Source organism: Nicotiana tomentosiformis, chromosome 9 (assembly GCF_000390325.3).
Source record: "Nicotiana tomentosiformis chromosome 9, ASM39032v3, whole genome shotgun sequence".
Lineage (NCBI taxonomy): Eukaryota > Viridiplantae > Streptophyta > Magnoliopsida > Solanales > Solanaceae > Nicotiana > Nicotiana tomentosiformis.
The window spans coordinates 10,678,061-10,750,149 of NC_090820.1; the positions used below are offsets into that span (position 1 = coordinate 10,678,061).

The 72,089-nt window shown below is 34.5% G+C and overlaps 4 protein-coding genes across 8 annotated transcripts; 2 read left to right on the forward strand and 2 right to left on the reverse strand.

Moving 5' to 3' along the window:
• Window positions 1-17,913: 17,913 nt before the first annotated feature.
• LOC104097016 (uncharacterized) lies at window positions 17,914-30,928 on the forward strand. The gene is made up of 18 exons (XM_009603516.4): window positions 17,914-18,617; window positions 19,262-19,372; window positions 19,477-19,533; window positions 19,650-19,726; window positions 19,821-19,920; window positions 21,632-21,705; window positions 22,319-22,419; window positions 22,510-22,613; window positions 23,800-23,853; window positions 23,960-24,015; window positions 24,106-24,144; window positions 25,121-25,259; window positions 25,462-25,646; window positions 26,016-26,083; window positions 26,174-26,246; window positions 27,393-27,454; window positions 28,309-29,506; window positions 30,445-30,928. The coding sequence occupies exons 1-18, from the start codon at window positions 18,537-18,539 to the stop codon at window positions 30,683-30,685; spliced, it is 2,820 nt and encodes a 939-aa protein (XP_009601811.1). The 5' UTR covers window positions 17,914-18,536; the 3' UTR covers window positions 30,686-30,928.
• Window positions 30,929-33,398: 2,470 nt separating this feature from the next.
• On the forward strand, window positions 33,399-45,120 carry LOC104097014 (glutathione reductase, chloroplastic). Of its 3 annotated transcripts, none has more exons than XM_009603514.4 (17): window positions 33,399-33,519; window positions 34,588-34,738; window positions 35,726-35,790; window positions 36,516-36,585; window positions 36,727-36,798; window positions 37,180-37,383; window positions 37,779-37,852; window positions 37,943-38,026; window positions 38,276-38,363; window positions 38,831-38,912; window positions 39,454-39,527; window positions 41,136-41,243; window positions 41,381-41,445; window positions 42,542-42,655; window positions 43,064-43,163; window positions 44,310-44,363; window positions 44,709-45,120. In XM_009603514.4, exons 2-17 carry the CDS (start codon window positions 34,598-34,600, stop codon window positions 44,799-44,801), a joined length of 1,488 nt encoding a protein of 495 aa, XP_009601809.1. In that variant the 5' UTR covers window positions 33,399-33,519; window positions 34,588-34,597; the 3' UTR covers window positions 44,802-45,120. The 3 variants fall into 3 exon arrangements, with proteins under 3 accessions (XP_009601809.1, XP_009601810.1, XP_018626625.3); XM_009603515.4 differs by lacking the exon at window positions 33,399-33,519 and adding an exon at window positions 33,895-34,031; XM_018771109.3 differs by lacking the exon at window positions 33,399-33,519 and having other exon boundaries at window positions 44,709-44,805; window positions 44,953-45,120.
• A 338-nt stretch (window positions 45,121-45,458) lies between these two features.
• On the reverse strand, window positions 45,459-51,003 carry LOC104097013 (protein disulfide isomerase pTAC5, chloroplastic). Of its 3 annotated transcripts, none has more exons than XM_018771110.3 (7): window positions 50,552-51,003; window positions 49,493-49,729; window positions 48,074-48,169; window positions 47,843-47,965; window positions 46,494-46,737; window positions 45,799-45,836; window positions 45,459-45,702 (listed from the first exon to the last, which is right to left on the reverse strand). In XM_018771110.3, exons 1-7 carry the CDS (start codon window positions 50,936-50,938, stop codon window positions 45,598-45,600), a joined length of 1,230 nt encoding a protein of 409 aa, XP_018626626.1. In that variant the 5' UTR covers window positions 50,939-51,003; the 3' UTR covers window positions 45,459-45,597. The 3 variants fall into 3 exon arrangements, with proteins under 3 accessions (XP_018626626.1, XP_009601807.1, XP_009601808.1); XM_009603512.4 differs by having other exon boundaries at window positions 45,459-45,699; window positions 50,552-51,001; XM_009603513.4 differs by lacking the exons at window positions 45,459-45,702; window positions 45,799-45,836 and adding an exon at window positions 45,911-45,957 and having other exon boundaries at window positions 50,552-51,002.
• A 727-nt stretch (window positions 51,004-51,730) lies between these two features.
• On the reverse strand, window positions 51,731-56,971 carry LOC104097012 (uncharacterized). The gene is made up of 11 exons (XM_009603509.4): window positions 56,793-56,971; window positions 56,624-56,710; window positions 55,152-55,247; window positions 54,995-55,070; window positions 54,731-54,796; window positions 54,532-54,611; window positions 54,353-54,439; window positions 54,112-54,249; window positions 53,358-53,460; window positions 52,862-53,070; window positions 51,731-52,194 (listed from the first exon to the last, which is right to left on the reverse strand). The coding sequence occupies exons 1-11, from the start codon at window positions 56,859-56,861 to the stop codon at window positions 52,126-52,128; spliced, it is 1,080 nt and encodes a 359-aa protein (XP_009601804.1). The 5' UTR covers window positions 56,862-56,971; the 3' UTR covers window positions 51,731-52,125.
• Window positions 56,972-72,089: the final 15,118 nt, after the last annotated feature.

Below are 72,089 nucleotides of genomic sequence, written 5' to 3' on the forward strand. Positions count from 1 at the left end.
CCTACGGGCTACTTACATTACTTCGAGTTCGAATCATTCACTCGACTATTAAGCCTACGTGCTACTGTTATTTTGAGTTCGAGCAAACACTCACTCGACCATTGTGCCTACGAGCCACATTACTTTGAGTTCGAATCATTCACTCGACTAAGCCTACGGGCTATCTTTATTTCGAGTTCGAGCAAACACTCACTCGACCATTGCGCCTACGGGCCACATTATCTCGAGTTCGAAACATTCACTCGACCATTACGCATATGGGCTACTTACATTACTTCGAGTTTGAATCATTCACTCGACTATTAAGCCTACGGGCTACTGTTATTTCGAGTTCGAGCAAACACTCACTCGACCATTACGCCTACGGGCCACATTACTTCGAGTTCAAATCATTCACTCGATTATTAAGCCTATGGGCTACTGTTATTCCGAGTTCGAACAAGCACCCACCGGACCATTGCGCCTACGGGCTACAATATTTCAAGTTCAAAATATTCACTCAATGGCTAATAAGCTACTCTTACTATGAGTTTACATTAACTCAACCAGTACATTACACCTACGGATTATGTTCCTTCAAATTTTGAATCATCGACTCAACAAGCAAACCCAGGGGCTACAAATCTTATCGATTAGGGAGATTACAAGGTCAACATTCGATCAAAAGTCTTCACAAAACAAAAACAAGTCGACCTCATTACATATATATATATATATACAAAAATTGCCTACGTGATTAAATTGCAAACATGAAGAATTAGAAATTAAGCTTCCTAGTCAAGCTCTTCCCCGTCCTCAGATCCGCTTTTGCTACCATCATCATCATCGTCATCAGAGGCCAAGGCTTCAGCTTCTGCTTCGAGCTCTTTTGCCTTTTTTACATATTCGGTAAGGTCGAAACCTCGAGCGTGTATCTCCTCGAGGGTCTCCCTCTGAGACCTATACTTGGCAAGTTCGGCAACCCAATGAGCTCGAGTATCCGCGGTCTTCGCCGCTTCCCGGACCTCCATCTGAGCAGCCTCAGCATCAGCCCGATATACAACAATGGACTTATCCGCCAAGACTTTCGACGACTCAACCTCGGCCTTAGACTCAACAAGTCGTGTTTCAAGCTCCTCGATCTTCTTAGCTTGAACCGACCCCTTTTGCTTGGCACTTCGAAGTTGAACGTCGGCCGATAATAATTTTGTTAAAATGGTTTCTTTTTCCGCTGTCAGGCGGTCGAGGATCTCCTTCCACCGATTGTATTCAGCTCGGATTTGATCGACTTTTTCTCGAAGTAACCCGATCTTCTCGATCTTTTGCTGCAACTGAGACAACGAAGGGTTAACTTCCACGGTTGAGTCAGACCTATACTTTAACAGAACGAGGCTCACCTGCTTATCGAGCTCAACCCCTTCGTCACAGACCTTAGCCAAATCCGCTTGGAGGTCCTTTATAGCCTCATCCTTTTGGCTGCAAAGAAGCCGTAGGGCATCTCTCTCACCTGAGACCTTCCGGAGCTCAGCCTCACACTGGCTAAGATCGACTCGAAACCTACTAATGGCATGCACAGTAAGAAACATGAGTCAAGTATGGAAAAGGACAAAGAAACCAAGTATGGAAGAATCATTACCCGAGTAACGAAACGCTGGGCCTCCTCTAATAAATGAGAAGTGTCACCAATATCACAACCATCGTCGACTCCAGTAAAATAATCCCTAAAAGGGTCCCCTACACCAGAGCCTTCGCCGATATCAGGAACCTTCAACTCTCAAGCTTCCTTCAACGCCTCCTCAGAAAAAGATGAAAGAGAAGGCGAATGACCCATTGTCATAGCCCCGAGCAAATCACTCAGAGTACTCCGGTCGAAACTCAGGTCTTCGGAAACAACCCCGGCAGTCACAGCCGCCATCGGCTCGGGAGCTCTGGCAACCTCGATGGCCTCCGTAGATTGGACTACCATAGCTGAGGAGCTATTTTCTCCTTCTTCTTCTTCTCTCAGTCGATGGACCGAGTCAATCGAAAGGGCAATTACTTTTCTCCTCACCCTTCGAGTTTTGGGCTTAGGGTCCTCTGACTGAGAGGAAGCTCTTCGCTTCTTATCTTCCCCCTGTTTAGGGACTTGGGACTGGTTTCCTTCTTCACCGCTCGAAGGCCTCAAAGCGGCATCCCTGGTTACGCCTGCACAAAAGGAAATCGGTAACGAATATAATGCAAAGAATACTTCGAAGGAAACAAAAAGCAAACCTCACCATGGTTCTTGGCCTCCCATCTGCCTTTTGCCAAATCGCGCCAAGCGCGCTCGACGTAAGAGGAGGTCGAGGCTAACTTTCGAACCTAGTCCTCGAGGTCAGGCACCGCTTGTGGAATCCAAGGGGCAACTGAACATCAGGGAAGGACATCAGAAAAAACCGGAAAAGGACATGAAAAGTGAACAAAAATCACTTACGGTCAAAATTCCATTCTTCAGGGAACAACATCTTCTCTTCCGGAATGAGATCACGGCTCCTCACTCGAATATAACGACCTATCCAACCCCGATCCTTGTCTTCATCGATGCTCGACATCAAAGCCTTCGATGCTCGACGATGGAGTCTGATTAGTCCTCGAAAGATCTGAGGCCGATACAGTCGTATGAGGTGGTTCAGAGAAAAATCTAACCCCCGGCTTTGATAGAGAAGAAACGCAACAAGATCATTATACGCCATAGAGAGGGATGAATTTGGTCAAGGGTGACTTGATACCTTTTGCAGAAATCAATAATCACCGGGTCGACGGGTCCCAGTGTAAAGGGATAAGTATAAATACTTAAAAACCCCTCCACGTAAGTGGTAACACTCTCATCGGAAGATGAAATTTGCAACACGATCTCGGAACCCCAGTTGCAGTCTTTTCGGACGGCCTCGAGGTGATCCTCCGTTATGGAGCACGTATACATCGATACGTGTTCACATCGACGCGAAACGGAGGAAGGATTCTCCACCTTAAAATCGGTCTTCAAAGTGCACGGGCCAGGAACATAGTCATGAACTGACGGCTCCACCGTCGCCTTATCATCAGACGGCCGTGAGAAATAAGCTTTCTCCTTCTGAGGTACGGTTTTGGAAGTTTTCGCCATTGATATGAAAGGAAAGAGTGTAAAGGAAGGTGAAGAAATAGACAACACCGAAATTATGGTATGGGCGGCCCCGTAGCAACGAAATAGAGAGGATAGATAAGAAAGTTTGGAAGAAGAGAAGGCGCAAAAGTGGTAAAGGTTGTATGGAAAGACTATTTATAGACTAAGGCATGACGGTTCGGTATCGGCGGTGGCTGACCACCGTTTGACACACATTAAATGCTTCGGTAAAACCGAGTCAATGGGACAACTATCACATACATCAAGATCGGGTTCGATAGAAACGTCAGCATAAATTTGATCGAGCCGCATATCCTTTCTGAGAAACGAGGGGACTATCTGTGTACGGTCAAAATCGATTCTCAGTCATGATGACCGGTCGAGGAAATGACGTTTCAATCGAAGGGTATCCACATGACAAGCTCGGACGAATTCTGAAGTAGGGACGTCGAGCTTCGCACTATAAATGGCAAAACTCGATATCATTATCGAGCCCGTGTTCGAATCGAACTACGGGGCAACACCGATCGATATGGGCCCCGAATATCGATGCCCCGAGGCAGAACCGAGCTCGGACCAAGACTGGGGGTTCGACCTAACACCGAGCTCGAGCCAGTGCCAAACTCGTAGACAAGAGCCGTTACAACCGCACCGAGGGAGAGAATCTTGGCGAGAATCAAGGAAGAGACAAACCATCATGGGTCCTCTACTATATGTATTATTTTATTATGTTGTTATAGATAAAGCAGTGATCCTCTACTATAAAAAGGGGGATAGACTGCAATAGAGGTAAGTTCTCCAAGATACATTAAGATTTCATTGTACTTGTTTTTCTAACTCATTTCAGTCTTTCCGTCTATCATTCCCATTTTATAGCAAAAATACTTGTATTGTCATTTTGTCTCAAAAGAATTCGCATACCCTTAGAATCATATCTAAATTTAACGTTATCCGATTTTTCGGGTAAACACTTTTAAATTTGTAATACCTTGGCTTTTGGACATAATTTCGACTTATATGATTTTGAACTAAATATCTTATATGAATGATGTGAAACTTAGTCAAGTCCATGGAATTTAAGTAATCGCGAAAAAGAATGAACATAAAGCTATCATAAGTACCAATCATCATCTTAGTGTTGGATCGTGACACAATAAAAAATATATAGGCCCAAAATTTGTGACAAATTTTGATATGTTTGAATATGTTAGTTGTTTGTGGTCCTTCACTTGGTGATGGCGTAGTGGGAGAAAGAACCATGAGATTTTAAGTTCAAATTTCTACGAAAACAAAAAAATACTAAATAATTTATTTTCATTTGCTCAAAAAAGTTATCCTATATATCTGTTGATAGGAGATAGTTAAAAAATATCCGTTAAAATTAATGTTAAAATTAATCCAAGTGAACAAATTGGCGATGATGTGAAGTTCTTCATGCATGTTCAAGTTGTCGGCGACAATGAAGGCAAAAAATCGTACATGTAATGACAAGTAACCATTGATTAAAACAAACTAATGCGAGTTATTATAGCTAAATGAACTCGGGTTTGAGCATTGGCAATGAGAAATTATGGCATGAAGTCGGGTTGTTCATTTGGATCGGATATCCAAAATCCGAACCGATCTGCTCAATCTCGGATATTTAGATCGGATTTCGGATTATGTTTATTAAAATTTTAAATATTCGGATCAGATTCAAATTGGTATAATTTTAACCCGATCCGATCTGAAATCCGAAATTATTAGGGTATGTATAAATACTAAACTTTAATTTTGGATAGTTAGTACTTTCTTTATATTTTTCTTTAAGTTATTACCTTTACAATTGGTGGATTTAGCTATTTTGGCATCATAGTACCCTCATAAACATAAATTTTTCTTGATGTATTGCCTCTTTTACAAAAAAAATATACGTATGAGTTTGCAAATATTTTCTTAGAGATGTAATATTGATAAAAGGGATGAAAAGAAAAGAGATGTTTGCATTAGCACATAACACAGAAGAAACAGATAAGGCAAATGCATTAGCCGATTAGATTAGCAATAGCCTTAATAATACATATAATCCGATCTGAAATCCGAAATATTGATCCGATCCAAATTTTAAAATCCGATCCGATATTAATTCGGATCGGATTCGGATTGCATTTTGTAGAGTCCGAAATCCGAATCCGAAATGTGCTAAATCAGATCTTATCCATGCACAACCCTAGTATGAAGTGCTTTTCTCTTTAATATACCTATGGTGTCGAAAATATAAATTAATCGAGTCCCAAAACGGATAATGGACATCCGATGATAAATTAATTGCAATACCACAACTATTATTATTTGGGGATGTATTATGCATTTGTGATCAGCAAGAGGAATGAATTGTTATTTTGTTGTTTCATTTTTATTTTTCTAAAAACATTGAAAGAGACAAGTCAATGGACAACAACTACGAAAAATAAAAGAACCCAATCCGCTTTAAATTTCTTTATTTTTTTCCCTTTCTTTTTACTTTTGCTTTACTACTTTAAGATAATATTTTAATTCAACGCAATCAAGATGAGTGTTTAAGGTAGACTTGTGTCTAAAATAAATTCCGATCCCCCTGGAATGCTCGTTAATGTTCTCTTTGATTGTTTAAATTTTTACAATTTCTTTCGCAAACAAAAATGGAAATACAAAAAGAAAATTAATGAAAGTGAACGGACCACAACAATTAGATAATCCTATCACATGTCCAAAAAGAAAAAACAAGAAACCACATATCCGATGGGGAAAAAAAAAAACACGTCCAGATTAAATATGTTGAAGTTTCTAGTTTCACGAATGAAATATTAATACCTCAACATAATTTCTTCCTATATGTTCAAATCTTGATGGACAGATACATTCGATTTCTATATTCATTGAAGATAATAGATATCATGCGGAATTAGTCGAGATACACGTAAGTTAACTCGAAAATCATAATTATCAAAAAAAAATAAAAAAATACTAACATGATTGTATCAATCATTTATAGACACAGGGTTACGTTGCTCCTAAGGATCTTATACATTAAGGAACTACTATAATAGGTTTCAAACCACATATTATATTAATTTTAGATTTTTAAGATTGTAAAGTATTCCAGTAAGCTCCCCCACCATCCATTAAAAGAAACAAGAAAAAAAGTTGTGAGAGAAAAAGAAAAGGGACAAAGCAGAAGCAATATGGTAACAAAACGCCAAATATTGGAAAAGTTTGTCTAAAAGGGAAAAATTAATGGTGTATTAGCTTCAATAATTTTGTTTTCTCTTTATGCCAGTAAATGTCCAATTTTGCAATCATAACATCACTTTAGAATGAATATACGAGAGTGAGGAGCGTATTTACTTCACAATCACATATTTGTGAACTGCTTAATTAAAGAGTAATGGGTTCTAATAAAGGTAGTTGAATTTATGATATTAAAAAAAAGAAGAAGGGAGAGACGTCGTAATATGTATGCACTTTCAAAATCTAGCTATAGTACTTTATATCAAAACTATTATTTACCCGTAAAATGGTACAGTTAAATTTGTAACGCGGTTTATAGACAAGCGAATCGTTTCAATCCTAAAATGATAAATAAATTAAATAAAATGTAAGATTTAGCGTTGAAATCGAGATAAGACAACAGATAGCTTAGTTCCGGGAGCAGAGCTTCCGAAGGCACTAATACAAATATCAATAGACAAGAAATAATGTATTATTGAGCTTTTGAATAATATATAACATAAGTTTGTCCGAAAATTTGTGTCCCTTACAATGGTAGTTGAAGTTACTATTTATAGTTACACCTAGGGAACAAGATCCTATGACCAAGCCCCTCTTAAATGACAATTACGGGGGTCATTGAAGAATGTGTAACGGCAGGCTATGAATGCCAAAATTCTCTATAACGGACAGTTTATTTAATATTGCAGAATATTCTCCATTGAATGCTATCGGCTGCAGTGACAGAGCCAAAATTTTCATTAAGGGAAGTCAAAATATAAAGAAATAAACTCACCAAGAAGTCAATGGGTGTCATTATATAGTATATATACATATTTTTTTAAACTATCGAGCTAAACAGTATAATTTTCTAACGAATGAGTGTCGGTTGAGACCCATTGGGTGCATGTGGCTCCGCCTCCGATCGGGTGGTAGGCATTCATTTGTCTTTATTAGCAATATTCCTTTCGAGGGCTTTCCGATACCAACCGAAGTTGCTGCCCCGGTCTTGTTTTACACCTATCTCGCTTTCCGTCCATCTCCGGTTCCACGTGTCGCTCTATTATACGAGTATTTAATATGAACCGATTTTACCCTATACAATTATATAAATCGAAATTTACACCAAATCATATGGATTTAAAACATTTAAGTAATAGTTCGAAACAAAATTACATACTAATTAACTATGAGTAATTACAAAAGTTCACCTAAAGGTACATATTACATATTCGTCGATTTAATATAAATATTATAACTACGTAAAATTTTCTTATCAATTTGTAGATGTCATTATATGACATGGTAACATGACTTTGGACACTTAACACTTACCATTAGTCCTCTTTTTACAAAATCAAACCATACAATTGGAAATATTAGACCTTAAGATTTTGCAAAACCAAACATAAGTCATTCGTCAACCTTTGATTATGAATTATTCAGTTATTTGACCATGAAAACAAAGGGCCCCGCAAAGCTGAAAATTTTCTATTCAGTTAATTATCATTTGAATTAACGTTTGATCCAGTTTCGTATGTCAAACCATCTAGATGTTTATTATCTCCATAATGTAGCACTTTTATTTGATTTTATTTATTTTAAAAAAAATTTCAAAAAATACTTCAAAAGGATATTCTGAAGGAAAAAAAGGTTGTCTCGTATTAGTTTTTTATATTTAAACCGATCTCTATGTTCGTGTGATGCATGAAATATCTTGTGTCAAACATTAAGAAACGTGTATAAAAAATACTAATAAACTTTCGCTTGCATATATATATATATATATATATTCTAAAACTACTTGTTACTAAATATGTGTGAATTTCATAATCAATTAAAACAAAAAATAAAAAATATATAAAAATCATTCAATATTTGAATTAGAAGGATACGTCTTTTTTGGGTGGGGGTGGGTGGGTGGGAGGGGGGTGGGGGAGGAACTAATGGCCTAATCATAATAATTTACTCATATTTTTGTTTAATCCTACATAAATTTATAGACTATTTTGGTATAAACAATAGAAAATAAAATTATAAGATAAAACCACCTCTTGATTTTGAAGTTAATAAAATTAGAAGGAAACGTCTTTGGGGGAAAAGGAACTAATGGCCTAATCATAATAATTTACTCATACTTTTGTTTAATCCTACATAAATTTATAGACTATTTTGGTATAAACAATATAAGTTAAGACTACCTCTTGATTATAAGTTAATAAAATTAGAAGGATACGTCTTTGGGGGAAAAGGAACTAATGGCCTAATCATAATAATTTACTCCTATTTTTGTTTAATCCTACATAAATTTATAGATTATTTTTGTATAAACAATAGAAAATAGAATTATAATTAAAGACTACCTCTTGATTTTGAAGCCGAAAAAAGGATGTTAATTATGTATTATCCACTTTTAAACTTATTCTAATTTTTTGTTTCTTTAAGATATTGTTAGGATGGCATTGGAATATTACGTTGTATTATGGCTTAAGAAATTCTTTTTTTTTTCCAGTGACATTTAAGAAGTTCTATTATTAGTTGATAACAAACTCTTATATTTTAGGCACTATAACTTAATTCACATTATTTTATGTTTTTAAATTTTTGTATTATTAGTTGGTTTCAAACTCCTATATTTTAGGCACTAGTTGTTACCGTTTTTATCCCATATATTTTTTTTTTGAAGAAATAATTCAATTGTGAAGGGTATAAAAGTCGGTTAATATTTTGAAAATATTTTTGCCGTTCAACATTTAACGTTTCAACATTCGTACTTTTATAATAAATAATAAACTAGTCTTTATATACGTTCGTTACACGTAAATTTTCAGTCAATTATATATAGTGAAAGAACAATGAATTAAACTTTAAGTAAATTATATACAAGAAGAGAGAGTAATAGTAAGGCAGTTGACATGACAAAATATAAGTAATAATTTTTTAAGTGCTGAAAATCAATGTCGTTACATTAACATATACTTGATTTCAAAATGATTGAATTTTATCTCAACCAGTAAAGATAATTTTATCTCTACCCAAAGTCAAGCTAATATAATTTAACATGAATACTTTTGAAAGGGCCCTCAATAGTTCATATATGGTGCAATTCGCCGGTCTCATAATTTAACATTAACATACTTTTGATATCAGCGTTTTGTTGGTCATTGATCGCCAAGTTTCACTTGGACATCTAGTTCAAATAGAAGAAGAAAAGGAAATCCAAGTTTCTGTCGTAATTCAATCAAGTTTTAACTCATGCAAGCTTTAAAAGTGCATGTAATAGCTTCTCATGTTAGACTTTGACAATATACATATATATATACACACACATATATATATATATATCATATCATGCGCATATTGGCGTGAAATGTCAAATTAAAGTTCAAAAAGAATTCTGTTTCATCAAATTTATACTAAATGAGTTAAATTCAAATTCTTAAATATTTGGTGATATTTTCGATATTACAGTTATATCCAACATTAAGTAGCTTCATTCAAAAAATAAATTAACTTTTAAAGGACATAAAAGTCGGTTAATATTTTAAGGATATTTTCGTCGTTCAACATTTAGCGTAGAACATTCGTGCTTTTATTATAATAATATAATATAATATATAGATAGATAATATATATATATATATATATATATATATATATATATATATATATATATATATATATATATATATATATATATTTTACTACCGTTTGTATCTATTTTTGGGAATACCTTGTGGCTTTTTATTTTAGTTTTAATTTAATTTTTTATCAAAACTATGTTTTGCAATAGGGTGGCAAAATCAATTTTGAGAAAAAAAATATATTTCTTAAACATTTACGATTACTTTTATCGTAATATTATATTTAGATACTTTTTAGTTATAGAAAATATTTTAAAAATAAACAGGATGCTGTTATTTCTAAAGGTTTCTCATGGTTTATATGGGACAGAATCTGGTTTATAGTTGGTTTAAGAAAGCGTTTAATTTTGACTTGTGGAAGACTAAGATCTAGTTGTTAATCAAAACGCCACTGGTTTTGAAACCTTTTAAAAAGAATAATTATTTTTATCAAACAGCTGTTAAATATAAATTAAATTTTTGCTTTCACATGCCGTGGCCGACACTTGACTTAAAAATTGGTATAGCTGTAATTGTCCCCTCATTTCCTTGGTCTTTCTTTTTATATATTTAATCTACGTCATAGACATACTTTCTTTATGTAAATCATAATCAAATTATAAAATCTAATCTTAGTGGTTATAAACTAAAAGCGAAAATTATACATTATTAATATAATTAAGCAATAAAATTTATTTGAAAGATATCTGTTAGTTAGAGGTCCTTTGGTCGGAGGAATTGAGAATCTCAGTACACATTTATGTGTTATTTATCTCATATTTGATCCTCATTTTCGTTCCTATTATAACTAATATTGATATAAATTATATTATACTTTAATTTTACACCGACATCATCAGTCTCCGTAAAACAATCTCTCCATTATAATTGATGTATAGAGTATATGTAAACTACCGCCATATGTCTTTCAATTCGTGGACAAAGTTAAGTAAAAACCTATAGTATAGGGATTAAACACAAAATTAATAATTACTGAATTATTTAGTGCATATGCTTTCCGTTGGCGAATATTCAGTTTATTGCATTAAAAATGAAATATATCGATGTATATATTATAAAAGTTTGTAATTTCACTTTTGTTTTTAGTTTTTAACAAAATTAAAAAATGACAATATGAACTCAATAATATTTTGTTCTTTTAGGTGCTTTTCCATAACGTTGATCTTTGTATAAGTTATTGCTTATTAAATCCTAATAAGAGGATTTAAAAAATGAAAACTAGCATAGTTGGTGAATAATTTAATTATTAAGGGATTCAACAATATATATATATATATAACAAAATTTTTATTTTGTCATATTTGTACAATATAATTTACAAAATAAGTGAATTCAATTGAACCTTTTTCAACACACTTAGTTCTGCCGAATCTAGTATAAAAAAAATACCGAATAACAGTATAAAATTATTCTTAAGATAAAATGTTAATCAAATGCAGTGTAAATAATACTGAATTTTATATAAAAATTCTTTTCTAATTGGAATAATCAAACGAAAACGTGATGTTTGGTTTTAGATTTTACCAAAAAAAAAATGGTTTTAGACATCAAACGCGATTAGATTTCTAGTGGTAAAAATATAACAAAATCGTAGAAAGGTCTAAAATGGATGGCCGTCAACCACTTCTTTTATGACTTTTTGGCCTACCCCTTGATTTCTTTTCAATTCAATCTTGATGGCCCCAAATCCTGGTCTCGTGCGGTACTCGACAAAGAATTTTGCTATCTTAGGACCTTTTCCCACTCAAGTTTCCCATTATTATTATTAGCGGCGATCGACCCAGACTTTTATGTAAGCGGATTCAGACAAATATTAAAATTTATCTAACAGTAGAAGTAATATTACTAGATAAACAAACGAGTTTTACCCTCAGCTCTTTATGTTGTTTCATAACAAACCTCAACTAGTATTTGTATTTACTCTTTATTTTCTTTTGATGCCATGCTCCAAAAAAAAAAAAAAAAAATCTATATATGTACCTTTTAAAATATAACCATTTGTTAAACTTCAATTTTTTAAAACTGTTTTACTTCACTCAAATCAATTCAACCTATACCAAAATACTAAGTAATCTACTTATTTATTAAATTTAACAAATTAACATGCGCTACAATATTTATTGTAACAATCTAATCAGTGCTAACAATTAATAGAACTAAAAACTAACATAAAATTAAAGATTTTAATAGTATAAGAATTTCAAATAATTAAACAAGAAACTGTAAGGAAGCAAGAACTAGGAATTGGTAAGGAAAACAGTACGAAATATTTGAAACATTCAAATTAAAAAAGGTGTAAATTTAAGACATAAGAATATTTGAAGAAATAATAAAAGATAATCACTATTGATAAATTGTACAATACCTTCAGCTGGGAACTTTTAAAATAGTAGTTCAGAAGAATTGAACGCAATAAGAGCAGTAAATCTAACCACTTTTAAAATAAGGAGAAAAAACCTGTAAAATTCTAAGAGCAGCAACTCAAACTCTGGACATTCAACTTAAGATGACCCCGCTTGAGCCATCACGCCAATTCTTTGGATGCATCAAGCGGGTTCAACTTATTATTTTTATACATAATTTGTTTCTCATAATTTTCACATAAAAATAATGTGGGTCCGCCCTTGATTATCCAATCACCAATTTTCTTGATCTTTCGATACTAGACATGCATCAATCCCATATATGGTCTTACGACTTTGGGAAAACTTGTATTTTGGTTTTAAAAAATATATATACATGGATTAAGCTTTGTTACTAACAATGATCCAAAAATTAAAATTGATACTAGTAAGTATTAAAATTGAGAAAAAAGAACTTGACTGTCTTACAATTCATCAAAATCAAGAAATCAATTTAAAAAATACAGAAAGTCTTTTTTTTAAGAATTTAATTAAAAGTATATATTTATATTATATGCGTGATAATTCTTTCTTCTTCTCAATCATTATATAAAAAAAGGAAAAATATTTTGCCGAACTATTAATTTTATTGTTGGACATATGATTAGAATTTAGAGGGGATGGGGAAAAAATAAAAGAATATAGGGTCTTCGTAAAAAAAAAAAAGAAGAAATAAAGTTGTTTTTATCAAGATTTCGACTTGTATTCTAGAATCTTAGGTACTTTATTTCTTGTTGGAATACCAAATGGTTGTTTCTTTATGTGACTAATAAGCTACATCGCATTTGAAGTCATTTTAAATTAGTTACGAAATGTACAGTGAGTTCATGTGTAAGAGATATAAATTATTTAGTTTGATTATTACTCTCCCGTCTCATATTATCTGTCATGATTCTCTTGTACATGTCCCTTTAAAAAAATAATTATCATGAGATTTTGATTACTTTAATTTACCCTTATTTATGTCTTAATATTTAATTTTTTTTATTGATATTTGAACAAAGTTAGATGTTTGTAGTCTTCAAGTATAATTATTATTAAGAGAAAAGAAAAATCAATTTTGTGTTGAATTTCTAAAGTGATAATTATTTTTAGTAACCATAACTGATAAGACGAGACGGATGGAGTTATAACTTGATTTGGTCAATTGGTTAATTTCCTTTTGAGCTAATTTTCATCCAGAAGAAAACTGGTAACTATCATTAATTAAATGGGTTCAATCAATGCATGCACGATTTTTCAAAGTAAAGAAGTTCAATTAGGTATCGAGAAATCGAGAAAATAAATATACATTCTAGTTCTAGAAGACGATACGCGTTGGCTATTATTGCCTAGGCATTTAAAACATTTATTCTTTAGGACATCTCCGACCTTTACCCTCATTTTGGTCTCCAAAATAGGGATTTTCTTATTTTGGGATAACTTACTCCAACCATTCTCAAATTTTTCCCCCCAAAAGAGAATATTCTTTTTTTATATTCTTCTCTCTCTTCTATATTATATTATTATCTTTCATTCCAATTTTTATTTTTTAAATTTCATTAAACAAATTCCATCTTCTATTTTCATTAATTTGTAATTTCCATTAAAACAATTTCAAAACGTTGTTGCAAAACTCCGAATGCACGTTCAACATTTTTTCGACATGATTCTTGTTTCATCGCAAAAATATTTCTTCTTTGCCGAACGTGGCTCATGAATAGTTTGCACAAGGGTTGACCATTTTGGATATATACCGTCAGCTAAATAATAACCCATATTATATTATTGTCCTTGAATAACATAATGGGCGGGAGGAGCAGTACCTGCAGCAAGATCGGAAAACAAATGTGATGACTCAAAAATATTAATGTCATTATTGGTGCCACACATACCAAAATATGCATGCCATATCCAAAGGTCATAATTAGCCACAACTTCAAGAATAATTATTAGGGATCCACTACGACCTGCATATTGTCCAGCTCATGCTGTTGGACAAATTTTCCATTTCCAATGCATGCAGTCTAGACTGCCTAGCATTCCTCGAAAGCCACATTGTTCACTGATGTGCAGAAACCTTGCAACATCGTTAGGTGTTGGTGATCTCAAATACTGCTCGCCAGAAACCTCTACGACAACTCGGCAAAATCTCTTCAGGCTCTCAATTGCAGTCGACTCTCCAATTTTAATGATGGATGTGGATTCTATTGCCCATCCGACTCGTCGTGAATTTATGCGACAAGAACAATAACGAATAATGTATAAAAGAAGTCAACAATATTCACACTCACAACCACAACAATTCTCGGTCCCATTCACTCAATACTATAATGATTTTGGTGTATCTGGAAACGACATACCTCCCTACTAAGTTATTATGCTATTTACCATAGTTTCAATTTTTATGTATTCTAATTTACTGTATTTTCAATTTTTATGTATTTCCAATTTTAATGTATTTTCAATTTTTATTTTTTATTTTTAGCAACATCTAATATTTTATATTCGCACCATTCATTTTTTGAGATAATTATATATTTTTTGTACAATTATAACTTATAATAAAATTAACTTATAATTTTACATAAAAATAATAAATGCACGAAAATTAATTTATCAAAATTATACGCCAAAGCTAAGATGTAAAATTAATATTATAAAGATATTACATAAACATAATTAAGTATATATAAAGAGATAAATTAAAAGAGTTAAATAATAAAATAATAATAAAATATGCATGAATAGTGTACCCCATATTTGGAAGAACACTACTAATCCCCCATTTTGGGGGCAAAAATGGGGGAGGGTTGGAGCTTCATTATGGCAAAAGTTGCCCCCATTATGGAAAAATGAGGGAGGGTTGGAGATGACCTTAGCTAGAAATTTTCTCAACTTTTTATGTATGGATAATAAACCAAATTTAAAACGTTATGAGTTTTAATTTTGTTCCTTAATTATACAAATTGATTTTAAAAGGGAAATAACTTGTTCGTATTTTTGTTGCAAACGCCTTACAAATTCATTCCTCTTCTAAACTCATGAATATAATTTTAAGAAGATAGGTAAATTATTATGAGAACGAGTTGCCAAATTTGAGGAGAGATGCATAATTGACAACAAGATAATTTATGTTGAACTCCTAGTTTTTTTGTCAATTTCCTTACAAATTCCTCTCCTCATCTCCTAAAAAAGAAGAAGATAATTTTAAGCAAAATAGGTAAAAGATTATGAGAACGAATTACCAAATTTGAGGAGAGACACGTAATTGACGACAAGATAATTTAGTCGAAAAATTTCATTTAGTTTGACAAAGTAGAATGTCGTATATCAGGTTAATAATTTATTTAGTAAAATATTACTCCAAAGATAAGCATTAAGCATATAGAAAAATATAATAAATTATCATATGTCAAAGTATATTGTTACGTCCCACCTATTTATTCTTTAGTCCTTAAACTTTAGTGTTTCAAGGAAGTGTTATAATTTAAAGACGAATCCAAAATTTTCCTTTTAAAACATTTATCCAAACTAAAATGTTTTTGAGAATCAAGTTATAATTCACTGGTAAATTATTACTATTTCGTGTTCTATTTGTACAAGATTCAAGTCTTCCCTAATCATTCGATCTCTTTTTATTTTTCAATCTCTGATTTCCTTAATTATGTGAAAAAGGAAAAAAGTGGGTTTTCAAGCACAACAAAGCCGGTAATAAGCTTTACATAGTAATTATTGTTTTTTTTTTTTAAATTTTTTAAATTTTTATAGTAATTATTGTTACGGTTTGGAATTGACAGGAAATGTTATTTATTCATTACAGCAAATCATACATACCAAGGGATGTTATTATGGCTATGAGGAATGAAATAGAGCTTTTTATTTTTCCGCCAACCAAAATTGAGGTACCAATATATACTTTTAACTTTTTATTTTTACTTGGTCTTCCCAATATATACTTGTCATTAGAACATTAATTGTAGTATGTCTAGTGTTAGTAGTCAAGAACTCATACATTTAAAAGATGAAATTAATGAAAATGAGAATGTTTAGATTGATGTGTGCATATATTAGGAGACATAAAATTAGGAACGAAGATATACAATATAAGGTGGAGTGGCCTCCGTGGTGGATAAGATGAAAGAAGCGAGACTGAGATGGTAAGAGATGTAAAGAGCAGGGGCACAACTACCCAAGTGAGGAAGTGCGACGTATTGGCAATGATAGGCCTAAGGAGAAGTAGAGGTAGACCGAAGAATAATTGGCGGAGATGTGATTAGATATGACATGACACATCTTTAGCTGATCGAGGACATTATCCTAGATAAGAGAACATGGATGTCGAGTATTAAGGTAGAAAATAGGTAGTCCAAGCGATTTTTTTCTTTTCAGAGGGAGGTCGTGGCTCTAGTTTAGAACACCTTTTATTATTATTATTATTATTATTATTATTATTATTGTTATTATTATTATTATTATTCAATTTTATTACTACTATTATTTTCTTTGATTTGATTATCTTACTATTTTTGCTACTAATATTTTTCTTTTTTCTAGTATTTTCATCATAACGTCTTTACTCTTGTATTTTTTAAACCTGTTTTAGAAATGCTCTTATTTAGCCGAGAGTCGAAAATAGCCTCTCTACCTCGCACATCTCACAAAATAATAAAGTATGCATACACGCTACCCTTTGTTATTCTATACTTGTGAATCACACTGAATATGCTATTATTATTGTATTAGAACCTCATTGTTATTCTACTATTTTAAGAGACAAATAATGAAGAATCATAACATCAATAGAGTTACGGTATATTGTCTATATGGTTTAGCGTTTGTTTTCTCTCATATTGAAATTCATGTCAAAATACTTGCTTTACTCTCCTAGCTAAGTTGTAAATCTTGTTCACTTTCTTTACTAAATATCCAATTAACAATATGGAAAGGATAATACAAAATTAACTCTTTTGGTAGAATTAGAGGAGAAAGAAAAATCAAAGTTTTAGGTAATCAATTTCACCGTCTTATCAAATATAATCACCAGTCTCTATATATCCCTCTTATAACACAAAGTGTTATCTAAATAAAATTTAGTTTAGCAAATTTTACATATGATGACATATATAGAAGTTAATAATTATTTTACATCTGCAAATTGAACTGGTACTTTCTAATCTTCCAATTTTATTTTATATCTAATGCACATATTTTAATAATATTTATATAATTTTTAAAAATTTATATTGATCTCATAAAATACATGTGTAACGTATCAAAAAACTATTATATACTTGTTGTTTGATTGAGAAATAAGTTATTCCATAATTAATGATCTCGAGACTAATTATTTTAGAATTATTATTTTACCTTTTCATAAGAATAAAAATAATATTATAATTTCACCATAATTAATTATATCACAATTTTATCCATTATTTCTAGTACAAAACCACCTGCGCTCATAATTTTTTTATCCAAAGCCATCGCGAATCAAAGAGTTCTCATATCACTATCCTTGTTGAATACTATTATTAAATTGAAAACTTCTCTCTCTCTCTGCAACTGTCCTTTCTCTTTCTCTTTCTCTATCTAGAAACTTTTGTTTCTCTCTCTACACATCAACAAAGAGTAAAATAGACAGGGAGAAGACCATTACATTAACCCCAGCCCCCAAAAAACTGGTCAGTATTTTTTCTTCTTTGATGATACACCTGGCAACTGTTTGACACAGTTTCAGAACTCCTGGTTTACACCTGTTGGATCCTCTCAATACTCAATACCCAAAAGAAAAATATATGCAATAAACCCAAGAAAAAGCCCCACCCCCCAAAAAATATTCTTTGATTAATTTCTATATACCCAGAATTGAATTTTGGGGAATCCCAAAAAATCCCACCTTTATAATACTACTGGGTTTATCATCATCTGGTCTAATTTTGGCTCTGTGTTTGTTTTTTCTGAGATTTTGGGATCAAACTGAATTTTGATCAAGTTTTGTAGTGTAGTTGAAGAGAAGATTAGTAGATTACTTATTTGTTGGGATTTTATTGGAAAACTTGAAGCCAAGTTTGGATTTCCCCCCCTTGTATTTGTTGGCTTAAGGCACTGTTTGGTAAATGGTTTTGAGGGCAAGTTGATTGGAGAAAGGTTTGGTCTTTTAGTGTTTTAAGGAGAATAAAAATGGTGAGTGGAACTTTGTTTCATTGTAGAAAGAACTCATGGCCACCTGAGGAATATATCAGTAAATCAACTTTACAATTGGTAAGTTCTAGCTAACTACCTTGTTAATTAGCTGGTAATATTATTTTTTGTAATGGACAAATTCTTTTTGTTGTTTATAGCCGACCTCAATTTGTTTAAGACTGAGTCGGAGTCGTAGTTGTTGCAACAAAATTTGTTGTTTTATGCCATGGAAAATAAGAACGGAGCCTTGCAGCAACAGTAAAGTGTGACTTATATGTTACAGGTTCGCCCCGTGCAAGCCGCCACTATTGCTTGCATTAGGGTGGGCGGTCTACATCACACCACGGTCTGCTCTTTTATGTTGTGTGACCGCGGGATGCCTTGTGCATCGGGCTGCTCTTTTATGCCATGGAAAATAATGAGACCAGTTGAATGTAATTGTGAATATATGCTGAACTTGAAAGCTAAAAAACATGCTTCACTATGCCAGGGAAAATGTTGTTAATGATGTTTGAAGTTGTTTTGAAGTTAATTGTTTTTCTTCCTTGTATGTCTTAATATTGGTCCTGCAACATAGTTCCAATTTTATCTCCTTTATTTTCGTGTTGTTTTATTTTGTTTGTTTGTTTTCATATTGTAGGGAGTTGCTTTTTGATCTTTCACTTTGATGATGTTCAATTTTTTAAAATAGTTTTAGTGATCTTGTGTTTTGCTTGCTGCAGTTTGATTTTGATAGTGCTGCACCACCATCTCAAGCTTGGAGAAGGAAACTAAATAGCCATGCTAGCAAGTTAAAAGAATTTAGTGTAACATTCACGGAGGCAATAAAAATGGTATGCATGTCTGTTTTAGGCTTTTACAACTATTGTCATATAGGAAAATTCCCCTGGATTTTGACTTGTTGCTTTGCCTTGTAATCTTTGTTTATTTTTTTTAGGTTCGGCTTGGTATACGTCTATGGTCATATGTAAGGGAAGAAGCATCCTATGGAAGGGTAACTTTCTTGATCTCATCTGCCTTATATAGATACAAGTATAATTTCATGCTTTGAATGAGTGCTGTAAAGTTAAGGGATTTCTGAAAGGTCCTACCATTCTCTTACATTTGCAGAAAGCTCCAATTGATCCCTTTACACGAGAACGCTGCAAACCATCAGCATCTCAGGGTGTTCCACTTGGAGGGATGGGGTTAGTGTATAGAGTATAAACTAGTGAACAGCTGTTCTGCCGTATTGGAATTCTTTTATTGATCTGATGAGATATCAAACTTATAACATCACAGGAGCGGCAGCATATCCAGAGGCTTCAGAGGCGAGTTCAAGCACTTCCAGATTCTTCCTGGAACATGTGAGACTTCTCCAATCATGGCCAATCAGTTCTCAGTAATGCTCTATCCCTCAACTCTATATTCTTTCAGTTCATATCTGTATTTGGATATTTTGATGCTGTTTTATGAACGAATGAGGAGCACTCGGTGTAAGCTCAAGATGTATGAGCTAGAGTTATACCGCTTTTATCTACAAACCACATCTTATATTTCACTAACAAAAGATTATCTTAGGACTAAAAGTAACATTGACACTTTAAACTTTATATTCTAATAACCTTTTCAACCACAAGATAGTGTAACCAACCTATGTTTGATTATTTATATAGAGAAAAGTAAATACTCATTGAAATAGTAGCTGAGTAACCTTCCAAAAAGTTACCACATGACCTCTGGTCAGAAATGTTTTGGTCACTGAATCTTGTCCAAAAATTTTCGGCCACGGGAAGCTTGTTGAGAGTGCCATCATTAATATCTTGGCGCAAAAGTTGCCGCTGGAACAATGGCCAGAATAGTGGCCAGAAGATATGATGAAAGGTGGCAGTGTTGCTGACTTGCTGGAATTGTCAATAGAGGTAAGAATAGCATAATTACGAAAAGAAGGAAAAACTTTGGCTGGACAGGCAATCAAGAGTTATAGCATGTGAGAAAATTAGAGGAGAGGAGACAAAAGATAACTCAATGATAGCGGAGTACAATACGCTATCCACATCTTATATTTACCTAATGAGGAACTAATTAATACTAAGTCTAACATTCTATGACACTATCAAATGGCTTTCAAAATAGCCCATCGTTGCTGGTGTTTTCCATAATCTTGATACTTTAAAAGTGAGTCAAATTTAGCCTTGTCATGGTTAACATAATGTTTTAGCACTCATAACGAAAAACATGGCAGATTGATAACTCGCTCGTAAGAATCATCATCCAAGAATTTCTACTAATTAAGCAGTTCTTGAACATTTAGCATATGCCTTATTTGAAGGTTGGCGTTTGAGTAGTTAATGAGCTGTAATGCTGCTCCCTTTTGACTTTTTAGAAATTGGCTAAAATTGGAGTAATAATGTTTATTGAGCGGTATTTGTTTTCTATGAGATTTTCCGTGGGGCGAGTGGCATCCAAAGTGCCTCATTGTTGTACGAACATATGTGAATTGAACGAATGCAACCACCTGTCTATCACTCTATCCTCATAGAGTAGTTGACTACACAGAAGAGGGGCTGGAAAAACAAAAATGAAAGAATTGTCCCCACTGATATAGACGAGAGTAGTGAGTCAGAAATCATGTTGCTTAGCTTGGAATCTTTCATCTTGAAGTTAGTACATGTGATGTCGGCAGGTACTATATATTGTTTTAAGATATACTGAAGGTGTAGAGATTATGGTGTTTTGTGTGTTAGTCGAACCAAAGACCAATCACAGTTTCATTATTGAATCAAATCCATATCGGGTTCAGAGGAATTTATGATAAAGCATTGTTGGAGATGAAGCGTTACAGAGCAATACACACTTGAAGGACACGATTCCATTGCAGATCTGTAAGTTGGGGCTAGCCGATCCAGCTGGCTTTCTAGAGCGAGTATATGCATTTGATAGAGTTAACAGTTCTGTATCGTGATATGCTGTCAAGTACCTCAAAAAAAAAAAAGTACTTGAAGCAGTTAGTTATAACAAGGCCTGTGATTTGTTGCTTGGGAAGACTGTTTTTTGTCTTGGATGTATGATTGAAGCACTTAATTTATCATGATTCTTCCTTTTTAATGCAGATTTTTATATCCCGGGATGGAGGAAACAAAAAGTATGCATCCGTTTTATCTCCGGGAGAACATGAAGGGCTAGGGTAAGGAACTAAGTTTCTGAGGAGTAATTTCAACTTCATCCTGACTGATAGTAGATTTCTTCATCTATTATTTTTTGGGGTGGGGTGGGGGGTGGGGGGTGGGGGAGTGGAGGAGGGCGTTCTGAGAACACTTATGTTCCTTAACATCCATCTTCCTTCCGTTTCTGATATTTTTTATCCATTTCTTGCATTCATTAGCTAGATCACTGGAATCTTTGAACTAAAAGAAAAATCAACTTCCAAACTCGATCACATACCATATTTAGCAGAAAAAAAAAATGAATCTTCTGTCGAAATAAAGAGAAAGTTTAGCAGTTGATGGACCACCTTGCTGAAATTTGTCTCGAAGATAGAAAATGAAAAAAAGTCCCTTGATGCTATACTGTTGGTAATCCAATTAAACTGGCACCTGTCGCTTTTGTGCTAATGCGTACAGGAGGTGTACTATGTTGAAACGAGGTGCGAATTGATTTGTTTATCATGAAGTAAATAAGCTTTACTCTGAAAAACCCTGACCTGATAGCTGAATTCCATTACATTTCAAGAGGGAATAGAAAAGGAGGGAAAGGTAAAATGAGAAGATTCTTATGTCTATATGGTCTTCCTCTTACAGGAAAGCAAGTGATCATGGTATATCGTCGTGGGGCTGGAATCTGAGTGGACAGCATTCTACATATCATGCACTCTTTCCTAGGGCTTGGACAGTATATGATGGTACTGTGCTACTCATCTAGAGTATTTCTTTATCTGATATGTTGACTCAGTTTCTATAGATTTCATTTTAATTTTTCCTTTCATATCCAGGTGAACCAGACCCAGAACTGAAAGTTTCTTGTCGGCAAATATCACCGTTCATCCCACATGACTACAGAGAGAGCAGCCTTCCTACATCTGTTTTTGTTTACACTGTATGCATACTTTAAAGTCCTGCTATATAACCTTTTTATGCTGCTTCTCGTTCTCTAGAATCATGTGATACTTTAATCTGATGAAGTAACTGTAATTCAATGACTTAGAAAATAAAATTGCCATTCTTATGATTCATGACTTCCCTTTGACCATAATATAATTCATACATCTATTGCATGATCACGAAGTGAAACACAATTGAGGATGCTAAATGCAACTTTGCAGCACGAGCTATCATCTATGAAGATCTTGTCTTGTGGTGGAATTAAAAGTCACGTTAATGGTTCATGCGGATCAATATTTTCATAAATGCTATCTTCAATACTCAGAATCGTAAATGCCAATTATCACTTTTTGCATTCTTTATTCACCATTAGCTGTTTCTCTTTGCAAGAAAGTCAATTGTGTCATTTGAGGAAAAGTAAACATATTTGTCTCTGTTCGGGGGGATCAGTAATCAGTAGGAGTATCCTGCTATTTCTACTGTTATCCCTGTGTTATTGTCTCAGAATTTCGTTGTCACTTTTTTGAGCTATTTTACAACCCGATTTGAGTGTTCGGTATGAACTAATTTTTACCAAATTGTAAATTGTCTACACCTCAATCTATTCTGAACTCTGCACAATTAGAGATCTTGTCTAACGACGTTCTTTATTGTTTGTAATAGACCATATTTTTTATTGGCGTAGACAAGTGATAGAGCTATAGAAAGTTCTATTTATGCATGATACCTGTGATGTGTATCAAGAACAGTTGATAAGATTTTATCTATTTTACAACAGCAGCAAACCTGGTAGTTTCCCACAAGTGGGGTCTGGGGAGGGTAAGATGTATGCAGCCTTACCCCTACCCCTGGAAGGGAAGACAGGTTGTATCCGATAGACCCTCGGCCAGAGAACGACAAGATTTTATCTATTTTATCAACAAAAAAAAAATCAAGATCAGTTGATAAGATGATGACAAGACTTCAACAAATATCTTCCAACATGCTGTTTTTGGACTTTTTTTGATCCATAAAATTTTTGTAAAATGCAAACATGCGTAACTCTAATGCAAAAAGTCATAATTCTTTTGGAAATTAATGAAGTGATGTTACCTAATGTCAGCATTAAATTTGATCTGAGGGACTTAATTAACTGCTCCTCTTGTGTGCTTATTAGCGTCTTTCTTTTGTTTCTTTGGTAGCTGGTGAACACTGGGAAGGAAAGGGCACAAGTTAGCCTTCTTCTTACATGGGCGGTAAGTGGTTCCACACTTCTGGTTGTTGCGAATTGCGATTATGTTCGATTCAGTAAAATACTATGGGATTATTCAATATTCAGTCACAATTATTTGTTTTATACAGAATTCAATTGGAGGTGTCTCACACCTATCAGGAGATCACGCGAACGAACCATTTATGTGAGTATTTATCATTCAATCTCTTTTAGCTTCCATATACTTGTGGTTTTGCAATTGATTTTCAACCCTTATTTATCTTACTTTTGACAGAGGTGAAGATGGAGTCTCTGGCGTACTCCTACATCACAAGCAAGTCATCAAACTTTATTAGCTAGATATGACGGTTGGTTTGCAGATGTTCCTTGGTATTTTCAGTTTTCTAGTTGGTGAAAGTCAAGGAAAGGTTGTGACTGGAGAAGTGAAAAAGGGCAATTGTGGATCTCTAAGATGTCAAAAGTTACAAACAACTTCCAGAGAGACACTAAATATGTCTTCTTTTATACTGACGATTTGACTAGTCAATAAAATACAAGATCTAGGATTAAGTTGGAGAGTAGTGTTTCATAGTGCTATCAAAATATCCTTTATATTTCTGGGCTCTTAAGTCTTAATTGATCCCTTCTCTTGAGCTAAGAGCTGCTGTTAAAACAAGGGACAGGCCTAATTCTTTCAGCCATTATAGAATAGTCATCCATTATTCTTTTTTTAGTATAAACTTTTGACCATCAAAGAACACATATTGGTTTTGGACAATTTTCCTCTGTTTTACCCATACGAGATATGAGGGACTTCGAAACTTTTCTCATTTGAACATTTACTTTAATGAGACAGTTATCCACTGTGAGGTTTTGAAGCACGCGACCTGAACTCAAAGTGGCAAGGGGATGTCTGTGTACAGTATTAACTAATCCATATGACAGACTGACTTTTGAGTAGAGCAAAAGATTAAAATGATAACAAGCTTATATTTTCTTTCTGGTTTAGCAAGCTAGTGCTTTGTTATTGCTTATTACTGTACTGCCTTGATTTGGCGGCTTTCCCTCGGTGATGGTCTTGAGTTGCTTTTAATGAGGAGAAAAACATGGTATTAATTGCTAGTAACAATTATTGACCTTTCTGAGGGGTGTCCCTCTGGGGAAACTGACATCTTTGGTCATAACAAAAGGGAAAACGACTTTTATTCCATGCATCATGGTCGGGTTTTTCCCCCTCTTTTGTGGGCTCACTTTTGTAAGTTGAAATTTTGAGTGTCATGTTAACTCTTGTGTTGTTGGCTGGGCTGCAGGACAAAAGAAAATCCTCCTGTTACTTTCGCTGTAGCTGCATGCGAAACTCAGAATGTCAGCGTTACTGTTTTACCCTGTTTCGGCATGTCTGAGGGAAGCTGTGTAACAGCAAAGGATATGTGGGGTAAAATGGTTGAGGTAATAGCTTAAACTATTTTCTGATAGTTAAGACTTTTCGGTGCGTCATTGAACCTTGAACAGATGGTCCATTATCGTCCTTTTTATCGTATCTGGAGACAAGTCCTGCATCAGTCTATAGGGGTTTAAAATTTCTATCAACACTAGTTCTATTTGGCTTTATTATATATGTTTCTCATGATTGCCTTGTATGTTTTTTAAGGATGGGCATTTTGATCGAGAGAACTTCAGCAAAGGACCAAGCATGCCATCATCACCTGGGGAGACACATTGTGCTGCAGTTTCTGCAACCGCATGGGTTGAACCACATGGAAAATGTACCGTGGCATTTGCTGTTGCTTGGTCATCTCCTCAAGTTAAATTCATGAAAGGAAAGTCATATTATAGGTAATATTTCATATTATATAAATTGTGTTCCCATATTGTTAAAATTTAGAATTTTTGAGACTTCTGCATATTTACCTTTTGTCTAAATTCTAAAACATAAGTATTTTGATTATAAATGTGTTCAGCACAATTATCCTCGAAAATGTAAATCATAAGGAGGTGAATAGGCAACAAGAAAGGAATCTCTGTCATCATTATATCAGGAGTTCGTCATATTTTAGAGTCAAGTTTGTCAAGCTATTATCATATTTTAGAGCCGAGTTTGTTAAGCTATTAATTTTCCTTAAAGTCCTATATGTTAGGGGACACTTGTCTTATTCTTTTTCTTTCTTTTATTTTCCTTCTCCTTGGTGTGGGGGTTTGCTACAGGAGGTACACACGGTTCTATGGAACTTCTGAAAGGGCTGCTGTAGATTTGGTTCATCATTCTTTGACAAGTGAGTGTCTCCTTTTCTGCTTAGGCTCCTGTTTAATTTCTTAGTTGTGCTTACTAATTGATGGCGTTATTATTCTTTTACATTGATCAGATTATAAGCTGTGGGAAGAAGAAATTGAGAAATGGCAGAATCCTATCCTTAATGATGTTAGGCTACCAGAATGGTAAGTTTGAATGTTTTATAGAGTTTTTGCAATTGTTAAAATAGCATTATGCTTTTTTGCATTAGTTATCATCACGAGCATAAGCATAATTTGAGAACGGAAGGTTAAAATAAAATTAACATGAACAACTTTGCGATAAGATCTGTACGACTTACCAACACTGCATACATCCAATTACATAGAGTTTTTACCAAGATTTTATCACATAATATATTATATATACTCCTTGCTTTCTGTGTTCCTGCTTGTGGAAGATTCAAATAATTCCACATATGAGTGGTCCATTTGAAACAACTATATTGTGCGTAATTAAAGTAGTCCGGTAACATTTCATGATTTTCTTATAAACCACAGAACTAGTTGTTCATCAGTGTTATTTTGAAGTCAAACACGGTACATGAAGTGAGGTTGGAAAATACATGCTAGAGCCTATTATAGTGACCATTATTTTAGTCTTTCCTTTTGACACATGCCATTCGAGTGGTCAGACATGGAATGGGACAGGTGAAGAATGTGAAGGGAGAACCGCTGTTGCCTTTTCTTTTCTTATAATATTTTCCTGAATGTGAAGTGGCCCGAATGATAACAATTTTGAAGTTAGTTGTTTTGACAATTTACTTGTATTTTTAAATTGCTATTACTTTTATACTTTTTTCCTCTTGGAGTCCATGCAGACTTAGGGCTCAATGGAAGAAGAAAAAAGTATATAGGCGATACCGAATAGTTGGGAATATGTTTTAGTCATGTTAGTACATTTACTTTAGGTCCTAAGCTTTTTAGGAATGAGATTTATATGCCGGTAGAAAATGTTAAGGACTTCTAATACTTTTTATGTTTATTTGTATAAATTTGGCTCGAGTTTAAATGGATAAACATGATTACTGAGAATTGATATAGCAGACTCCAACTTGTTTGAGACTGAGGCTTAGTTATTGTATTACTTTTGTACTTTTCACTCTTTCTTCTAGCTATTGGTAGCTTGTTTACATTTACTGCCATTTACAAAGTTCATATTTCACTATTTTGTGTTTGTACGTTTTCATGAGTTGTAGGTGAATATTACTATTTATATGCTCTGTTCACATAGCGATCGAAATATATATGTCTGGTGTAGTGCTGAACTATTACGACTTCTGAATTTTACAGGTACAAGTTTACACTGTTTAACGAGCTGTATTTTCTGGTGGCTGGTGGAACATTGTGGATTGGTATTCTTCTTTTCTTTCATTCTACAATATAAGCTTATTATTATCTTAATTTCTTGAATGAATCCCACATTATAAGTGCTATATTAAATCTCTCATTTTGCCGCTTGAAACGCCTATTGGTTCTGAATGGATGATTGGGTGTGTTTCCTAGTCTACACAGATGAGTAGAGGTTTTTGTGGGTTGAGGGAAGACACGTGATTGCTTCTGCTGCTCTCTTCTGTTATTCTTTTGAACCTTGAGTGGAATTCTTCCAAAGTCGGCAGCATCCTACTAAGTCTATAGTTTGTGGGACTCTAGGAGGAGTGGCCACGCGGTCTGAGTCTCTCAAAATTTTACTTGCAGAGTTGTAAGGAGGAGATGAAAATGTCCTGTGACTATTTTAGAGATCTTTATTATTTCATGGATAATCGGGTAGTTATATCTTGGCAGTGGATAGGATTTTGTGGCATCTTCTTCGTCTCCTGTATTTTCCTCCACTACTTCAATCACTTCCCGTAGCGGGGTTACCAAAGTCTCAGGATATCATGCTTACCTTGAGTAGAAGGTCTCCATAGGAAGTCTCTAGATTCATAAATCTCTCTCTCTCTCAATATTCTAGTCTGTCCTTAAAATGTCACAACGTTATTTTACTCAGCTGAATCAGATATTTCAGTAGAAGCTCTAGCAGATTTGTATGAGTACGTACATCAAATAAACAATTTCATGTGAGAGAATTGGGTTTCATCACTCATCTGTTGCCTGGATATACTACCTGTTCAACATGTTGCTCTGGGAACAAAGAGTGGCTCATTATTCTTTTTAAATTCGTTAAATCATTAATTTGTTGATCTTGTCTTTACTCTCACTTTTGTAGACTCTGGTGTTCCTTCTTCAGACTCAGTTAGTACCAGAATAACGAGACCGAGCAATGAAGTCAAAGTAACTAAAGTCAAATCGAATTATAAAAATGGTGTACAAGTGGAACAGACGGCATATAATGGTTATGGGGAAGGCAACCATTTCTCAAGTTCTGATAAGATTTCAGAATCAATTATTACTGGCAGTGATGATGTGGGTAGGTTTCTATACTTGGAAGGTGTAGAATATATTATGTGGTGTACATATGATGTGCACTTCTATGCCTCTTTTGCACTTCTTGCTTTATTTCCTAAAATTGAGCTCAGCATCCAGCGGGAGTTTGCCAAAGCAGTCTTGTGTGAAGATGGAAGAAAAGTGAAGTTTCTGGCGGAGGGTAATTGGGGAATACGGAAGGCGAGGGGGGCTATTCCTCACGATCTTGGAATGCATGATCCTTGGCACGAAATGAATGCCTATAACATACATGATACTAGTAAATGGAAGGATCTAAATCCGAAATTTGTGCTTCAGGTCTATAGGGACTTTGCTGCAACGGGAGATTTCTCCTTTGCTACAGATGTCTGGCCTTCTGTATGTGCTGCAATTGAATATATGGATCAATTTGATCGTGACAATGATGGCCTAATTGAAAACGATGGTTTCCCTGATCAAACGTATGATACATGGACGGTTCATGGAATAAGTGCTTACTGTGGTGGTTTATGGCTAGCTGCACTTCAAGCTGCAGCTGCAATGGCCATGCACGTGGGTGACTACGCCTTTGCAGAAAAATGCAAAGGCAGATTGATAAAAGCCAAGACAGTGTTTGAGGCAAAATTGTGGAACGGCTCATATTTTAACTATGACAGTGGATCTAGTAGTAACAGTAAGTCGATTCAGGCCGATCAGCTTGCTGGACAGTGGTACATGGCATCATCCGGCTTGCCTGATCTCTTCGATGGCGTAAAGATCAAGAGTACTCTTCAAAAAATTTATGACTTCAATGTCATGAAAGTTCGTGGTGGCAGAATGGGTGCAGTAAATGGAATGCATCCAAATGGAAAGGTGGATGAGACTTGCATGCAATCCCGCGAGATATGGACTGGTGTCACGTATGGTTTGGCTGCCACCATGCTTCATGCTGGTATGGAGGAGCAGGCGTTCACTACAGCTGAAGGCATATTCATTGCAGGCTGGTCAGAGGATGGCTTTGGGTACGTTGCTATATCATTCTTCCCGTGTATCATTTGGTGAACTTTTACATGATAAATAGCTGGATGATATACAAGTAAAACATTAGGCAACTCCATGAGTTAATTTTGCTACTCCTCTTTATCAACATGACATCAGACTCAGACTCCTAAATGTTTGAAGCATGGGAGACACTACTTTTAAGTAGTACTATACATACTTTGCTTTAAGAATAGCAAGTGAACACACTGATAACAAGAAAGAGATCATACAGTACATATTTGATCGATTGGTTAGGCATAATTCTTGATTCATAACAGCATTATTTTTTGATAAATCCATAACATATCAAGTAATCCATCACATAAAACAACTACATTGCATTTTATCCGATCTTGTTGTGGAAATTGCCGGCACTCTCTCTTCTAATTTAACTGTGGCATATGCCCTTCTAGTGCATGCACTAAGTCTGGCCAAACAATGGAGAGATGTTGAAACCTAGGATATCTCTCACCAACAAATTATGTACAGTACACCATACCAATACCAAAAGTGCTTTTTTGATTGATAACCTTATATGTTAAATCCAGCAGCTGTGCAGAAGTAATTTCATTCATCAATACGTTTCTCTCCATACTGCAAATGTCCTTTAGCCTCCTAAAATGCTAAAGGACAGTGATGCCGGATGATATTTCTTTCCTTCATCACAACGCTCCAAAAGAATCAGGCCACCATACCTCCAATCTGTTTTGTCCCATGAACGGTGGAAATGTTGAAAATAAAAGGATTATCTCATTGGAAAATCCATTTTATTTTATCTACATTTAACCCTGGTTCAAACATCTTTTTGGTCTGTGACTTAATTAACTTGCCAACATATAAGCTAACAGTACAATTTGCTAGTTTGTGCTCTTTGCTTTAGGTTTCTTATGTGGCTTTATCTTTCCATTTTATCATGCAGATACTCATTTCAAACGCCTGAAGGTTGGACCATGGATGGACATTTTCGATCTCTGATATATATGAGGCCTCTCTCAATTTGGGGCATGCAGTGGGCGTTATCAATGCCTAAGACAATCCTTGATGCCCCTAAGATCAATATAATGGACAGAATTCAAGTGTCCCCCTATACTCCTCAGGAGACGGGCGTCCGCAAAATAGTCGAAAAAGCAAAATGTTCTATCTTTCGCTGTTCTTGCTAAGAGTTTTTAATCTTTTGTAGATATTCATTCCCTTACTTCCGTCTAGGGGAACAGCAAAGGTGGCTGTTCGACAAATCTCTTAACACAAAAGGCAATAAAGCAATCTCCAGTACTAGACTCTATATAGATATAATGACGAAAGTTAGTATGAGAATTTGGTTTTTGTTTATCAATGAGTATAACTTTTTAACAGACTCATTTCTTCTGTGCATATTGCACGATCAATGAAATTTTTTTGGTGCATTTGTACATAGGTAAAACTAAGTTTTACAGTACTGGACTGAGACGGGTTTAAATGGAGCAATATGGAGTCGCTTCGGGTTGAGGCATAGTTGTGTTTGTCTGGCGAAATCATTTGTTTTTTTTTATATGTTGACGTGCATATGTTCTCAAATTTATGTAGTGATCTCAAATTTTGTCACCTATATTCTAGCATTAGGTCATTTCTAGCCAAGTATAAAAGACATATTATCGATTTAAAACGCTGATGGAAGATACTGTTAAGATTATACATCAAGTAAACACGCTAAGATTATACACCAAGAAAACACGTGTGATTTTGCTACGGCAGAACTATACGGGCAGTTTAGCTTTGAAAAACTCCTTAAGATCTATAAGAAAGATCTATAAGAGATGAAGTTTATAGTCAACTCCGTTTTTCAAATAACTTTTTTTCCAACATTTTGCTTCTTAGTCTTTTCTAGTGTTCTCAAATAACTTTTTTTTCCTAACACTTTTATGTGGATAATGATGTAATATTAATATGATTGATAGTTTAGTTTATTAGAAATTGACGAGGCGAATTAGAAAAGGACAAATAATTTGTATGGCTAATTATTAGCCATGTCCCTTTGACTAAGGGGCGGATATAGAGCAAACTTTACGGGTTCCCGTGAATCCAGTAACTTTTGCATAAACTTTGTATTTGTACTAAAAAATTTATTAAAAGTATAAGAATATTTAGCTTGGAACTCAGTTCGTTGGTCCAGTTATCATGAAAATTAACTTGAGATTGTTATAGTAACTCATAAAATTAAAATTTTGGATTCGCATGTGTCTTTGAGTACATAAAGGGAAAATGTCCATATAATATCTTGCAGAATAGCAATCAAATTTAAACAACAATACCTTCCTTAAAAAGAAAAGAGAAATTATGGTCCCCCTTCACCTTTTCATACCCGACAGTTTTATGGTTTGGTAGTTGAATCCAAAGCAGCCGACTTAGTCTTTTTTTGGTACTCGTTTTGGACTAACTAATATGAATTTGTGAGGTAGAACGTCAATAAAGAGAAAAAATACTTTCTAACAAGAGCTTTTTCATTCATATAGCTCGAATTCGAGGGTTCTCATTAAGGATGAAATGGTTCTATCGTTTTCCTACAACCCTTTCAAAAAAAATGGAAGACGAATTTGGACTTATTATTGGTTCAGATTAATTATAAACATCAAAGATTAATTATAAATAGTTACTCTTAGTTTTTTAGTATTTTCATTTATATATTCCATAAAGATTTTGCTACGTATATGAACTTTCCTATCATTTTCATCTTTTTCTCTTTTCGTTTCTTACTCTTTCTTTTTCTATTCTTTCTATTTTGTTTCACTTAAGTTTCCACTTTTTTAGTACAAATATTTACTTTTTCAACACGAGACAACTAAGAAGACCATAATACCAAACTATTTTTTTTTAACTTCTTAGAACAATACAAACATGTACATATAATATTGTATGTACAACAAACACTTTAAGTGCATATTTTATTCTAACAATATCACCACTCAGCTTCTGTGATGGCTAAGCATAACATGTATTCTATCAAAATCTCAAAAAAGAAAAAAATTTAGTCCACTAAAATTTGTTCAATTATTAAGTCCACTAAACTCCATATGTCCTCTAAAAATTAGATATGAGAAGTTTCATTATAACAACCAATTAACCATAAACTAAACAGATGGAATAGTTGTATTTAATACTTCATTACATTTGTTAGAAATTTATTCAAAATGTAAAGTACTTGAAAATCTCGAAGCCAATGCGTATTAACTAAGAATAGAATACAATTAAATGAAAAGATGATGAATATAAAACATAATTAACTAATCAGTCCTCTCTTCTATCCATATTATTTGTCTTTTACAATTTTTCTACAATTCTTAAAGAAAGACATTTAATAGTCTTAATCATAAGACAATTTCTCTAAGTTACGTTTCACTCAATTAACACTACTAATTGGAGCACTAAGTGTAAATTTGAAAAATAAGGTACTATAATAAATGACTTTTTGTTTTCTTGCAATATTAAATATTTTAAACTAATTTTAATTTTGATAAAAAGACTAATATTTGGGACTAGAAACCGGAGTGAGTATTAAAGATTAGTTAATTTGATTGATATATTAGTTGGTTGTCATAAGACATGAAAGGAAATTAGTTTTTCAAAATCTATTACTCGCTCGTCCCTTCGAATTTATGTGAACATGTTTGAATGAGCACAAAGTTTAAGAAAAAATAAATACTTTTAGAATTTGTGGTTCTAAACAATTCAAAAAGGGGCCAGAGTATTTGTGTGATTATAAAAGTATGTTTAAGTAAAATTATTTCCAAATTTAGAATGATTATTCTTTTTGGAACGGATTAAAAAAAAAAAATACCGCTAATCATCAATTCCGGTCTTTGCATACTCCCTTAGCTGAACCGGTCAATCCCGGTCCATCCGATTTTTATAAATTCCGATTCTCCTCTCCTTCACAGGTTTTCTACACTGCAGCAAAACAGCACTTACAATTAATTCTCTGTTGAGTTCTCCGGCAATCGTCAACCGGCGGCGAGTAAAAGTAATCTCATTCTCTCTCTAACGACTCGTAACTCCATGTTTTCAGCTTTCAGTGAAATCCTCTAATATTTTAGGTTTTTTTTTTTTGCGTGTTTGAATTTGATTGTGAGAGAATTGATTTTAGGGTTGTCGAAAGGGAATTTGTTTTATGTTTTGTTTTACAGTTCTATTGTGATATTAAAAGGAAAATTATTGAATTTGGAAATAAAAATCATTTTATTTTTAGACTTTTCTTCAGTTGCATTTTGTTTGACGTAGTCACTGACAACTTTTTTCTTTGACTAAGATTATATTAATCGTTTTAATACATTTATTTTAATTTTCTAAACATCATATAAATGACTATTTATTTGTAGTATATATATTCTAATCCAACCCCAGCTATGCAATTCACACACGTCTTTTCTGAGTATATATAAACCTCTTGTTTTAGTTTCATAGGATCCTTGTACTATTTTCTTGAGCTGAAAGAAATCAACTTTACTGGTTACTATTTATTTCATACTCATTAAGGTATTGTGATTCTTTCTTCAGTTTGTTGCTAAGAATCTTGGTATGATATAAGAATTAAAGAGTCCCCTCCCGAGTAGTATAAATTGATCGCATTCAAGGGTGTGGCCTAGTGGTTAATGAAGTGGCATGAAAGCCATGAGTCTTAGGTTCGAATCCATCTGTCTAAGTCTGGGTGGACAGAGTTATGAGGTATTTGGAGAAAATAAAAAAGTAAAATCTAGTTACTGTTTTAAGGTGTTATTTTTTTGGGCTATTTACAAAAGTTTCTTCTTTATCAATTTAGGCATCTTTTGAGTTAATTGGTCAGTTCAAATATTGGGGTTTATGAGGCTTTGAATCGCTAAGTATTTTTTATTTTTTTATTTTTTTATTTTTTTATTTTTTTATTTTTTTTATTTTTTTTTGTTTGTAATTCTCATGTGCTTATCACAAGGGTTCCTCTTTTTTTTCCCCTTTCTCTTTCTGACATTTTCTTTGCTGCTAAACAAGATATGGAAGTAGTGGTGATGTTTTACTGTTCTGTGATAATAGTCCTTTGTCGGTTTTGTTTGTACAGACTTGTAATCATGGCTAGGAAGATGCTGATTGATGGAGAGTTGGACAAACCCGGTCAAGAAGAACAGCACTATGACTTTGATTTGTTCGTAATAGGCGCTGGAAGTGGTGGGGTTCGAGCTGGTCGATTTTCAGCCCAATATGGAGCTAAGGTATATAGTATTTCTGCAATTTGTTTATGGTTCATATTTTTCTAATTTAATGTTGTTTAGTAGTTAGTTCGAAACAATGAATCGGAGTCTTTGGGATCTTTCCATTCAACTGTAGCTTTAAGGTCACTTGAAATGGTTGAATTTTAATTGGTTTTGCTGATGGATATGGCAAATTGAAATATATGGTGAAGCTAATAAATGTTTGCCCCAGGGTTTATTTGTTGGTTATTTGGTCTTAGCGTCTTTATCATACATGAGCCATGAATTTCCATTCACATTATTGAAGAACAATGGCAAGCAGAATAAGTACCGAGTTATAATGATTTGTCCCCTTATTTATTGGTTTGAGTTTGCCTGAGCCGAGGATCTCTTGAAAACAATCTCTCTACCTGCACAAGGTAGGGGTAAGGTTTGGGTACACACTAATTTCCCCAATCCCATATATACCCTCCCCAGACCCCATATGTGGGACTGGGCATGTTGTTGTTGTTGTTGTTGTTGTTGTTGTTATTGGTTTCAGCGGTCTCTTCTGTACTAGCTTGACCTGATAATTGATGCCCATCATAAGTCATGACTATTCTATTCAGGTTGTATTTTAAGCTTCTCTTTGTGGAACTCACTTAAACAGAGCCTTAAGACTAGAATGATCTAGTCATAGATGGGTGGATGGAGAAACCAGTATAATCACATATTCATTAATTTAAGATGCAGCATCTTTAAGGTCTTATTCATCTGATGGCTTTAGCTGTTGGATTCCATTAACTGAAGCAATTTATAAGCAACATGCTTGATTAGAAATTTTGATGTTTTTATTTTCTCTCTTTCTCAAGGGTTGTGCTTTCAGTTGGTTCTGTTATATATGATGATACATGTTTTTTCTTATTCCTTGGCAGTTCTTACCACACATGTTTACTTATCTGCTTTTAGTCCTTGAAAAGAACTCTTTCAGTTTTCCTTTTCTCAAGAATTTGATATTGGTGTTTGAAGGTTGCGATCTGTGAGCTTCCATTTCATCCTATCAGCTCTGAACTTAGTGGGGGAGTTGGTGGAACGTAAGTTTATCATGCTTTGGCTTATAGCCTTTTAAGTTGCAGACCATTTTGTGTTTATGGCTTTTTTTGTGTTAGTTATAACTACAATTGAAAATGGGCTCTCTTTCTTGTAGTCTGTATGTTGCCTGTTAAGAATAAAGATTGCTCCTCATAAAACAATAATTATCATGTGGTAGGAACATTTTGGTAGCAGTATGAGAATATACTATCTCCCTTATCAAAAAAAATGAGAATATACTATCTTGAGTATCATCCATGCATATTTTTGAATTAAAAGAAATATTAGTGGACCAGCTTATTCTGCACAATAAAGTAATATCGTATGCCACTATGGGAACATTGAAGATGTTGTCTGTGAGGAATACAAAATTATCCATACTTAACACATACCAGTATAACTGTTACTTCTAAATTCTAATTAGGTACAAGTTTGTTTTATGGAAGTGACTTTTCAGAGTTTAGTTATGTATATAAGAAGGTTAAAAATTGCAGAACAAAATTCTACAATTTTTAATAAATATATCATTATATGTGACATTCATTGAGATTTTCATCTCTTGTTCCATCAATGTTAAGTAATGGAGCTCTGTGATAGAAGAGTTTGCAAGTTTTCCTATCAGCTATTAGATTCATTATTGAACCAAAGGGAAATCTATGTCAAGTTTCTTTAAGTTAGTCAATTGTTCTTGATAGTAAAACTTAAGTCCTACTTTCATTTTGTGCAGGTGTGTTATTCGTGGTTGTGTTCCTAAAAAGATTTTGGTTTATGGAGCAGCCTATGGGCCGGAGCTGGAGGTGAAACTTTACACCTACAAAATAGTTTGGCTTACAGAGCTACCTATTTCTATTTCTCCACCTCTTACCTTAGTTTGAGAACACATAGAGTGTATGGGATATGGGTAATTTGGTCCCTTAATGCTTTTGGGTGACCTGCAGGATGCAAGGAGTTATGGATGGGAAGTGAATGAGAGAGTCAACTTCAACTGGAAGAAGCTTTTGCATAAGAAGGTAGTTTAAACTCCTTTGAGAACTGTAACTTTGTACGTGATTGACAGAGTCAGTACTTTATCTAAAATTCTGTTTTAGAACTTGTCATTTCTCTGAGGAAGTCCAGTGGAATAATTGTGGAAAGTTTGACCTCATCATATACAAGAAATTGAAAAAATTATTTTGATTGGAGTCAACATCATCTGGCAAAATAAAACACACAGTAGATAGCTTTTATACGGTATTCACTGTGGAGTCTATTATGTGGATGCCTCATCAAACTTATTTCTCTTACATGCAGAAACAGAAATTTCCACCTTTATACTAGCCCGTGTTTTCCTTTGAGTGATAATATAAATTCCAAAATACAAATTTTGCTAATGTTGTGTTGCAAACTTGCAGACCAAGGAGATTGTACGGTTAAATGGGATCTATAAGAGGCTACTTTCAAATGCAGGAGTTAAACTCTTTGAAGGTGAGGGAAGGGTGATAGGTCCAAATGAAGTTGAGGTAATTCAACTGGATGGCACCAAGATAAGCTATTCGGCGAAGCACATTCTAATTGCAACTGGTAGTAGGGCTCATCGTCCAGGAATTCCAGGACAGGTGAATCAGATTCTTCTAAAATTCACAATTATTGCTACAACCTGGTTGAATGGAGCTTAATCTTTCAGGAGCTTTGCTCCCTGGCATGCTCATTACATCTATGAAGAACTTGAATCTAGAATCTGTGTGAGATAACTTTAGTTGGAAGTTTAACAATCTGCTTGTTGATTATCTTGCTCCCTCCTCGGGCTCCTTCCTCCATGGTTTCTCTTCCATCTTTCTTTAAAAAATATAAGTTCCGTAGTTTCTCTTCTATCTTTTCTCTTTGCTATTTTGCTGATTGTATTATCTTGTCCCCTTCTTTTCCTTTGGTTATCTTGTTGCATCTAATTTGCTCTTTTCGATGTCTTTTACTATTGTCTTTCTTTATTGTTTACTATATGTTGTGCAAATAGGAGCTCGCCATAACTTCAGATGAAGCCTTGAGCTTGGAAGAGTTACCAAAGCGTGCTGTGATACTTGGCGGAGGGTTTGTACATATCCATATCTTTGTTTTATTGAATTCATTTCCATCGATGAATTAGGATGTGAAATATTATTTTTACTTACTTGGTCACAGGTACATTGCTGTTGAGTTTGCTTCAATATGGCGAGGAATGGGTGCAACAGTGGATCTATGTTTCAGAAAGGAACTCCCACTGAGGTGAAAATATGTCTTATTGTTCATCATCTTTAATTCTATTTTTCTAAAAAGAGTAAGTGGGTTCTTATCGAAGTGAGACTACATTTCATTGAATAAACTGCACTATAATTATGTAAATCAAAGTTAAAAGAAAAATGCTATTCTAGTGAATCACTGTAAGACATGAAGTTTGGTGATTTCTGGTGATTATAATTTATAAATTTGTGACACGTCATGTGACATTGTTATGTTACCAAACTGAATTTGCAGAGGTTTTGATGATGAAATGCGAGCTGTAGTTGCAAGAAATCTAGAAGGCAGAGGAATCACTATGCATCCTTGCACGACATTGACTAAGGTACTTTGTTTCCATGGCTGTATAGAGGCTGAACAGCTTGTTTTTTGGTGCTAGTTCCACAAGGAATTATTGAATTTTTCTGCATATACATAAGGTTTTAGTCTTCACCAATTACAGTTTGATATGACAGGGAAAGAAGTAAGAGAGAAATTTTCATCCTCTTTGTCCAGTTTGAATTGGACTGGAAAAAAGCAGATAGTTTACATTGATTGGTTATCCGGCACGTTACTTTCTAATCGCACTAGCTATCCTCTACCTACCCCCATCCCACCCACCCCAAAACAAAGAAGGCACTACTTATCCTTTTATGTTATGTTCTACTCCATTTTACCTGTAAAAAGAAAGTTCTACTCTATTTACCCGAAGAAACGTTTTCTTGTTGATTTTCATTGCTATGATTTTATTGCATATGATTCAAGTAATTGCATTTCATATTTTCTAGCTCTAACTGCAATTTAATATTTCAGCTTGAAAAAACAGAGGATGGTATCAAAGTGCACACAGATCATGGTGAAGTGATAGTGGCAGATGTTGTGCTCTTTGCAACTGGTAATTTTATATCATGTATATAGTGAATAGAAGGGCTGAAGTCAGAAGATGGTGACCAAGTCCATTGGGTTGGTCAAAAATATATTTTGGCTGTCCAAGTATCCTCTCCTCAATCCTCACAAGTTAAACTCGCATCTGGGAATTAGGTTCAGCACTACCATCAAATATAAAAGTGATTCCCAGCCATTTTACCTCTGGTTTGATTGAAATTTCACGACCTATAACCAATATTTTGACATAAGTTCTGGAATATATTTTCCCTATTGTACAGAATAAAGCATCAAGAATGACAGAAAATAGCATTGCCTATAAATATTAAATATTGTTAATCCAGTCGCTTAGACTTGCAGTGGAATACAACTGGAAGTTCCACCTATTCTTTTCTCCCCTTTCTATATTCCTCTCTGTTGCCAAGACTAATATTGAACCATTTTCTAGTTACTTCAGTGCTTGTGTCTCTTAACATTGCCTTTTTATCCTTTTCTTAAAACTCCCTTTCTCTTTCGGAATATTCTAAGCAGCTCAGTACTATGTATTCCAGGCCGTCTCCCTAACACAAAAAGGTTGAATCTGGATGCTGTTGGTGTTGAGCTTGACAAGATGCAAGCCGTGAAGGTTATTAGAACATGCTTTATCCTATTTATCGAGTTCCCTAATTAGTTTCTTCATGAAAATCTATGAAATGATGATTGGTGGGGGATTGTGGGTTTTGTTAGATGTGGTCCACATATTTGCAAATGTGATACTGATTTGAGCTATAAAGTTGAACGTGAAGTTTCTCATTTTCAATGGCATAAGGTCATCTATTGAATGTGTTATGAGGAATGAGATCTGTTGAGGCACTTGCAGGACTTTAGGGTTAACTGAGTATAATTTATGTGAAGTGTTTAGTCTGGTGGTTTTATTCAGCTGGGTTACTTTTATGTTAATGTGCACCCCTGCTCAACCCGTCTGCTGATCCACCGCGCACATTGAAGAGTCTAAAACAAGGGGAAAAGTTGCATTATGAGTCTTTAAATGCTACTTCCTTTTTTCCAGTGTATGAAATTCTAACGTTAGTTGGTTTCCAATGCTAGTCACTATGCATGGTTCATGTCAGCCCGTCTGCTGATCCACCGCGCACGTTGAAGAGTCTAAAACAAGGGGAAAAGTTGCATTATGAGTCTTTAAATGCTACTTCCTTTTTTCCACTTTATGAAATTCTAACGTTAGTCGGTTTCCAATGCTAGTCACTATGCATGGTTGATGTGGTTTCTTAATTTCTCGCTTCTAAATTTTTGTCAAAAAAATTTCTTGCTTTTAAATTGATAATATTCATTATTTATATTCAGGACTAACTTAAGTTTATGAACAATTGCTTCTTTTTTTTTCAATCAAGAACAGTTGTTTTTTTTTATTTAGAATAATCTCATTGAGGCTGTCGAAAGAGTTTTAGTATACAAGTGGTATACTAAAGTAGAGAAATCGCAAAACAAATACTAACAATAAAAGAGTAGAGAACTTGCACATGAAAAAAGAGAGTAGAGAACTTGCACAAAGATATGGTTTTTTTCCAGATAACATCCAATTATTTATACTATCAGGAATCTTGTGGATGCACCAAAAATTAACTAGAAATAGAAGACATGCCTTCATCTTTACAGATCATTTTTCACACCTTCGAACACTCCCCTATTCCTTTCTGACTTTCTCTTCAAGGTGCCTAGAAAGAGCCAAATGGAGCTACATTCCCATGCTTTGCATCTTTTTTTCTATTTTGAGGGTTCAGCTGAACACCACATTCTCTACTGTAGCCAGCATTGCCCACTATATTTTGATAGATTCAAGACCGTCCGCCCCAACTGATTACCAACTTCGAAGTGTAGCAACTAATTCACGTCTTTAGTGCGTTTTCACATGTAGAAGATTGCCCCTCCCCTTTTATACTTCCAACCAAGTGAAAAACATACCTTGCTTGGCGCTCTATGAATCTATACTAGTTAAGATTGTTTTAAATTAACAAAAATCAATCGACCTATATCATCGAATCACGAATACACTCTTTCAGATAATATGATTTCGTTAATTTTCTCTAGCATCAGTTTTGTAAACATGCTTCTGTTTCATTCTGTAGTCAATATTTCCATTTTATTGATAACTGTTTAGCAAATTGCTGTATTTCCCAGTGAAGTAAAATATTTTTCATGTTATTGTCTTGAGAGATACCTCCATGTTCTGTTCCAGGTAGATGAGTACTCTCGCACCAATGTGCCTAGCATTTGGGCCATCGGTGATGTTACCAATCGCATGAATCTTACACCAGTTGCTTTGATGGAAGGAACCTGTTTTGCGGTAACTTTTTCTTATGCTCTTATCTGCTAAGTTTTTTTAGTTGACCTTAAGTTGGATTGTCGTGTTCGCTACGGTTGCGCTTGTTGTTGTCATCTGAAGGATAATTTGCTTACTTTTGTTGTGCTTCATGACTGCAGAAAACTGTTTTCGGCGGAAAACCTACCAAGCCTGACTACTCACATATCCCATGTGCGGTCTTCTGGTACCTCTTTGTACCTTCTTGACCCCCCCCCCTCTTTCCTAGTCCATTATTCTTTATCAGTATAATTCAAACTAGTATACTCTACTCCATCGGGGTAGGGGTAAGGTTTGCGTACACACTACCCTCCCCAGACCCCACTAGCGGGATTTCACTGGGTCGTTGTTGTTGTTGTATAATCAATTTGAAAACGATCTTCCATTATATAGTTGTTAGAGTTACCAAGTCTCTTTGAGCAAGTAAATAACTGTGACCATCCGTTCATAGAGAGCTGAGTTCTAGAGGGAAAAACATGACACCAAAGAAATTGCCTACTTGAATTCCATCTCATAGGACAGCTGATGTAAACATTCTCCAAAGAAATTGGCTTCTTGAGTTCAATCTCAAAGGAAAGCTTATGGAAACATTTTGTAAAATGGTTTGAGCACAGCAGAAGTGAGTACTTATTGGCGATCAAGTCTGTTAGAGTTTCTAACATAGGGAATAGCAGGTAGTTTATGTATGATTTTGGAGAATACTCAACTCATAAGTTAGCTTTTAGGGTTGAGTTAGACTTAAGATTCATTTTCTTTACATCATAACAAAGTCAGACCAATCCCTGTTATGTTTCCAGATGTTGCGCCCAAATTATGTTATCCACACTCCAGATGTCCAGTACTGAGCATATGAGGGTGTTAGAATATCTCACATAGGTTGAGGGAATGAGCTGTAGTCTCTTTATACAGTCCAGGACAATCCTCAAGTCATGAGCTAGTTTTTTGTGGTTGAGGTAGACCCAAAGTCCATTGTCTTTACAAAATTGATGTCAATTGATGAAAACCAGTCAACGAAGTTGATGATTCTAAGAAGACTGTGGGTGAATTCTTTTAGTGATACCAAATTATCTAGAGAAGAAAATTGACAATAAATACCAATAGTGGCAGTTACATTAGCTCGGAAGCGTCAGTGGATACTAGTTTTAATCAGTTCTCATTTTCTTTATCACACTTTTGAAATTGGTTGCTTCAATGTTGTGAAGTAGGCCCTTACCTGGTAGAAAGTAGTTCTTTGTGGTTAATCACTAAGATTATAATCTCGTTTCATATTTTTTGTTGGACAGCATCCCGCCTCTTTCTGTTGTGGGGCTTGGCGAAGAACAGGCCATAGAGCAAGTAAATGGTGAAGTTTCAGTTTACACGTCAACATTCAATCCAATGAAGAACACCATTTCTGGGTACCCACCAAATTACTTTTTAATTTGCTGTCAGTAGGTTGCCCCGAATGAGTATCCATTAGAGTCCAATATGTTCAGCTAATTCTACTTCCTGGCGTTTAAATTGGTTCTTGTGTGCAAATAAGCTAAAGCTACAATGGTGACAGATTTTTCTTTTCAGTATCTTTTTAGTTGTTCAAAATGGTAATATCAGCATATGTTATGAGTACTGGATATTGGATAACTACAGGTTTCTTGTATGTCGCATTCATGTGATTGAACAACTGCAGTGTTGAATCTTGGAGCCGTGTTATGCATTAAATCTTGAGCAGTGTTTAATTAGGTTCTTCGACGGCATGATGTTTTGAATTTTACACTAATAAGAAGTACAACTGTGGCAACTAATTCCTAACATTCATGATGTCACAGACGACAAGAGAAGTCAGTAATGAAGCTTCTTGTTGAGGCCGAGACAGATAAAGTTTTGGGAGCATCCATGTGCGGTCCAGACGCACCAGAAATCATGCAGGCATGTATTTTCTGCGTCAATGCTGCATATAATTTGTTTGTACACTTACCTTTTCTATGTTTTTGGTAATTTCAACCTTGAATATTTCCTCTTTTATGAGTGCCAGGATGAGTTTCTCAACTGTGAATAATTTGAGTATTATGCCATGTAGTTGGTGTCATCTGAGTCTTCATGGCAGAATAAGACTGCTCAATTAATTCTCATCGTCGTCCAGGGTGGCATCCTTTTTGTTCCATAAAATTCTTGACAGCTTCCGTGTGACCTATAGGTCACGGGTTCGAGCCGTGGAATCAACCACTGATACTTGCATCAGGGTAGGCTGCCTACATCACACCCCTTGGGGTGCGGCCCTTCCCTGAACCCTGCGTGAACGCGGGATGATTCGTGCACCGGGCTGCCCTTTTTTAAAATTTTTTGACAGCTTCCATCATTAAGCGACCCTCAAACAATGTCCTTTTCTCCTGAAATCGCTCTCCCTTTTATGCTTCATAGTTCACATGTTTTTGCTGAATGTCCTACTTATAGATGTTGTGCCCCACTGCCTGTCATCTTTATATGCTATGCTTTCATGTTTTTGTTGATATGCATCCCGTGTGTGTTTTCATTCTTCCGCTCATCCTTTTTGTCCTCCAGGATGGTAAACCTCACCGCTGAAACCCCACATCCAGGTGTCCCAATAGTGGCTTACCCCACTTTGCTTCCTTAAGTGAACCTCTAAAACCTCATGGTTAGAGGTGGAGGGCCCTTATTAGGTTATCACTCACTTGTCTTCATTTTCCCTGCATCATTGCTTCCCTACATGCACTATGTGAGCTAGTTTTGCTACCTCTTTCTCCCACTATTGGCTCCAAAAAGGGAACATAAATCTTCAGTGATTTTTCTCCCCAGTGCCTAAGAAATTAGAATTGCTTTTTGATATGGAGATGGAAGAAGGGCGTCAATCTCGAAAAATGAAATATTTGATTTTTTTCTCTTCTTAATTTAAGTAAATAATAGAATCAAGTGACAATAGTGGCTTCTTCTGGGATGACAGATGAGCTTTAAATTTTTATCCTTAATGCCCCTCGTGGATTTCTTCCTTCTGCCATTACTCTAGGGTTTCTATATATTCATTCGCTTGACAAAATTTTTTTCTTCCTCTAACAGGGCATTGCCATTGCACTAAAGTGTGGAGCAACCAAGGAACAGTTTGACAGTACAGTAAGTCTTATATTATTGTTACGATATCTTCCTAAAAGACTACTAAGTTTTTACTAATAGAATTGTTGTAGAAGAAACAGAATCAATACTTGATTTCATAGAATCCGTCCAAGGCTAGAAGAGGGATATGTGTTTAGATTTTGCTCCCTCTATACGGATTTGTGAATAATATTTTTCACCTTTTCAAAAAAACTACTTCATAGAATGGTTGCCCTGTAGGCTGAATCCTCATCACTAAAGAATGGTGATATTGAGTTGTTTCGTGTTATTTTTGGTTTCAGTATTCTGTCTTCAATAACCAAGCTATATCATTTTCATTTATTTTCCTTCTGTTTATTACTCCAGGTGGGAATTCACCCTTCAGCTGCAGAAGAGTTTGTTACCATGCGTTCAGAGACGAGGCACGTCTCTTCAAACAAACCAAAGACAAATCTATGAAGATGTAAGATGTGATGAAACTATACTACCACATAGATGGACCTTTGAGGAAAAAAAAAAATACTTCGTGCAATATTTACATACATATGTACACGAAAAAGGGTAGTGAAAAATCTATTTAACCCTTCATAGTTTTTGCTACATGATGCAGTTTTTATTGGTTTAAAATATGTTAAAGAGGACCAACAGAGAATACTGGCAATAGTAACATCTGCATGTTGAACAAAACTAGTTTGGTTTTTGATAATTGTATTAGCAGTAAATTTTCACTTCGCAATGATTTGGTGACGATATTATAATATAATTTACGCCTTTAGTATCTCTATCATCTTCAATTTATAATTTTATCTTGTTTTGTACCTTCTGTTAATCACCAAAACTATTAAGGGTTTCTCTGTATTTTTATTATACACATTTATATGCGTGACACTATCATGAAATAAAATACAGTCAGACTTCGCTATAACATCCCTATATAACAATTATTTACTACAAAAGCTATATTCTTTTCAGAACCAATTTTTATGTTATAATGTATATATATATATATATATATATATATATATATATATATATATATATATCCTCTATAACAACACTTCACTATAGCAATAAAAAAATATCGAAACAAATGAGGTGGTTATAGAGAGATTTGACTTGTGGTGATGTTTTCTTTCTAGCCCCTCTTAAATATCCACGTATACAATTTATCTCTGGTCTATCTACCATCAAAGGTGAAGAATCAAAAGTAGAAAACTGAAATTGAGATGAATATACAACTGCACATATATATCCACTAAACTTGCATTATCTTTTTGCCTTCACAAACATCGCAAGTTACGAATCCATGACCTTCACAATAGGGACACTTCATTCCTTCATCTATCCATTCCATAAACTGCTAAAAAATTTCAAGATAAGTTTCTCAAGCAATATTGATAGAATTAAAAATAGCCATATAAACTACAGTTATGGAAAGGTTTCAGAGTCCTCTAACCTGTTCCTCAATATTTGGTTCACCGGTCCCATCACATTCTGCACAAAAATAGAAGTTAACAGAAGATGGCTTTAAAAGACGCGATTTTGCGCAAGGCGACCTCAAAGTTAGCCACGGGAACAGATGATCACAGACAATGACTAGCATTCCGATGTACCTCTGGTGAAAATTTAACAAGTTACAAATGTTCCTTGATTTGATCTTTCAACCGCTATAATTCTCATGGGGAAAACTTACATTAGTTTGCTATCACAAGAACAATACAATGTATTCTGTATTGTGAGGATTCATCTACACTTGACTTGTTTTATGCTGGCTGTCCTACCTACTGGAAGATTTCCTCCTTTATCCAAGATTGATTGGCAATGTGAGCACTCACGTAGGCGGAGTTGCTACCACAATAATCAAGAAATTCCTTTTTTCATAAGTAGATCATTCTCACAGTGACTGTATTCACGTGTTTGCCATTGTTAACTACAATTTGGATTACTAATTATGAGAAACTCAGGCTTCGAAAAAGGATAATAATAACAATGATCTTTCTTTTACCCAAACAACGTGCATAGTAAGATAGGGCGGCATCATCAGAAGGTTTGACAATAATCCTCCCATTATTCCATTTTGAATAAAAAATTTCATGTTCTTCAAAAATTAGTACTAAAAAGTGCAAAGACGAGAAGGGACAGAGTATATACCCATGCATAACAGGCGACCTTCTCCGCGACAAGTAAGACACTTCGTGGTGGTACTGCCACCAGTAGTCTCCGCCGGTTTCCTACTTGTAGTAAGTCTGGAAGGTTCTTCCCATCGGTTCTCTCCAAGGAGAAAGACTCGATGATGTGACACCTCGGTTTCAGACACACTGTCTTCTTTCACAATTGTCTGCTGAACTTCCTCTATTTCCATGATAGATGCAACTGGGGCACCATTTGCACTAGTCTGAGGAGGAAAGGACAACATTGGATTATAAACCTTATTAGTCTGAGATTGCTTATGATTTTACAGGATGAATCTGAATTAAAACATTGGCAACTCACTATGATGATGTAGTTTCAGTAGAACTCAATCCATACGGGCAAAGAATGATAAACAAGAAAGAGCTGTCATGTTTATCATTGTGATCATGTGTATCCAAGTCTCGAATATGGTCACCTTATTTATGCTAATTACTCAATGACACTGTTTACCCTCAGTTCACATAGCCGTTCACAACCATTTACTGAATAGGTTTCCCATTCACCACCACCCTTCCCCTCCCCCCCACACATAATGTATGCCGAATAAATAACAAAAAGTAAGTGGCTAGTATCTAAAAATTGCATTGAATGCATTCTCTGTTTTTTTTCAAATTCGCGTCATATGTTGATCAGAGAAAGAGGTTGCTAGACTGAAAAAAGAAGAAGAGAAAGTAAGCGGTGGAACTTAGAAAGAACAATTCTTCGCATGCAAGTTTATCAATGCCTCAGCTATTTCTAAAGTTCAAGAGCGCCAAATGTCCTTGAATTTAGCAACCTATTTGTTGGCAGGAGAGATTCGCTATCAAGTAATGCATACATCCATAATCATCTTTTGGTATTGACAATGTCAACCGCATTAGAATTAACTACAGTGGCAAAAAACTAGGTGCAACCAGTCCCTAATAATGATTAATTCGCCAAGCAGTTGTCATTTGTCAAAGGCAACAAATGGGTCAATTTCCTACCGTTTTAGAAAAATGCATAATTTTAGTCACAATGACTCGAATAATATGGATGCAACTACTGAATTTCATAGCTACATTTCTTTAGGATTTCCTGTGAATGACACATCAAGAAATAATCATGGAACAGTCTCATGGAAGAATGCTCATTCAAGACCAGACAGGGCCACGGCTTATACTCTACGATGATGTCAGATAAACCTCTTCACTTAGCCAAATTACAAAAAGAAAAGAAAAAGATAAACCAAATATCTGGGATTAAAAGAGGCTTCGACTTCAAAATTTGTAGGGAGCCAAAGATATCAGTATAGACCTCTGTTATGTTAGTTAGAAGGGATAACACACCTTTGCTTCAGTTCCATCTGGTTGTTTGGGATTTTCCCTCACTCCGTCAATATTTTGCACCATATATAATGTTTCAAGAAGTTCTGAAGTCATAATCCCATCTTCTGGGACACCAGATGAAGCCTGCCCAGGGGGATAGGAGAGAACATATGAATCATATGTATATTACACACAGCTAAGCCAAATATAATTTGAGACTTTCCTGAAAATAAGATGGAGCTTAGAACATACCTGCCAAGTTTTCACAGCACTCTCAGTCCCACTAGTGAAGCTGGAGAATTCCATATCTTCCTCACCGCAATAAAAACCCAATTTTAACAATTGTTCCTAAAAAGGAGAAGATGATTAGGTGACACACTAAATTAGAAGGATATAGAACCCACAAAGGAGAGAGATGGTTAAGTAAATAAAGCAAATCAAGAACTAATCCATGAAAATAAGCCATAACATATGTGTTTATGTGATCCAATGCCATCCAAGTTTCAGGAGTCCACAACACACAGAAAAACTAATATGAAGTTGACCACAGGGAATAAGAAAGTCGAATGTATGAAATTTTCTGTAATTGTCAATCCATTCACTTAAAAAAATAAACTCAAGTATAAATAGTGACTCCAGAACACAAGCAGTAATATTTCTCTCTACTGATCAAAATAAAAGGACAAGAGGCTATCCTCTGTGTCACATCCATGATACCTCAGTAAAATTAGCTTGATTAATCATAACACTGAAGAAGAGAGTCATAAAAATGCCAAAAGAAGGAAGTGACCATATGAAAATATTATGCTTTTGGTGTTGATGTATATCTGAGACAATAACACTTTTGGTTTTAGTTTCCTAATAATTAAGTTCATCTGGTCCTTATAATATCCTAGATATCAAAGGCCACCATTGAGGTATATATCTTGGACTACTTGGTGACACCGGTACAAGGACTACTACATGTTGATGAAGATCACATGACAGATAAGTGCTGCTGAAGGAAGAAAGAAAACCCAAGTATTGGGCAAATGAACAATTGGGCAGCAATGAAATGATGGAGCTTCTGTTATTGGAGGTATTTTAATGCAATGTTGAGATTGCCAAACAATTAAGCCAAGAAACAAAAATTAGTATGTTTAATAGTTTCGCAATTGTATTTTTGTCTCAAAGACTCCTACAACTGCTGAAAATCCATTATGAAGACACAGATTTATGGGTCAACCTGTAAATTTCAGGTGCCTGTATTGTGTTTCAGATATAATTTTCGCCAGTCCATCTATTCACTAGACTCTGCTGTGTAGCATGACATGAAACCAAAAACACCTTCCCACCCAACTCACCCTCCAGAAAAAATCGTTGCTAAATCTCCTTTTAAATTAATTACTCTATTTACACGTAGTTCTCATTACCTACAGGTTGCAAGTGACAGCTTCTTTAAGACTACAATCTATTTTGGCACTTGTTCTTTAAACGGATCCACGGTGTGGGATAATACTGGGTATGTTGTTGTTGTTGTTCTTTAAACGGATCGACTGCATTAACGTAAGCCATACATCTACTATATGTCAAAATACAAAATAGAGCAAAGAATCAATCAAACAAGCAAGAGCAATGAATTCACTACTTTAATGTGATAAAAAAAAAAATGGTAACTCTAAGTTAACAGACCTGCAGCAGTCGAACTTCATCTCCTTCAGATCCCTTTCTCAATGGCCGCCTCTTCTTGGCTTCTTTACCCTCTCTTTCTGATTCTTTAGGAACTTCCCTAATCACCTTCTCCTGCTCTATTGCTTCCTTAACTATAACCTCATTTTCTTTTGCTGCTTCTAAAATTAATGGCACAGATATCGACCCGCTTTCTGTAATCACATTAACGTTCTTTCCCAGCTCCCCCTCCTTTAGCAGCTAGAAAACCAAAGAGAAACACACAGGAAAAAAAGATTTCATGTATGCACTAACAGTAAAACTGTTCAAAAACATAAAAACATCAAGTTAAAAGAAAAAATATGCTCTCCAATGACTAGAAAATCTTTCATTTTGTTTTTATTTGTGTTTGTTTTCCTTAAATTCTCAAAGCAACGGTAACACATTTACCAAGATCCAAGCATCACTTGAAACCAAACAAGCAAATCATGAATAATTTACCAATAGATTGCCATTTTACTAATCTCAGAAATTCGTGAAATTGTAGAACTTTAGTTTAAAGAAGGTGAAATTTTTCCAAGTTGAATTTCTAAAAAAAGAAAACGAGAAAAAAAATTTAAAGCCTCAAATGCATAAAATTTGATACTAATAAAGTTTAATAGACATGATCACACTCTAAAGAGTATACTGCTGTTTATTTTTTTGGATCATGAAAATGATACCACTATACTAATTATCTAAAAAGAAGTTAATAGAGGCCTTTATTATTAGAGTTTAAGTTCTATATACTAACGGTAAATAATCAATTAGTCTCTTCATAATCATTAAATGGCAACTTGGTAAACATAGTAATTAACCTGCTATCACGTGTTAAAATTCACTGAGGTAAATAGTCAATTCTTTCAATGAAAAGATAACTAAGTCTAAATAATCAATTCTAATGAAGCAATAATCATGGTGTAAATCCAGAATTATGATCGAAAGAGCTTTTAGTAAAATATTAAGTAAATCAGTTTTAATAATCCAACTGGCCCTAAATTGGATGGTGTGGATTAGTCAAATAGATCCAGATGTACCACACACCTGCAATAATTTAGCAATATTAGCAACAGTCTCAGTTACAGAAGTTTCTGGAAGAGAATTCATCCTATTCTCAACCTCCTTTAAACGGAGCTGTAAACTCTGAATTTGGAGCAACAAAGCTTCTCGTTCTGCTTCCCACCGTTTCTCTTCCCTTAACCACCGCGCCTCCTCCCTCAACCACCGCTGCTCCTCCCTTAACCACCGCGATTCCTCCCGTTCCGGCAAACTACTATAGCAAATGTGAGATACTGAGAGCGAAGTTGTTGAGGAGTACTGTGGGGAGAGAAATGAAGTTGAAGTGTGCGTTTGGTGTGAAAGTGAGAGGGATTTTGGTGTGTTGTTGTTCTGTGGGATAATGTGGAAACTCAGTGGTAGTGAAGATGCCATTGATGTACTGTTAGAGAACTTGAGATTTTTGTTCAGTTATTTTGTTAACGGTTTTTATAAGATAATGGGAAATTGTGCTATCATGCGCAGATCTAATCTTTTTCATTTTTTTCATTTTTTAAAATTCTTTATCATATACACACATTTTTGTAAAGTTATTTATATGTAATTTTTATAATCTAACTCAAACGAAGTGAAGCCATTAGCTATTGGGAAATGTATATTTTTAGCCACTTTCAAAAATAATAGCCGATAAAATATTATTTTAATTATATAATATATATATTTTATATACTTTTTGGCTAGCAAATACAATTAGTTTTGGCCGACTGATCAATTTTCTATTTTGCCCATTAGCTAATTTAAAATGAGTTTGGTCATAATCTTTTTTTTTTTTTGTATCAAGATAGATGGGTGAATCAGTTTAGACGAAATATAGATTATAACTCAACCTACCCAACTTAAGATTATATCAAACAAACCACACCAAAAAACTTTTATTTCATTTTTTCAAAGATTTACTAATTCATAAGTGTTGGCTGTTGGGTTAACTTGATTATTCACACTGCTTCTGGAGGTAGGAAAGAGAGAAAAAAGGGAAATAATTCATTTCCAGCTTCCTTTTTTTCATTTAATAAACTGAACAAGAAACCTCAATACACATTGGTTTCAATTCACTTCCTTTTGGTATCTTCCAGAGAGATAGAATGTCAACTATTGCTCGAGATTGAGCTTAAAAAACTTGTAAGTTCCATAGCTAATATACATGATTTCTGGAAAGAGACCGAGGGATGGTCAAAATTTAAAATCTTATTCATCAACAAAAATATTGAATCAGCCACTAGTTTCCATTATTTTGGTTTTGGTGTACAACAACTTAAAACTTCATACCAAAATCTGAATGAATACACAATAGCAAAGACATAATAATCAGTTCCAAACCCCTTTTCACTACAACAGCCCACTACTCATTTGATTCCATGAAGAAGTCTCCATATATAAAGCTACAAACATCTAGTGTCGTGAAAACCCGGTAGGAAAAACCAGCTTTATTACAGCTATAAGGTGATCTTTGGCACTGGCAAAATAATTTAAATCACAGGAAATGAGAGAATCACAATTGTACAATATCATGGGCAGATTGCACCATTGACGTCCCGACGATTTAATGCAGCAGCTGTAAAATTCTAGTCGAGCTTTACGTTAGAATAGAGAAGGGTGTCCCTTGTGAGTGGCATGTTGAGGAGGAAGTAAATCTGCATTCAGTTAAAGATGCCATGAGATTGCAGAAAAATAAATGCATGGGGCAAATCAGAAAAGTACATGATAAGATGTTATGGAAGAAAGCTAAAATCCAACAACATCATCATCACGGTCTAATTTCTAGGGGAGATCTTATACTACAACAACTATGCCTCAGTCCCAAATAAATTGTGGTCGGCGATATGAATCCTCGTTTCTTTCTTTAAGTTCAACTCATATCATCATCATTACCAAAATAAAATATAAGTGAAACTAAAAAAACAAGTATATATATAGATAATAGTATTACTACTAATAATATTAGAAGTTCTCTACCAAGTCTAGAACCTATTCCATACTAGTAGGTATCACCTATCATGGATCTTTCTCTTCCACTGCGCCCTATCTTTAGCTAGTGGTGAACTTATGCAAAGAAATAAAGGGGAAAGACCAAAAAACAGCTACTAAATTATCCCAGTCTAATACACCCATCCACAAAACATGTCTGAGTTCGAAGATTATCTCAGACAAAGGAAACTCAATATGCTTTCTAAGAAAAAGGAAATTGTTAATGCAATTGTTCAACAACTACGGGACTTGGAAGCTCATTGTGCAATAGCTCTTTCAATTGTGAAAATTGAAGCATTGAAATGCATTAGCGTTTGGTTAGTAAAAACTTACTCCCAATAGAGTGGCAATAATAAGCAAGATCCCTGTAATCCATGCAACAGTTCGTCTAACCAATATAATTTCTTCAATAGCTGTTGTATTTGGTAAAGTTTTTGTTTCCTCCAGCCAGCGGGCAGTTGGCGGAGAAGTGAAAATGACATTGAATAATGGCTCTGCTACTGATGGTGCACCATTACAGACAATGACTCCAACAATTTGACCTGCACGCATAATACAGAGTTGCCTTCAAAACAGAACTCAATGTTATCTAATAACAAAAATCAGAAAGGAAGAACTAAAGGAAAACATTCTTCTCCTAATTACTGCATATGTTTTTTCCATAAAAGAAGGGCAAGTTTTTCCCTTGAAAAGTAGCTTCCGGTGTTAAGAGTATCTTTTGCCAATGGTTAAAGTCAACTCTTGTAATCATAAATCAAATACGGAGATCAGAGATCAGTGAAGCCGCTAAAAACAATTAAATTTGTTAAAACCAGAGAATAAAGCCAACCTTTGTAGGCTTCAGTTAACGAATCAAACATCTTCGACATTACAATACTAAACAATTTGGTTCCTTTTGCAACACCTTCTGCTCCATAATGCTCTTTAAGAGCCTGTAAAAAAGCAAAAAGATCAATTGAGCTGGTATGACCAGTATAACAGGTTTCATGTTTGTCTCTTATGTATTTAAAACTGAGATCAAACAGCTCAGAGTACAACCAGTATGGAAATTAGAAGAAAAATAACTTCTTTTTTCCAGACAAATGACAGATAATAAAAGACATTATGATCATCTGCAGTTGGTGTCATCTTTCCTTTTGGAGGATAGGCTCATCTGCCACTAGTAGTGTGTAAATACTGATGGTTTCTCTGAATCAAAACAGAAGTACTTAACTTTTGAGAGACATTGGCCAAAACATCCAGTGATGCAGGTAATTGGAACTGAAGGTTATCATCAATAGTTAAGGAACAATCAGTACGTCAGACACTTTGTTAATATGATGTCCAGAACAGTGAGAGATCCAGAAATGAAGGAATAATAAGAGACAAAAGGGATGAAACTATACTAGGATGGTACCTCCCAAAAATGGAAAAGGAAAAGGATCAGATTAAAAGAGATGATTTCTTTTGAGCGGTCAGATTAAAAAACATGATCTTAAATCCAATGTTTAAGATAAAAGAGATGTATCATGTACTTGTGCTAAAGCTGAATTTGGAAAGGAAAAAAGAAAGAAAACGAGACTAGGTCTCGAAGAATTTGTAACCTTAAGTCCATCAAATTTTCCAGAAATTAGCTCAGAAGGACGGCGCACAGCTCCTGACAAATCTTGGTGCATCTCGATTGCTCTTTGAATCTTACGGGTGAGTGAAACAAGACTTGTTACAAGCTCCCGATCTGCTTCCTGTGCGACAAATGAAATGGACCATCACTAAATTTAGGCTGAACATGAAAGAAGACCAGAAAAGAAAAAATTCACGATACAGGCTGTTAAAACTCGAAAATACCTTTGACAATTGAAATTTCAAATTTGCATCATCCTCCAAGGGGATTGTCAGCTCTCCACTCACATATGAACCACTCAACCATGACGCCTACATACAGAAATCAAACTTCTCGTAAGTATAATGACCTTGAAGTTATTCAATGTTAGAAGATAATCGTGCAAGTGCTAACAAACACTAACAAAGTCACTTAGTTCTTTGTCTGAATATTCAGCATCTGCTTTTGGTTCATCCAATGAAAAAAGAGATACTTCATCTGCATCTGCAAAAATGTAATATTAAATTTTAAATAGACCAGTCTAATTCTCTTTTTACAAGTAATTAACATATCAATCTAATTAAACATAGTCATAAACTTATAACATGTATAAAGACAACTACCTGGAAGTTGAATATCAGCTTTATTTTCGTTTACAACATTGCTTCTTAAGGCATCAATAGAAACACCTATTACAAGACAGGACATAAATAAGCACAAATTAATATAATCACTAGATCAGAAGCAAAAAATCCAAGTAAGCATAGTAGAATATTCCACAAGTATGTTCTTTAGCTTAAAGATAGAGAGGTAGAGAGAGACAGAGAGAAGGGAACTCAGTAAGAATGTTAATCTACTATGAAATATAGTCATCCCAGCTTGCCTACCTTCAGCTCCTGTAACTTCTAGGATGAGGACATAACGTGGCCTATCAAATGGATTTGGTACGAGTACTTCATTCAACTGCGACCAATATGAATATCGATGATGTACAATTTGATTAATATTCAAAAGATTTGCTACTATAAGATTCAGCTTTCCTACCTTCAATGAACTAGAAGCTGAGAGAGCAACAGGAGGTGCAAAACCAAGCAAGACTGATATAGCAGCACCAACTTCGGAAAGAGCCATGGAACCAACCTGTGCCCGAAAGATAATCACACGGTTAGTCAATAAAAAAGGATCAAACTATGGAGTTATGAAAAAAGATGGAAGAGTAAATTTGCACAAAATATCTAGAGGAACTTGTGATTTCATATTTTCAAGCTATGTTGCTACGACTATCCGAAAATGTTGCCGGGTACGTCTCAGATCCTCCAAAAGTAGTGCATTTTTGGAGGTTCCGACATGGGTGCAGTAGCATTTTGGAAAGTCCGCGCAACATAGCTTTCAAGTTGCTTGGCGAAACAGAAAATGAGAACCCAATAATGCACTGCCTTAATGTTGTAAATAAATCCCTATTACCAGACCTGGAGTCTGAACATAATAATTGCAATAGAATACTAAAATATTAGTTGGAGAGGCTTCAGAATTTTTTTTCGGTTTGTATTTGATGTTTGTTTGTGGAAGAGGGGCCTTGGAGCAACGAGAAGTGCTCTGCGTTTCACCGAGTGAAAAGCATATGAATCTTGGGGCCAGTTTCTCCGACGAGGAGCTATCTACTTCGTCTTTCACCAAGCCCGCCTAGGCAGGAGCTTTCTGCCTCTGGGCTCCGCCTATTCTTTTTATTTTTTGTTGAGAAAGAAAACAGATTTTATAAGAACCACTCTGGGCTCCGCCCATTTGATGTTTATTTGTCTATGGATACATCACTATTCAATGCTCTCATGCCACATATATCAAGCATTAGGCTGCATTTGAAAGTAATTAAGCTATGAGCTATCTTAATAGTCAAGTCATTGACTTTAGTAGATTAATAACTGAAAGCTCCTATAGTTATGCTCTCAAGCCAACTTGTGTAACATTTTCTCCAACGAACATGATCCACAACATATTTCACGTTCGATTACTTGCAAAACTCTTTGCTGAATCTGAGAGAGATCACTAAACAGATAAATGAATCACCAATACATTATTTTTGTGTAAGTTGACTTGCAAATTCCAAGCGATCAATCAACCAATCAACTACACCACCTCAATTCCATAATACTTGGAGTCAACTATATGAATCATCTAAATCCGTCCTTCTCTATTCGGGCTAACACTGAATAATTTGTCTTAAAATTATCAAACCAACAAAGGTACAAACACTTTTTTACTCAATCTCAAGCTAGTTGACTTGCAATATTTTTAAACATTTAGCTCCAAAGCAGTAATTGCAAGTTGCTAAGCTTTCTATCCCTATACTTGCTATCAATTTCACTTCTTTAATTCTAATTACACCAACGGCCAACCCCACGTGCCCAAAAATGTGCACAACAATATTTTTCCTAAGTTTCCCCAATCTCAACATCTAAATACTACAAATTACTACCGTAACCAATCACTATAGAACAAAAAAGTACACAACTGAATACCTTAGAAGAAGCATCGGAGGAAGGAGAACGGAAGTAACGGTGAGACGGATTGTCGAGGAAAAACACCGAGGAGGATTCATCAGCAACCTGAGATCAAAAGTTTCAAACATTAAATTCAGAAATTTTACAATTTAATCGATCCAAATACAAAACGAAGAAAAACACTTACAGTAGAATGAAGGAAGAGAGAGAGAAGTATTAGAAAGGTGAATGTGCGTGAAGATTTTTTTGGATCCATTGCTTAGAGAGAGAAAGAGAAGAGAGAGAGAGATGGGGGGTTTGAATCTGATGAATCTGATCTATGTGGTTTTGGGAGGAAGAAGAAATTGAGATTGAAGGACATTTAGAATCACAATACGACGACGTACTAAAGTTGTAGCCAGGGTCCTTACAAATGACAACAGGTAGCCACTTTTAAGCATGCCTTTTAAAACATATCCATGGTTTAAAATTAATTTAAAGATTAGCCAATTCGTTCAACTTCAAGATTTTAAATTAGCAGCTCAAACATTTAGGATACTAAGGACTTTTTTGGTACGAGGGATAAAGGATAATTAATTTCGAAATTAAATATGAGATAAATTTATTCCATATTTGGTTGGGATAAAATCACCGTATAACTAATTCCAGGATTAGGTATTCCTAGATTGTAGTATTATTTTTATTCTTACGGGAGAATAGGATAATAATTCCGGAATAATTAATCTTGGGATAGCTTGTTTTCCAACAAACGACCCGTAAATCTTAAAGAAAAATTCAAAATACTTAGTCTTGAAGTTTAAGAGAAGTGATAAATTATGGATATATTTTAAATAGCAGACTTAAAAGAGTCTACTAGTGCACTTCGCCCTTTTTTTGGGGGGGGGGGGGGGAGGGGGTTGGCATGGTATAACAACATACTCATATAATTGGCAGAAAATAACCCTAGTTATAGATATTGACATCAAATAGCCAATAAATATATATCACAATAATAATATGCATATCACAACTTTTTTTTTTCTTCTTTGTCTATATCAATATGTATATTAAAATTTTATTTTCATTCTTTGTATATCGATAATATAAAATTATATATATAGTTATTGCTGCCTTTATATCAATGTATATCACAATAAAAATATTGTATTATTTGTATATCACAGTGTATAGCACATCAGACATGTGTATACCAAAATAGATATCATAAGTTTATTTTTCTTCTTTGTATATATCAAAAATTAATTTTTTTTGTATACCAAAATATTATTTACTCCCGCAATTATATTTATTATTTTTATATTTTAGAACTTGCTTAAACATGCTATATAAAAAAATCCTTTTTTGATCAATAATTAATAATTATATTATTTGTATATCACAGTGTATAACATAATAATAATGTGTATATCAAAAAAATTTATTAAAATTTTATTTTTCTTCTTTGTATAACACATTTCAGATTGAAAACTCAAGTTCAAGACGACTCCACATGTGTATCCCCTATTGTAACCCATGTATATCTCTATGTACATCAGTGATATCTCATGTATATTATGTGTGTCTGTATATATCCATGAAAATTTGTGTTATATATACGATATACAATGTGATATACACGGGCGTCCATAAAGAAATTATGTTGTATACACAATATACAAAGTGACATACACAGACGTCCTTAAAACTTGTGTATGATATACACTTATGTACACGATATACAACGTGATATATACATGTCGCAGTTGGATTTTTAGGTCTGATTTTTTATCTGAAACCAGTCTAAATTACTTCTAATCTTGCTCAAATTTTGTATATAGCCTTGTTTAGGCATTTTCAACCAATTTCAATCACACCCACTCATTCAATCCAAATAAAAAAAGGAAGAGAGAAGAAAAACGAAGTTGAAATATATATTTTCTCTCTTAGTTTTTGCTAATCTTGCTCAAATTTTGTATATAGCCTCGTTTAGGTATTTTCAACTAATTTTAATCACACACATTCATTCAATCCAACCAAAAAAAGAAGAAAGAAGAAAAACAAAGTTGAAATATATTTTTTCTCTCTTAGTTTTTGCTTCTGATTTTTTCTGATGTGAGATCAACCTTATCTTTTCATCCCACTGTTTTTTTTTTCCGTATAATTTGCAAGAATTTTTGCTAAACTATGAGAGAAAAGAAGAGATAGAAGAAGAAATACAAGGAGAGAAAAGGGGTGGGAAGCCAAAATAAGCGTGTAATTTTTTTGAGAGAGAATATAAAAGAGAATAGTTTTTTTAAGATTTGGCTATATAATGCCAATTGTTTGGGGCTATATTTGCCATACCTAATATAAGGCTAAAAAAATTGTCAATTCATGTGTTGTTATAGGATGTCAATTTTTCTTTTTTTCTTTTTGGATTTAACCGGGACAGGCACAGTTTATACTTTGGCCATGTTTTAAAAGGTTTTATAAATATAACCTCTATATGTTGTTCACATACGGAAGAATAAAAAGTTACACTACCAGCTCCAGAAAACTAAAGTTTGGTTATAAATTAATATCTAGACAGTGGTCCAAAGTTTGGTCATACATTTGTTATAGGTAGTTTAAGTTCTTTTGCATGTTTAGACAATCGGTCTAAAGTTTCTAGAAAACTTGTTTGAAGTTAAAAAGTGTTGCAATTGAAGCACAAGTCTGAAGTTTCGATATTTCAAAATGGATATGAAATCCAGCTCTCTGTATCGTTTCTTCCAAGTTCCAAGCCAATTATGTTAAACACGTATAGCCTAGAGAGAAATTAAAGGTATCAAAATGCCCATAAGAAAGAATGTTACTACAAAATCACCCTTATTATATAGTTAATATCAAACTTCAGATCAAAACCAAAAAGAACGAGAATGAGGGAGGAGTAAGAAGAAATCACTTCAATTTACGTCGGCATTTTTTGCTGATATTCACTTGCATTACATGCACAAGTGCTAAACAAAAGAAATTAATGGCACTCCCAAATTCTGATGCTTTTAATAGACTTGCATAACTTTGCCAATGACTTGCTCCATTAATCAAATGATCAAAATGAGAAAGCGCACACAATGGACCAAGAGAACTTGGCCCAAATACAAGATAGCAGGCCCAAGAGTGCGGTAGTCCATTTCAGAAGCCCAAGATTGTACTCTCCTCACTAAAAAGTTTTGAAAAATATATACTTTTAGCCGCTCCCAAAATATAACCAAGAATATATATATGTATGTATGTATGTATGTATCTAATATATATATATATATATATATATATATATATATATATATATATATATATATATTAGATACATATATATACATATTTTATGTACTTTTTGGCTAGCTAATGCAATTAATTTCGCCCGGTCGATCGGTCAATTTCGTATTTTGTCCAAAAGTTTTTCCTATGTCCAAACTTAGGTAGGTGGCTTATTGAATTTGTAAACAACTAAATTAAGTATAAAATAAAAGTAAAAGAATATGATATTTAGGACTTGTTTTATGTGAATATTGTAAAATAATTCAAACCGAACAGGAGTTTAAAAGAAAAATGGTTGAAAGAAGAAGAATTAAAGCCCCAACACATCCAAATAGTGGAAACATCAATTATGTAAAAAGAATGGATTATTCCCCTCCCTTCGTATCTATTTTTTCTTCAATTTAAGTTTCAATTAGTTTTTAAAACTGAATGGTTGATTCCCCTTTGAACCCTTCATTTGATCGTTTTCCAATAAAACGATTGATGTTTTAATTTGAAGTGGGAGAAGAACCATGACGTTTCATGTTCAAATCTTAGCGGAGACTAGTAATATTAGGTGATTTCTCTCATCTGTCCAATTCTTGATAGACAGAGTTATCCGATACTTATGTTGCTGAAAACTGGAAAGCAACAAGTACCCGATAGAATAATGGAGGTGACACAAACTCACCTGGATAATTATAAAAAAATGTTTGATTTTTTCATTTTTTTTTCCTGTTTTACAAGTTTAAGGTTGTAATTATCGGAAAATTAGTCATTAAAATCAATAAAGATTACTAGTTACTTAATTATTTTCAGAAATCAGAATGAAGCTGGAAGGGGAGCCTTGGAACAACAGTAAAGTTATCTCCACGTGACCTAGGCACGAGTTCGAGTCGTGGAAGCAGCCACTAATGTTTGCACTAGGATAGACTGTCTACATCACACCCGTGAGTCAGAGGCGGATCTAGGATTTAGATTCTGTGAGTTCAACTTTTAAGGTTTTTAGCATTATACTAATTGTATTTTTAAAATTATGGGTTCAGATCTACCATTTGTTGCAATTTTAATGAATTTTCACATATAAATGTGTACTCTCCACGGCGAAAGTACTGGGTTCAGATGAACTCAACGGCCATACTCTACATCCGCTTTGCCGTGAGTTGCGGCCTTTTCCGAACCCTGCATGAGTACTGTAAAATACTTTGTGTACCAAATTGTCCTTTAAAATGACTAAGCTCTTATACTTATGCCAAGAATGTGATAAAAAATTAAAGAAAATGTGTTGTCTCTTTCTTTTATCACTTTTAACAAAGAAAATAAATGCTTTATTACAAAAAAGTTACATGGAACTAGAAGAAAATCTTATCCACGTGTATATAGAGAATACATGTGAATGCGTATTCATAACGAGATTTTTTGCCAAGATTAATAAAATGTATGATAAAAGGATACATATACTTTAATTCGAGAAATTGACAGTATTAGCTATAAAGTTGTTTCGTACTTTTCTAAGGCCCAGAGAAATATTAAAAGGTTGTTTGTGAATTGTGATATATAAGACCCCACATGGATACATCTTTGTCATGGCCTTGTCCTCACCTAGCAATTCATATTTTTGTTTTTGGATCTTTCGAAACTCTAATTAAACCCCCTAAAAACTACTTATGAATGAAATTTAAATAGTCTAAAGTCTAAACTATTTGGATAGTAAAAACTTTCCTGTACCAAGGTATTTGTTAGGTTGGTATATAAATACTCGATGTAGGTAAATATTTATAAACTATTAAGAAGTGATCTTAAACTATTATCTTATAGTTTTATTCAACTTATAAACGTCATAAAATCAAACCTTATAGATCATTCGAAACAATTGTTATAGACAAGAGCGGAGGTAAAAGCTTTGCTACAGGTTCGATCAAACTCAATAACTTTTGCTCAAATAGTGTATTTGTATTATAAATTCATTAAATTTGTAAAAATATCAAATTTAGAATTCAATTATTAATATTTAAAGTTGTTGTCATTCTAAGATCCAGACCCATAAAGTTAAAGTCTTGGCTCAATCTCTGATAGTATACTGATGTTGTTGTTTCCTTTTGTTTTCTACTTGTAATAGGTTAGTGTGTGCTTGAGCAAGGTAGTGTTTTTTCCATGTCATCCTATCGTCAATTTTGCATCGAAAGCTAAATAAACTCACAATGTTTGCGATCACAGAATACTGGAATTAATTAATTACTAATCTATATCTTTGTCGCAAAGTCATTTCTACCAAGTCATTTTTTCTTTTGCTTTCTAAGATATGATGTTGCTTTATTCCCCGTTGCTTTAACCTAATTGACTAATGTAAAGAATTTTATATTTATTCATAGATTATTGCTTTATACATACGTCCAGAATAAGTCGATGAATCTTTTTCAGACATGCATGGATTTCACACACACAAAAAACAAAAAAAGAGAGGAAGAAATTAAAAGCTAACCTGCGGCACTTTTGTATAATTATCAGGATGATGGAGCTAACCTATACAAAAGTTTTGCTTGACCAGTAGAAAAGTTTGACTAAGATGTAGGTTGATTTTCTATCCATCCCTATTGACAATGACTTCGTAACACTTATTGACTTGGTCCTAGGAATTATTTAATATATTAGGTAAATTTGAGGTAAACAATTTACTAAAGTAGTTACTAACGAATTATAGAAAATGAATACTACAATTTTATTTAATATTTCGTTCATTTGTATCTGTCACGATCCCAATTTCCCTCCGTAGGATGTCGTGATGGAACCTAGTCTCTAAGACTAAGTAAGCCTATCAATTATGCGGAATACAAAACTGAAACTCAAATCTCAATATATAAAAATAAATCAAACCGCGATTCAAATAGTTACAACTCCCAAAACCCGGTAGAAATAAGTCACAAGCTTCTAAGAATTTTTCTAAGTGTCTCTATACATCAGAGTCTAAAGAGAATAAGGAAAACAATATAATAAGGACAGAAGGAGACTCCGAGGTCTGCTTACGCTGGCAGATATATCTTGAAGTTTTCGCGTACGGCTAGTTCACGGATGCCTGGTCTGATAGGAAGTACCTGGGTAGAGTAGTGACGAGGTCAGGTCAGACCCTACTGGAATAATAAAAGAAAGGGAGAAAAATTTAATAATATAATAATAATAATGACAATGGGGATAAAACAAGTAAGTAGTATGTCATAATTTAACTACACAGAATAAGGGCAATTAATATCTCGCGGAAGGAAAACAAAAATTTACAACTTTAAGAAAAACATCAAAATAACCAAAGGCAAATACAACCATAAAGAAATATCAACAAGGGCACTCCCGAGGTACCGCCTCGTAGTCCCAAATCATAAATAAATTCACAATATCTCATTTCCTTATATCACTGCAGGAGCCTTCACATCTCTCTCTCTCTCTCTCTCTTATATATATATATATATATATATATATATATATATATATATATATATATATATTAAAGGAATAAAGTTTGCATTATGGTTAAGCCAAGTGGCTAGCTATTAAGAAGCCACTTGGCAAACTAAGAACAAAGAGATGATTAATTAATGAAATCAAAATGGAAACCAATTAATTCAAATTTTGATTTACATTCTCACACATACCTTTCTTCCCTTTAATAATTAATGGAAAGAAGGAGGAAAAATAGTTAATGCAAGTAATCTTTAATCCAAATCCACGACTTTTCTTAAGTAGATCAAATCAAGTTTTACACTGTAAAATAAATGTAATAAATATATTAAATTGAAAGATAAGAAAATTTGAATAAAAATTAAATAACTCGAATCTATATTTATATTTATATTATATTAAAAGTTGGGTAGTGAAGCATATATATATATATATACACACACACACACACATTAAAGGAATAAAGTGTGCATTGTGGTTAAGTGTCACGACCCAAAATCCCACCACAGGAGTCGTGATGGCACCTAGTCTCTAAGACTAGGTAAGCCGATTTCCATTACATTTTTGAAGCCATTTTTTTTGGAAACTAACAACGAAAATAATTACAATATACAACCTCCCAAGACTCGTAGTACTGAGTCACGAACTCTAACTGAATACATGGAATGATCACGAGGACCGAATATACAATACTGTTTGATTATAAATTAACAGTACAATGAAATGAAAAGACTCCAAGGTACTGCGACGACCAAGCAGCTCTACCTTGAATCCTTACGATCCCGCTTTAACTCTGCTCAAGTTCGTTATCTTCAATACCTGGCTCTGCACAAAAATGTGCAGAAGTGTAGTATGAGTACGTTACGGTCGGTACCCAGTAAGTATCAAAACTAACCTCAATGGAGTAGAGACGAGATACAATCAAGACACTCACTAGTCTAATAACCTGTGCAATATAATATACAAAATACTAGGAAACAGATAGCAATAAGGCCAGGATAAAACAACCAGTGGTATGCGCAGCAAGACAACAAGAATACCATAAATATCACTCAACAATTGATAAATACATGTACACCCAATTAATTCAAGTTTTTCAAATAAATATCCTTCACATATAATTCTTCCAACTAACTCTCTTTCAAATGTAGTTTTCTCAAATAATTATTTTTCAAATATAATTCTTTCAATAAATCTTTTCAAATATAATTTTCTCAAATAAATATCTTTCAAATACAATTCTTTCCTACAATTCGTTTTGAATAAAAATCCTTCCAAATAAATATTTTGAATATAATTCTTTCAATTAAAAAGTCACCATGTGACAACTCATTTCATAATCATAAAAATATAGATCTCAGCCCATTTTCATATTTTTCGTAAATACGGGTCTTAGCCCATTTTTCATATTTTCACGGCACCTCGTGCCCATAACTAAATCATCATATTTCCTCGGCACCTCGTGCCCTCATTTCATATCACAACTGCACGGACAATTCACGTGCCAAATATCATTATCATTTTATCACAGCACCTCGTGCCCACATTTCATATCACAACTGCACGGACAATTCACGTGCCTATATCCCTATTTCATATCACAATTCACGGCACCTCGTGCCCACATTTTATTTTATAAACCGCCTGGCAATAGCCACAGGCTCCCAATTTCAACATAAATCAGATTATTATCAATTTACCAACAACAAAATAAATTGCACAAGGTATAAAAATAAACACAAGCAAATCACAACATCACATGAAAATCATCAACCCCACATCATCACATATCGTCCCTGACAATAGCCACCCTTATGGCTCCTATTGCCACCCTTATTACTCCTATAGCCACCCTTATCGCTCCGCCCAGACAATATCAATAGCCACCCTTATTGCTCCTATTGCCACCCTTATTGCTCCGCCTAGACAATATTCCAACAAACACAACCACAGTGAAATGCCACCCTTATATCTTCAAAATAATAATTAACACAACACAACAATTTACACGAAAAATTATCAGGCAACATAACAAATCAATTCATATCATAATTTGCCCAATGGCTACAAACAAAATTTCAATGATACAACTAAGTCAATTAATTTCACAACAAATAGCCGAAGGCTCCACACATTGTGTATAACACCCAAAAAAATAATCAACAGAGATAGAAATTACTCAACATAAATCAAAATCTTCATTAACTCCAAATTTTTAATAATTATATAAACATCTCTTCTTAAGCTCATTTAATTAATTATTTGCAGAGGAAAAAATCTAAAATAAAATTAAATTTCAATAATTATCAAACCCGTAAATTCACGAAATTTCATAAATAATCAAGCAACAATTACATCAAATTTTTATATAACAACAGATTCAACAACAAGGATTTAGGCACGACAAATAGATGACTAAATATATGCCAACAATTATCCAATTTACTACACAATATGCTCGAGACTTTAACTCAATAAAATTTGCACATATAAACCAAGTACGTACTCGTCACCTCGCATAAATGGTTTTCAATTACACAAATTGCACATAAGACTCAATGCCTAAGGGGTAATTCCCCCACTCGAGGTTAAGCAAGACACTTACCTTTTTAAAGTTAGGCCGATATTTCAAAATAGCCTTCTTGCTTGAATTGACCTCCAGACAGCTCAAATCTATGCAAATCAGTTGTATAACTTCATTAAAATTCATCGGAAACAAATTATGGATAATAAAATGTCGACTTAGAAATTTATTCCAAAAAGTCAATGCGGGACCTGCCTCTCGGAACCCGACATAATTTTTATGAAATCCGAACACCCATTCCGATACGAGTTCAACCATACCAATTTTATCGAATTCTAATAATAACTCAACCTCCAAATCTTAAATTTAAACCAAGAGGGTTTTCTAAATTTTTCAACTCAATTCACTAATTTAGTGATAAAAACAATAATAGATTCATGTAATTTAACCAAAATCAAGTTAGAAATTTTTACCCCAATGTTTTCCTTGAAAAACTCTCGAAATATCGCTTCACCCGAGCTTCCTTGATCTAAAAATGGAAGAATGACACGAATTTGGACTTTATTCTGCTGCCCAGGAGTTTGTTCTTCGCATTCGCGAGACTCCCCTCGCGTTCGCGATGAACAAATTCTTCAAAAGTCATTTTCAAACTCTTCTCAGACAGCCTCTAGTATAATAGTCATAACCTTTTGTACAAAATTCCAAATGACAAATGTTTATCTTTCTGAAAACTAGACACAAAGGGCTACAACTTTCAATTTTGGATCACTCCAAATTCCTTATAGACTGCGAGATATGAGTCTCTAAAGTCAGACGACGAACAACTAAATTGCCTTCTTCGCGAATGCGAAGAACAAAGTCCCAACGGCAAAATCCTTCTTCGTGAACGCGAGAGGCTCCTCGCGAACGCGAAGAACAACACCAGAACGAGCAACCAGCAGCATCAAAACACACAAACTTGGTCCGGAACCACCCCGAATCAAACCCGAGGCCCCCGGGACCCCGTCCAATCGTACCAACCAGTCCCAATACATAACACGAACCTTCTCGAGGCCTCAAATCAAATCAAACAACATCAAAGCCACGAATCATACCCCAATTCAAGCCTAATGAACTTTGAAATTTCAAATTCTATGTCTTGTGCCGAAACACATCAAATCAATCTGGAATGACTTTAAATTTTGCACACACATCATAATTGACATAACGAAGCTATTCCAATTTTCAGAATCGGATTCCGGCCCCGATATCAAAAAGTCAACCTCCCGGTCAAACTTCCCAAAAATTCATCTTTCGCCATTTCAAGCCAAATTCCTCTACAGACCTCCAAATAATTTTTCGGACACGCTCCTAAGTCCATAATCACCATACGGAGCTATTGACATCATCAAAATTCCATTCTGGAGTCGTCTTCATACAGTTCCAACTACGGTAAAAACCCTAAGACTTAAGCTTCCGTTTTGGGGGCCAAGTGTCTCAAATCACTCCAAATCATCCGGTAACTGAATTCAACCACGCACGCAAGTCAATACACATAATAAGAAGCTGCTCAGGGCCTTATGCTGCCAGACGGGGCTTAAATTCTTAAAACGACAAGTCGGGTCGTTACATTCTCCACCTCTTAAACAAACGTTCATCCTCGAACTTGCTAATAATTAGTCTGAGGTTACCGAATTGATGATTTTTACTTTTACACATATACTCACGGTTGATTCCACGCTATTGCATTTGAAATAAACCCGACAACATCATTTCATTTGAGTTTATTTCTTTTATCCATATTTGTAAACTTTAAGATCAATTTCTTACACTCCAAACATTTCAAAAAGGTCCGATTTTCACAACAACGCATGGTATTAGTCTCAACTGGCTATAGCAACTCGTGCCTACGCACACATCAATTTTCTTCATAGTGTTGAAGTACTTCAAAACTTTCTCTGGGGTATTACATTCTTTCCCGCTTAGGATCATTCGCCATCAAACACATAACATATTTATCTCTTCCTTTGCAAATCCCAATCCTCCAAATTTTTACTAACTCTCAAATTTTTCAGAAATTTTGGCAGAGTCTCCCCTGTAATTGGGCATATCCACCTGCCAGAGTAACACTAAAATAATTCCTAACAACACATCCACAACCCAACAAAATACCACAAGGTATATGTCAATAACACCAATCTCGACATCACAAGCACTGTATTATCATAATGATATCATGACATGAAGCACATCATATGTATGCTCATCACCGCATCTCTGGTCATAAAAGCTGTTCATAATTAATTCCAGCATCATCAATTAATCTCATATTAACCATCACCTTATTTCGAATTTTCACAACACTGACAACAGAATGTGAGGCATGAAGACCTCATGATTGCTTACTCGGATTAATGAGTCACATTTAACACCACCTGGGCACTCATCTCATAAGTTAGAACTCAATGTTTACAACACAGAAATGGTTGAATATGCACAGAAAAATATATAAGAATTATCAAATAAACCTAACAGGCATGACTCCTTATTAATACTATTGTACAATTAAATTTCACAAAGAAAAATTTTTTAAACTCTTAAATATTTTACCACAAGGACCTCGTCTTTACATAACTTCCACCGCGGCTTGCAACCCGGTTTAAATATTTCACATCATATAAAAATACGAGGATCTCATCCTCAACTCTGAATCACAAGTATGTTGCATATTGTGCCAACTGAAATTTTCAATTTTCTTTCTTTCTTCTTTTCAACATATTTCATAAATAATTTTCACAACATATAATGAACCCTCATACCGGTAGGGCATACAATTCATAAAAATTGGAATTAATTATTCCGAAACACATTAAACCCGCTGTAATGAATAATAAAAACTACTTTTGGGCTTATAGCCCTCAACGGTGTACCAAAAATAAAATGACATACACTGGCTCACATCTTTAAATCTCCCCACAGGGATAAACATATAAGTGGGTCACAAATTTACGAAGCTCACCCATAAGTGGAGCATAATAGGAGGACTCACCTAAATATTCAGAACTGAATCAAATTAAGAAAAAATATCCTTTTATAATAAAAATCAGGATCGTACCTGTAACGACACCATCTGGTGTATTGACCTCAGCCAAATCATAGTGATTAAATCAACGGGTCGGGCCTCCACCTCTTAGGCGCCCACTACCCGCTTGTCCTTCACCTCTAGCTGACTGTGCACGTGGAGTATCAACTGGAATAAAGCTTGTAGCTGGAGTGTTCTGTTGAAATCTACCCCTCCCAAGTCTGGGACAATTTCTCTTGATGTGTCTAGTATCACCACTTTCATAACAACCCCTCTGCGGGGACGGCTGCTCATACTTAATCTCTGCCGGATAACTGGAATAACCACTGTAAGAACCACGTGTTGGTGGTGCATTAAAAGAACTTACTGTAGCACCCCGAATATTGTGAAATTATTTTTGTAACCCCGCTGGTACTAAAATGTAGAATTATTAAGGACGCGGAAATACCGCAAGCCCCAATATCATCCCATACAAATCTCACCTCTTAATCATATACAAGTTTCGGAGAACCTTTCAATATCACATAAATACATTTCAGGCCCAAACTGAAATAGCACATGACCCATCAATCTGATCGTTGATAGTGGACTCCCCTCACTTGGCGCGAAGCCATAGGACACATTCCGATGATCCACAATACTAACCTTATCGTTCGTAGGACACCAGTCATAAGATACCTCAAGTTATTTATTTGGCGCATGTCATCCTCGTGACAGTTAAATTCGCTTTCTCCAGTGCCTTGGCTGCTAGTATGTACCCTTCGCTAAATAGAAATCCCATACGAACTACATAGTCTCTAACACCACCAACTATCTTCATATCTACATCCACCTCGTGATCCTACCATGATTGTGACGATTAGGCAATTAATTAAACCTTCTTAAGATCATACTTATTAACCAGATGTCAGAACCTGCTGCACCCCCATGTGCACAATTGAATGATCTCTAAATACTTTCGTATCCTCGATATGGATGACACGTTGTAACAATGGTTGAACAACCCTGGCACCCTTATAACCCCTCTGTAGTATCACAAACCGTTGGCGCATAGTTGATACTGAGTGCGCAATTTCATACACGAGTGAATTTAAAAGAACATAAGATATATGCTTCAAGCTGAATAAATATCGCACGATGAGGAATGAAAGAAGTGGATTTTTCCTACTAGCTCTGTAGCCTCTCGAAGATAAGTACAGACGTCTCCGTACCGATCCGCAAGACTCTACTAAACTCGTTCGTGACTCGTAGAACTTATGAACCTAGAGCTCTGATACCAACTTGTCACGACCGAAAATCCCACCACAGGAGTCGTGATGGAACCTAGTCTCTAAGACTAGGTAGGTCGTTTCCATTACATTTTTGAAGCCATTTTTTTAAACTAACAACGTAATTAATTACAATATACAACCTCCCAAGACTGGTAGTACTGAGTCACGAACTCTAACTGAATACATGGAATGATCACGAGGACCGAATATACAATACTGTTTGATTATAAATTAATAGTACAATGAAATGAAAAGACTCTAAGGGACTGCGACGACCAAGCAGCTCTACCTTGAATCCTTACGATCCCGCTTTAACTCTGCTCAAGTCCGTTATCTTCAATACCTGGATCTGCACAAAAATATGCAGAAGTGTAGTATGAGTACGCCACGGTCGGTAATCAGTAAGTATCAAGACTAACCTCAATGGAGTAGAGACGAGGTACAGTCAAGACACTCACTAGTCTAATAACCTGTGCAATATAATATACAAAATACTAAAAAACAAATAGCAATAAGGCCAGAATAAAACAACCAGTGGTATGCGCAGCAAGACAACAAGAATACCATAAATATCACTTAACAACTGATAAATACATGTACGCCCAATTAATTCAAGTTTTTCAAATAAATATTCTTCACATATAATTCTTCCAACTAACTCTCTTTCAAATGTAGTTTTCTCAAATAATTATTTTTCAAATATAATTCTTTCAATAAATCTTTTCAAATATAATTTCCTCAAATAAATATCTTTCAAATACAATTCTTTCATATAATTCGTTTTGAATAAAAATCCTTCCAAATAAATATTTTGAATATAATTCTTTCAATTAAAAAGTCACCATGTGACAACTCATTTCATAATCATAAAAATACAGATCTCAGCCCATTTTCATATTTTTCGTAAACATGGGTCTCAGCCCATTTTTCATATTTCTACGGCACCTCGTGCCCATAACTAAATCATCATATTTCCCCAGCACCTCGTGCCCTCATTTCATATCACAACTGCACGGACAATTCACGTGCCAAATATCATTATCATTTCATCACAGCACCTCGTGTCCACATTTCATATCATAACTACACGGATAATTCACATGCCAATATCCCTATTTCATATCACAATTCACGGCACCTCGTGCCCACATTTTATTTTATAAACCGCCTGGTAATAGCCACAGGCTCCCAATTTAAACATAAATAAGATTATTATCAATTTACCAACAACAAGACAAATTACACAAGGTATAAAAATAAACACAAGCAAATCACAACACTACATGAAAATCATCAACCCCACATCATCACATATCGTTCCTGAAAATAGCCACCCTTATCGCTCCTATTGCCACCCTTATCACTCCTATAGCCACCCTTATCGCTCCACTTAGACAATATCAATAGCCACCCTTATCGCTCCTATTGCCACCCTTATCTCTCCTATTGCCACCCTTATCGCTCCTATTGTCACCCTTATCGCTCCGCCCAGACAATATTCCAACAAACACAACCACAGTGAACACAGTGAAATGCCACCCTTATACCCACATAATATAAACGGTGAAATGCCACCCTTATATCTTCAAAATAATAATTAACACAACACAACAACTTACACAAAAAATTATCACGGCAATATAACAAATCAATTCATATCATAATTTGCCCAATGGCTATAACCAAAATTCCAAAGATATAACCAAATCAATTAATTTTACAATAAATAGCCGAAGGCTCCACACAATGTGTACAACACCCAAAAAAATAATCAACAGAGATAGAAATTACTCAACATAAAGCAAAGTCTTCATTAACTCCAAATTTTTAATAATTATATAAATATATCTTCTTAAGCTCATTTAATTAATTATTTGCTGGGGAAAAAATCTAAAATGAAATTAAATTCCAATAATTATCAAACCAGCAAATTCACGAAAT

Excerpts from the sequence above, each read along its gene's own strand:
- LOC104097014 (XM_009603514.4), top strand. The coding sequence starts at position 34,598 with ATGGCTAGGAAGATGCTGATTGATGGAGAGTTGGACAAACCCGGTCAA. Across the intron at positions 38,364-38,830 it reads CTTGCACGACATTGACTAAG|CTTGAAAAAACAGAGGATGG; the intron begins GTACTTTGTTTC and ends TTAATATTTCAG. Across the intron at positions 41,446-42,541 it reads ATCCCATGTGCGGTCTTCTG|CATCCCGCCTCTTTCTGTTG; the intron begins GTACCTCTTTGT and ends TTTGTTGGACAG.
- LOC104097012 (XM_009603509.4), bottom strand. The coding sequence starts at position 56,861 with ATGGATCCAAAAAAATCTTCACGCACATTCACCTTTCTAATACTTCTC. Across the intron at positions 54,250-54,352 it reads TGAAATTTCAATTGTCAAAG|GAAGCAGATCGGGAGCTTGT; the intron begins GTATTTTCGAGT and ends TTTGTCGCACAG. Across the intron at positions 53,461-54,111 it reads GAAAATTTGATGGACTTAAG|GCTCTTAAAGAGCATTATGG; the intron begins GTTACAAATTCT and ends GCTTTTTTACAG.
- LOC104097013 (XM_018771110.3), bottom strand. The coding sequence starts at position 50,938 with ATGGCATCTTCACTACCACTGAGTTTCCACATTATCCCACAGAACAAC. Across the intron at positions 47,966-48,073 it reads GTGCTGTGAAAACTTGGCAG|GCTTCATCTGGTGTCCCAGA; the intron begins GTATGTTCTAAG and ends CCCCCTGGGCAG. Across the intron at positions 45,837-46,493 it reads AGGTCGCCTGTTATGCATGG|AATGTGATGGGACCGGTGAA; the intron begins GTATATACTCTG and ends ATTTTTGTGCAG.
- LOC104097016 (XM_009603516.4), top strand. The coding sequence starts at position 18,537 with ATGGTGAGTGGAACTTTGTTTCATTGTAGAAAGAACTCATGGCCACCT. Across the intron at positions 19,727-19,820 it reads GTTCCACTTGGAGGGATGGG|GAGCGGCAGCATATCCAGAG; the intron begins GTTAGTGTATAG and ends ATAACATCACAG. Across the intron at positions 23,854-23,959 it reads GCCTTCTTCTTACATGGGCG|AATTCAATTGGAGGTGTCTC; the intron begins GTAAGTGGTTCC and ends TGTTTTATACAG.